Source organism: Camellia sinensis, chromosome 3 (assembly GCF_055761805.1).
Source record: "Camellia sinensis isolate YWXY chromosome 3, ASM5576180v1, whole genome shotgun sequence".
Classification (NCBI taxonomy): domain Eukaryota; kingdom Viridiplantae; phylum Streptophyta; class Magnoliopsida; order Ericales; family Theaceae; genus Camellia; species Camellia sinensis.
Genome location: NC_138963.1, coordinates 175,867,110 through 175,939,198, shown reverse-complemented (window position 1 = coordinate 175,939,198; position 72,089 = coordinate 175,867,110). Strand labels below are relative to the sequence as shown.

General features: G+C 39.6%; 4 protein-coding genes across 4 annotated transcripts; 3 read left to right on the top strand and 1 right to left on the bottom strand.

Annotated features, from left to right (window-relative positions):
- Positions 1 to 14,045: 14,045 nt before the first annotated feature.
- LOC114259258 (laccase-14) lies at positions 14,046 to 39,616 on the top strand. Its single transcript, XM_028199269.2, has 7 exons — positions 14,046 to 14,217; positions 16,589 to 16,740; positions 33,195 to 33,439; positions 36,221 to 36,346; positions 37,011 to 37,605; positions 38,236 to 38,597; positions 39,141 to 39,616. The coding sequence occupies exons 1-7, from the start codon at positions 14,110 to 14,112 to the stop codon at positions 39,326 to 39,328; spliced, it is 1,776 nt and encodes a 591-aa protein (XP_028055070.1). The 5' UTR covers positions 14,046 to 14,109; the 3' UTR covers positions 39,329 to 39,616.
- On the bottom strand, positions 30,115 to 33,200 carry LOC145822930 (uncharacterized). The gene is made up of 2 exons (XM_082921497.1): positions 30,795 to 33,200; positions 30,115 to 30,720 (listed from the first exon to the last, which is right to left on the bottom strand). Exons 1-2 carry the CDS (start codon positions 31,230 to 31,232, stop codon positions 30,445 to 30,447), a joined length of 714 nt encoding a protein of 237 aa, XP_082777623.1. The 5' UTR covers positions 31,233 to 33,200; the 3' UTR covers positions 30,115 to 30,444.
- Positions 39,617 to 53,195: 13,579 nt separating the features above from the next.
- Positions 53,196 to 53,633, top strand: LOC114259275 (receptor-like kinase TMK4). Its single transcript, XM_082918618.1, has one exon. It carries the CDS (start codon positions 53,196 to 53,198, stop codon positions 53,631 to 53,633), a length of 438 nt encoding a protein of 145 aa, XP_082774744.1.
- A 13,480-nt stretch (positions 53,634 to 67,113) lies between these two features.
- LOC145822043 (uncharacterized) lies at positions 67,114 to 68,712 on the top strand. The gene is made up of 2 exons (XM_082918617.1): positions 67,114 to 67,611; positions 68,680 to 68,712. The coding sequence occupies exons 1-2, from the start codon at positions 67,114 to 67,116 to the stop codon at positions 68,710 to 68,712; spliced, it is 531 nt and encodes a 176-aa protein (XP_082774743.1).
- Positions 68,713 to 72,089: the final 3,377 nt, after the last annotated feature.

Here is a 72,089-nt window from a genome sequence, read left to right as displayed (position 1 = left end):
TGTCATCCTTTGCTTCATAGTCGCCAGAAATTTGGTTTACCACCAGTTGTGAGTCGCTGTAGACCATTAATTCGGTGGCTTTCATGTAAAATGCTGATTTGAGTCCTGCAAGAAGTGCTTCATACTCTGCTTCATTGTTTGATGCTGGGAAGCCAAGGTTGATTGCTTGCTCCATAACCAGGCCGTCTAGTGAGATGAGGACAATGCCAAGTCCTGCACCATGCCGGTTGGATGCTCCATCCACAAAGAGCTTCCACATCTCACCAACAAACAACTTCCAGCAAGTGGAGGGGTCAGATGATGTCGTGGGGTCAAGAATGTTGCTGGTGTTTTCTTCAAGGTCCATGCTTGCTGTTTGCCCCTTGCTATCTGATTGTACCAAGTCTTTATTTGTTGGTGAGTCTTGGCTTGGTGTAGCATGGTTTGCTTCTTCCTTGCTGTCTTTACTTTGTCTGCCATGGGGTCTGACTGAGTATATTGCATCAGGGGTTGCGCTATTCTGGCGTCAACTTTTATCCCTGGTTTGGTTGTATTAATCAGGTCGACTGGGCAGATATGATGACTTCCTGGGGTGAATTCTGCGACAAAGTCTGCCAAAGCTTGGGCCTTTATCGCGGTTCTGGGTTGGAACTTGATGTCGAATTGTCCCAACTCTACTGCCCACTTTAAGATTCGCCCAGAAAAGTTTGCCCTCTCAAACAGAGCTTTTAATGGGAAAGCTGTGAGGACAACTATGGTGTGGGCGTGAAAGTAGTGCGACAACTTCCTTGAGGCCATCATCAAGGCCAATGCTAGTTTTTCCAGTGGCAAATACCTTGTTTCGGCACCCAGCAATGTCTTGTTGACATAATAGATGGGCAGATGTTGAATTCCTTCCGCACGGACCAACACTGCGCTAATTGCGTGCTTAGAGACTGCCAGGTACAGGAAGAGTTCTTCTCCAAGTATTGGGGTGACCATCAATGGTGGAGAGGTCATGTATTCTTTCAAGCTTTCCAGAGCGCGATCGCATTCTTCGTCCCATTCGAACTTGGCTTTTAATTCTTGAAAGAATGGTCGTAGTCTGTCAGACGACCGGCTAATGAATCGGTTGAGTGCAGCTGCCATACCAGTGAGATGTTGCACTTCTTTTACTGAGTTAGGCCTCTCTAGATTCTGAATAGCTTTGATCTGGGAGGGGTCTGCCTCAATACCCCGGTTGGTCACTAGGAAGCCTAGGAATTTGCCAGATCCTACACCGAACGCGCACTTGGATGCATTAAGGCGCAACTTGTGCTTCTTCAGAATCTGGAACATCTCACCTAGGTCCCTTAGATGGTCATTCTCATCCTTGCTCTTGACCACCATGTCATTGATGTAAGCCTCCATTGTTCTGCCTAACAACGGCTCAAACATCTTGGTGACCATTCTCTGGAATGTTGCCCCTGCGTTCTTTAGGCCAAAGGGCATGACCTTATAGCAATACAGTCCTCTTGGAGTGGTAAAGGACGTGACCTCCTGGTCTGGTTCGTACATGGCAATCTGATGGTAGCCTCTGTACGCATCCAGAAAGCTAAGTCGGTTGTACCCCGCCGTTAGGTCTACCAGTTGATCTATCCGTGGTAGGGGGAAGCTGTCCTTTGGGCATGCTTTGTTGACTATCTTATAGTCGACGCAGACTCGCCATTTGCCATTCTTTTTTGGTACCACGACTGTGTTGGAAATCCATCTGGGGTAATGTACCTCTCTGATTGCTCCTGCCTCCAGCAAGTTTCCTACTTCTTCTGCCACTATTTCGGCGTGGTAGAGTGCTGACCTGCGAGTGCGCTGAATGATTGGTCTGGCGGATAGGTGGACATTGAGTTGGTGACAGATGAAGTTTGGATCGATGCCTGGTGTAGACACCCCATTTTTGACCGAGCTTAAGACTCAGACGTCACCGATTGAGCGCTTGGTGATGTTGCATATTGTGCTCGTTTGGAAGTTTCAGAGTCTTAGCTGCGAGCCTTGCCTCCGGACTTCCGGACTCTTTTTGTGCTTTGCTCGATTTTTGAACCAGGCCCTATTTTCTCTATTTTCTCTTTCCGATGGGAGGGAGAGGTCTCGTAGATCTTCTCTCAGTGGCCGTAGGCTACGTTTCGTGGTCGTAGGCTATTTTGCCCGTTTGGAGTCCGGTTTCCGGTTTTTTGGAGCCGTTGGCCGTGTGCCTCGGTTCGGGACTGCTTAACCATCTCCGTTTGCTCTGGTCTTTGGCATACATCTTATTTACTCCCTTTTGAGGGACACTGTGGTCCGAGAGACCAACTTCATGGTCGAACACCACTTCCGGTGCCTAACAATCAGTTTTCGGGGCCTCGGGCTGCGCGTTTTGGCCCCCGAACCTTCATTTTGCATCGGTTTGGGCTCATTTTTGGTGGAGACCTTATTTTCACTGTTAGAAAGCTTGTAGGAGGGTGGGAGGCCAGCAATTTTGCTGAAAAGCCAACTTATTTTCTGTCAAAAGTGGTTCAGCATGAATCCGGGAAGGAGAAAAATCTGCGCGGCTTCACCGAAACGGGCGTTACTCTTTGCACAAGAGGAATTAAGATATGAGGTCACCACCATTGGAAAGCTTACTTCCGGGGCTTCATTTTGCACTCAAGAATATCCTAAGTCCAAGTCCGGGGGGGGGAGATGTGGTTGGTTGAAGTCCGGTTGGACCGAATCTGCGCGGCTTCACGGAAAAGGGCATAACTTTTTCTACAGGAGGAATTTTAATGCAAGGTTTGCGCCATTGGAAAGCTAACTTCTGGGGCTTCATCCTAGGGGGTGACCGGCCACTTTTCCCCTTTGACCTGGCCGGCCGGCCACCTTTTCTGGCCGGCCGGCCACTTACCTGGTGGATGACTTTTTTTCCCCTTTTAAATTGGCCGGCCATTTTTGCCCCTGTGAGTGCATTCCAGCCATGTATTTTTTTTTACACTTCACCCATGTCTGAGGGTTTGGCACTTTTGGAGGGAAACTTGACTCATTTTCCCTTCATTTTTCCCCCCCTTTTTCCCCCTCTTTGGCCTATATATCAGCAGCTCCAGCTGCTGGTTTAGGGTTACAAAATTTCCCTCTAAGGCCCTTGCATTATATCTCTCTCCCTCTCTATATTTTCCAAGCTAAAACACCCTTAGCCCTACACCATTTCTTCACTAACCCATAGCCCTACCCTTCCATCCTCCATTCCAGCAGTTTGAAAGTGTTCTCCAGAGCTTAGGAGTGCTGCATTTTGGTCCAAGAAGCTACCAAAGTTTGGTCTTCAAGGGTGAGTACCATTCCCACTCTTTTGAGCTTATTCTTGTATCATTTCTTAGCCATACATGCTTGCTGTTTTGAGCTCCGGCCCTAACTGAAAGTGGCATTTTTTTGAGCTCCTTTTCACTTTTGTTTAAGGGCTCTCACTGTTTGAGGCCCCCTTGATGCACTTGCTTCATTATCCTTCTTGTATGCCATTATCTTGTGTAGTATTTTTGGCCTAGGTATAATCTGTTTTGAGGCATGTCATAAACTGTAAAGGGGCTTATTTTGAGTCCTTCTTCAATGTTGTTGAAGGGCTCAATGATGTTTGAGACTTCTATCTTCCACTTGCCTTTATATCTCTATTTTGGCTCTATTTTTGCATGATTTGTTAGCCTCATTTTCTTCTGTTTTTGGGCTCTGCTCCGAACTACAAATAACCTTATTTTGACCCCATATTCATGTTTCATTAAGGGTATTTCATGGTTTGAGGCATCCTTTATACACTTTGTGTTATATCTCTCTTTTTGGCTTTATTTTGTGTAGGCTTGCATGCATACTGTTTTGGATCCGGCCATCAACTGTAAAATGCATTATTTTGGGCCCCTCTTCAACATTGTTGAAGGGCCCCTTTGTGTTTAAGGCCAGCAACCACCACTTGCTTCTTTGTCCATCTTTTGGCCCATTTCTTGCATGAGAGCTTAGCCATACCTGTGTTGGTTTTTGTGGTTTTCCATAAACTGTAAAAGATCATATTTTGGGCCCCTCTTCAACATTGTTGAAGGGCCCTAATCTGTTTGGGGTCATCAGCTGTGAGTTTCTTCTTTATCTCACATTTAGGGCCATTTTTGCATGCTAGTTTTGCCCTATTTCTGTTTGCTGTTTGATCTTGCTTAAAACTGTGAACATGCTTATTTTGGGACTGCCTTAAATCTGTCTTCACATGTCATAAGCAAATAATGCATGCTTGATGTAGCTACAAGCCATTCCATGTGCTTAATTTTGCATTTCGGTTTCATTCCATGCATCGGGAGCCATGCTTTTATGATTCGGGGCTGTTTTTGCATCACTTATTGCCTCTGAAATTTGCATGCTTGTATGCCATATTCCATGCCTTGCCATGTCTTGTTAGAGTGACATTTTTGTGCCTTAAGGTCAGTCCTCGGTTTGCGTGCATGTGTGCACGCATTTCAAGTGTCTCATTTTCATCTTATGGCCTCTTATGCGAGTGTGGCTGAGGTCCACTCGTGTTAGCATAAGCCCATTTGTGCATTGTGTATGCCATTTCATTTCATAGCATTGTGTATGCTAGGTTGTATGTTAGAGCATTGTGTATGCCATGTTACCTCGTGCATCGTGTATGCCATTCCATAGCATTTTGCATGCTAGATTGTATATTAGTTGCATTCATGCATATCATGCATATTGCATCGTGTTTGGGGTAGGAGTTAGCCCGGGCACGGGAAACGAAGGACGTTTCGTACTCCGAATGACGGAACGTGTCTCAATTCCCCAGTCACCGACACTCCGGATTATCCATGATGGAGTTAGGTTTTAGTTTTGTTTTCATGTGCATTCATTCTATATTGAGTTGCACAATTCAACTCCTCGGCCATCATGCATCGAGATGCATGATTGGTGGCACGAGAATCGAGGCATGCATACATTTGTGAAAATACATTGTTATGCCCTTTTCCTGCTCTCTGTTGCAGCAAATCAAGAATCAGCAGCCTTCCGGAGCTTGGCGCGTTTTTCAAGAATAATTGCAAAACAGAGGCTAATTGGGGTATCCTAGTGGATTTCCGTGCAAGGTAGCCCAGACATGCATCATTCATTAGAGTCAAGGCAGTCCCTGGCTTGCATGCAAGTTTATTATTTTTCTTAGTTAATTTGTAAATTAATTCGGAATTTGTTTATATTCGGACTGTATTATTTAGACTGTACTATTTATTCGGGCCCTCTGCGCGAGGGCACAACTGTAATAAGTGTGCGTGTGTGTGTTGTATGTCTTCCAACCCCACGTCTTTCTTCCCTTTTATTTACCTGCTTATGATGGTTAGATTAGTCCATGTTTCAATTAGCATACAGTATGATAGCATGTTTGCATTCATTCATCTGTTTTGCATGCACCAGGCTCGACGCATCATACTAACTGCATTGTATTTTCAAATTCAAAAGTTGAATACTTGTTAGCTGTTGCATCTCATATGCCATGTTTAGAATAGCTGAGCCTGCTATAGTTGCATTTTTGCATGTGTTGCATTAGGCATTTCTGTATAATTAGGATCATGCATGGATTTCTAATGAGCTTCTTTTTTAGCTTGGAGTACTCGGTGAGTTTTATGCTTTAGCATCCTTGCATGTGTGTGAGTGACTGCCATGAATAGCATGCTTACCATGAGACTAATTGCTTATGTGATATAACTGCCTGAATGCCTGTGGGTGAAGGTTGGGTTACTTGGATTGGAATAAATCATCAACTGTGAGTTTTAAGCCCACTAGATAGTGGCAAAATCATCTTTTTTAAGCCCACCTGAGGGTGGCAAAATCTGCATTTTAAGCCTACTTGCGAGTAGCAAACCATCTTTCAAATAAACAAACATGAAATATTTTGTTCCAATTCAGGCGATCCAGTCTATACTTGTATGCTGTGCGCATCACATAGTAATCTAGGCTAATAACCGGGATAAGAACACATAATGTTTTCAAAAATAGATATCATGGTTAGTAGAGGCCGATCTTTGATCGAGCGAGTGGGGGTGCTCACGAAGTGACCTTCCCCAATCGTACCCAAGTTCCCGAGCCGAGACAACTTTGGTGATGACGGACACGTGGCCTTAGGCAACGAGTCAGGGTTTCCTAAATTTCCCAAAATAAAATATTTAGGTGGCGACTCTGTATCTGGCAAAGCAGTCCATGTTTGGCACTTCTTTCAAAAATCTATTTTTTTCTCAAAACGATTTGCCGAATTTGGACTCTTTGGTTCAGATTACGAACCGTGACAATTTGAGAGTCCTGAGTTGTAGTAACCCCAAATGAACAGAACGGGAGCTCGTTCCTCCCCGGGGCGTTCGGGGACGTCTACACCTGGCATGTCGTATGGCGTCCAGGCGAACACTTCGATGTTAGAGGTCAGGAATTCCAAGACCTCTAATCTCTCAGTGCTGGACAACGACGAACCGAGCAAAAAGAACTTATCCAGGTTCTCTTCATCTATTCTTACCTCTACCAAATCTTCCACCGCTTTTTGATCAGCTGCTCTGCCGACATCTGCGAACAGTTCATTACTCTCAGGTTCTTCCATCGAATGAACATATCTCTTGGTAGCGCGGCTGCCATTAGCCGTGACAAAGCATTGCTTAGACATAATCAGGTCTCCAAAGACCTCTTCAATTACTCCAGTTCCGTTAGGGAATCGCATTACTTGATGGTAGGATGATGCTACTGATTTCATGGCATGGAGCCATGTTCTTCCCAAGATTATGTTGTAAGTGGAAGAGACTTTCAATACCCAAAATTCCACTTGTTTTGTCACGCTTCCTGCCCTTACTGGCAGGATAATTTTGCAGACTGGCCATTCTGGCATTGAGTTGAATCCGATCAGGGGGACACAGCCGGTGCCAGGTCTTTGTCCTCCAATTTCAGTTGTTTGAAGGTGTCGTAGTACATTATCTCACACGAGTTGCCTTGGTCTATCAAAATTCGTTTGACGTCATAGTCCTTGATGCGGAGGGTGACGACCAGTGCATCGTTGTGGGAGCAATATATTCTTTCCAAGTCCTTATCTGAAAAAGACATGACGTTCATGGCCTCTGTTCTTCCCTTTTTGATGGCAGGTTGGGCACTTAGTACCTCCCTTAAGTGTTCAGCCTTCTTGATCGATCCTCTGAGCTCGCATACACACTCAGGTTCGAATACCCCATGTATCACATTGATCACACCTTGAGGTGAGGCGTCAATTGGCATTCCATTGGGGTTATTGTGGTCCTGGAGGGCTGGTTGCGTCCCTCCTTCAATGTATTTATCCAAGTGACCGGCTGCCACCAACTCCTCCAGATGCTGTCTCAATGGCATGCAATTTTCAGTGCGGTGCCCCTTTTTTTTGTGAAAGGTGCATCGCGATCTTTCGTCATAGTCCTTCTGTGCTTCTCCTAGCTTAGTTGGCCATCTGACGAAAGGCTCACCACGTATTTCACTCAGAATCCGATAGATCGTTTTCTTGAATACTGTGGTTATGGCAGTACAGATTCTCAACCATCTTTTATCCTGGTCTTCTCCGTTGTCTCGCCTGCCTCGTCCGTTTTTGTTCGGATGCTCTACCGTGTTGATCTTTGCTGTGGTCTTTTTATCTGGTACTGCGGTTGTGCCAGATTTTGATTTGGCACGGGCACCATCCTCTTCCACCCTGATGTGCTGATGCACTCTTTCCATCAAAGCCTCCATGGTGAGGGGCGGTGTCATGGTGATTGAGTCCCTTAGTCTGTTTCCGACTGGAAGGCCTCTTTTGTATTGTGCAATGGCGAGATTGGTGGGGCAGTCCCCAATCTGGTTGAATGTCTCCCAGTAGCGACTATTGTAGGATCTTAGTGTCTCCTTTTCACCCATATCGATGGAGAGTAACTGGTCAATCTCCACCGGGGTTTTGGTGTTCGTTCTGAACCTCGTGACGAACACCTCCGCCAATTATGCCCAGGAGGCTATGCTGCCTTCTAGAAGTTTTTCGAACCAAGTTAAACCTAGATCACCAAGGCTTGATGGGAAGAGGATGCACATCAAAGCCTCGTTTCGTCGATATACCGCCATAACCTGGCGGAAGTGGCTTAGGTGTATATAGGGGTCCGTCTTCCCCTCGTACGTGGTGAATTTGGGCTGAAGGAAGCCTGAAGGTAGGGGCGCGTGTTCTATTGCCGGAACGAACGGCAAGGTCTGCAGCCTTGCTAATGCTTTGTCTGTTGGTTCGTAGGCAGGGTACGGTAATGGCATTCCAACCTCGACGCTTCCATGCGTTCGAGGAGCCAACCGCTGAAGAGCAGATACCCTGCGAGGGTCGCGTGCCCTAGTATCTTCCTTCAATTGTGTCCTTTCTTCCAACATGATCCGCAAATTGGATGATTTGGGCAACTCCGTTTACCTGGATGATGTCTGGTGCGAGCGCGAGGGTTGATAGGTACTTCCCTCTGTGTAAGACCTCAATGATCTCGTTCTCTCAGACCTGGAGAAATGAGTTCTGGAGGTTCTGGATTGAGTATCGCCTGTCCTGAGGCTCCTACTCTCTGCTTGCGATGGTGTGGAATGCCTTCCACGGTCTTCTGAGCGGCGAGGGGGCGTTTTGCTTTTGCGCCTCTCTCCTGTCGCCACTCATTTTCCCTTCATCTGGCACTTCATAGCCTCCAGGTTCGCCGCCATCTTCCTTATTAATTCATCTTGCTCCTTTACGCGGTCCTCCAGAACTTGAGGATCAATCCTCTGCCTTTGTCTGTCAGGACTTCGTGAATGAGAGTGACGGGGGCTGTTAGTCCACCTCCTCCCCCTTGTATCCCTCCTAGGATTTTGTCGTTGTGGCTCCAAGTCCGCCATGGGAGGGATAGAAGGTAGGCCTTTGCGCCTTGCACCCCTCTCTGGTGTTTGTCCGTCGATGGTGGACTGCGGCAAATCTTCGTTGTGCGCCATTGCTTCTAAAAAGGAGAAGCTTAATCAAGAGGTTTTGTTCTTGTCTGAATTCCCACAGATGGCTCCAATTGTACGGGAAATAAATAAACCTTCTCGTATAATCCTGTTGATCAAGTCTGCGCTCCTCCAAACGTCGTGACTTTACTCCCTGAAAACACAAACGTGAGCTAGCCGGTGGGTGTGTGCCGGAAACCCCTCCGATGCCTAAGTCAGCAAAATAGACAAGTAGACAAAAAGGTCTGTGTCTCAAAGTTTTGTTACCTCTCCCTAGGTGATGTTTGTGAGTTTTTATAGGTTCCGTGTGGCACAATCCAAGTAGGACTCTTACTCCTCCATGTAGAGTCCTCCTAGGATTCATACTCCTGAAAGATAATGCTTATCCTTCAACACCCCCCTCACTGCTTAAACCAAGTGAGATGGTTTTGCCATGGCCGGACTACCATACAACCGAAATAATATTGCCATGCTAGACTAACTGGAGTGACCGATCTAACTGTTAGTTCGGCTATTCCTTGCTTTTCCCCTACCTCGGCTTCACATGCCAAGACCGAGCTATCATAGAAGAGCTTAAGCCGAACTAACCCAAAACCAAGTCCTGAAGAGGGCTCAGTATGCTTCCTCACTTCTACCTCGGCTTTGCATGCCAAGACCGAGCTATTCGTAGAAGAGTTGGACCGAGCTAACCAAGAACAAAAGTCCCAAAAAAGGCTCCGTATATCTCAGCTAAAGATTACAACCGGGCCAACAAATTTGATCGTGGCGACCGAGATAACAACAAGGCCTTCTTGAACCATCCTAATGAAAAAAGTCATTTTACTCCGCCTTTCTTACTACGGCCCAAAGCGACCCATTACCCAATCTCGGCTCAATTTATTCATATAAATTACCCTCTCAGGTTTGTAGCATTACTCATATAGGAATTATAATTAAGGACAATATAGAGCTAGCCTAGTTGGTCATCATGACTTTCCTAAGGGTTTAGTCTCCGAGGAGGTTATGGATTGAACTCTTTTTTAGGAGAGTTGAATTAAGGGAACAAATACTTGATACTTCGCAAAGGATGAGAGTTAAATTAAAATGACAAGTACTTGATATTTTACAATGGATGAGGAGGCTAACTCTAATAAGTGTTAACAACTTACATGATATTTTACAAAGGATGAGGAGGCTAACTCTCGTAAGTGCTAATAATTGACTTTCGCTGATCAAAAAAAAAAAAAAAGGAGAAATATCATTTCAGTGGAATTTGGGAAAAATAATTACATATTAGTGAAAACTATACAATTTTAAAAAATAAAATTGTAAACTTATTCATCAATTGAAATTATTTTATGAAATTTCTGCTACAATGCTATTTTCCTTTCTAATATTATGGGTGAAATAATTTTTTTATTTTTGGAAAGCATTAAATTCATTCATTGTCAAAAAAGCCGTCATTTGGCTATGTTTTCCTATCAATGGAGCAGTGTTGTAACTCTATTAACTTATTAACATTTTATTGTGTAGATAAAAAATTATTATTAATTATTAGGCATAATTCATTTTTTATTTTTTATTTTAAAAGAACCCGAGTTATTTTAATTAGTTGTTGAATATGCTTCTTACATGAATAATGAATACCTCCATAATTCTACTTACCCATTAACCCATTAAATATTAGATTGAATTTTTAGTTTGAATCTACTATTGATTTGTAAATAGGTGAATACAACCTATTGATTTGCAAAAAAATACTCACATGACATACATTCGAAATTTTAAATTAGATGTACGTTGATGGTCACCTGACCGAGAGAAGTTAGGCTTAAACAATAAAAAAGAAAGATAAATTACAAATATACTTTTTAAAATTTGTTTAAAATATAATTTATCCCCTACAATTTTGGAAACTACATCTCATCCCTTGAAATTTTTAATTTCATAATAAATAACTCATTTTATTAATAAATCATCAAGTCAAGTAATATTTTTTAATGATATCAGAAATTTATTTCAATTAATAATTTATGTAATTTTATTAGAGGGAATTACTTATCAATTAGACAGAGAAAAAAAATATCCAAACATGGAGGGGTGCAAGTAAGACTTGCACCCCCAATGTTTTTGTTTTTTTTTTTCCTGTCCCACTGTTAAGTAATTCTCCATTTTATTATTGTATATGAGAGTAGTTAAAATTTTTATTTTCTAAGTTAATTCTGTTAAATAAAAAAATTTAACAATGAGATATTTGTAATTTTTCAAATTATGAGAAGTAATCTGTATTATAAACAAATATTAGGGTGTCTATTTGTAATTTATCTTAAAAAGAAAGATGTGTGTGAAAAGTTATTTGTTGGTCTTGAGGGCACAAGGTTGTTGTGATAAGTGGAGGAGACAGAGTCCACAATTTTGTGTTAAATGATTGGAAAACAATAAATAACATAGTGTATTGTGATTAGTAAGAAGTGCAGCCACATGGCTCTCCAGGAGCACCAAATAATTTTTCTCGGTGTGCAGCTTTTTTTCACGGTGGGTGTATGATTACAAAAAAAACAAAAGGGTCAAAGTTTTGGTGGAAATTTTATATGCCCCTGATGTTGGTAGTCTTTAGTTATAATTTATTGCGGTGTTAGTTATGATTTGATTTTACATATTATAATGTTAGTTATGATTATTTATTATGATATTAGTTATAATATTATTTTGATTTATGATTTAAAATCTCTTTAATTATATTTTATGTGGTGTTTGGTTAAATTCTTAATTTTTATTTTTTAATTGTGACTCTAAAAAGATTCAATTATAATATTTGTCATAATTAAGCACACAAAGGTCATAACTTATATAGTACATACTCTTTTGAGTATCAAAAGAGTGTGTATCATACCAAAAGTGAAATTTTTATAACGTGCAAAAGCCATATTTGTTTGGTTTTATAAAGTGAAGGGGATTAAGGGTACGGTAATATTGAGTGAGGAAATTATTAATATAACGGTATTAAGTTGGAGATGTAAGATAAAAAAAAATATTTATTTGTACATCACCGGATTAATAATACTATAGATAGTATTAGTATATAAAATTAATATTTTTTAATATTATAATTTATTTATTTTTTTTAAAAAATTATTTAAAAATTCACTAATTCCCCACTCAATTTTTAATTCTAACCCCACATGAAATTAATAATCCTATCAATGAAGGAGATTAATAATTTAAGAAGATAGTCAATTTTCAATCACCTCATCTAAAAAGTCAAACAAACATGCCAAATCGTGAAATAAATAACTCAACACCAGTCGGTCAAAATGGAGAGAAATTGTCGAATCAAATAAAAATATAAGAAGTTATGGTAATGTTTGTCGTTCAGATTTGGACCATGTTTGACTATCTCCGCTGATCATATGGCACTATCGATTTCTGGGGAAAACACTTGGATATACACATTACACATAGGGCTGTGATTGAGCTTTACTATTTAAATTTAAAAATTAAATTTATTTTTTAAATTAATGATATAGTAATCAATTAAAAATATTAAAGACGACACTTTTTCTCATGTATTTTTTAATTATCAATCAATCATCTCACTTATACATTATTGAATTTAGAAAGTAGATTTATATATCATTTTTTTATTAAGAATAAATCAATCGAGTTAGTTTCATTGGTTAGATTTTTTACCCTTCATTGAGAGATTAGGAGTTCAATTCTTTTTATTTATCGCAAATTATACCGATAGTCTTTATATTTTTTCTCTTGTATCATTTTAATTCCTATACTTTCAATTAGCTCAATTTTAACCATTTAATTTTAGATTTCATGTCAATAATGCTATTAGTGTTTTTTATGAAAAATTATCCCTGAATTAGTTGAAGTTAATTCACTGAGTTAAATAAATTTATAATTTTGCCTTGAAAAGTATGACATATATCACTTATGTACATATTTTTCATTGAAAAAAGCAAACAATTATAAGCAATTAGACTAAATTGAGGCAAAGTCATAAATTCAGAGTCAAAATCAAATCAATTAAAATTATAAAGAACAAAATGACAAAAAAACTAAAATACAAGGACTATGAACGTAAGATATGGGTTCATTTCCTCGATTTTATTTGGGATCTTTCTATCACTTTGTATGTAATTATAATTGTGATTCATTCTTATTTATTATAATTGAAACACATTTAATAAATAATTTTAAAAAAAAAAGATTAAATGGGAGATAAATAATTATTTGGTGATTTTTTTAATAAATATTATACTTTTTAATTATATCTAGACTGGGTGTATCTAACAAATAAAAAAAATTACATAAAATATTAAAAAAATCACTAAAAATAAAAAAATTAATTTTATGAAAAGTGAGTTAAACCAAACAAGTTGGGAACATACCTCTGGCCTTGAATATAAATTCTATTTATCTCATTCACCAAAATATATCACATACTCCCACCCATATTTATTTATTATTATTATTTTTTTTTAAAATATGTTGTTGGTAGATTAATATGTTAACATGCTAATAGGCATTCGGTACTTTTTCAAACCCAGAACCTCTCCCTTTAAAATTAGAAGGTATAACCAGTTGAGCCAAGCTTATGTCCACTCATATTATTATCTTACCGAAAATTTTTATTTTTTTTATAATATATGCTAGTCAAATTAACATGACCAAAAATCAATAACTAAAGAAAATTTATAGGAGCTCTAAAGGAGCTCTAAGGGGTGAGTCATATCTATTGATGTGATGTTTTGGTCTTGATTTTTTTTTTTTTTTTTTTAATTTTCACATTATTAAAGTTCAATTAGAGTTTCGAAATTTGGGAATGTATCATTGCTGATAAATAAATACACATGACTAACAATATTACGCACTCTTTAAGAAAAAAAAAGTTATAATTAAGTAGTACATATGATTCTCCTTATTGAATTTGAATCATACACTTTATTTCCATAATACATATACATTTTGAGATTTTATTTTTTCATGTTTTTATTTTTTTGTGGAGGGTATGAAGTTTTCTGTAAGAAACAAATGTTGAATAACAACATTTCCACATCTCCACTGTCAAACTAACTGCAGGACTGGTGTCCACCTAACTACATTTAACTCTCTCTCTCCTCTGCTATATATCATTAATATACAGAAATATATATATAAAGGGTTAAGAGCCAAAGTTGACAATTTTCAGAAGAAGAGAGAAAACTGGGAATGGCTTCCAAGACGATGGATCTATACTTGAGCTTTCTTGGCTCTCTGCTTCTCTGTGGGATGCTATTTGGGGTTGCTCATGCCGATGTCCGTTACTATACCTTTGTTGTAAGTACATTTTCTTTAATTCCACCACTTCATGTTTTCATTACAAAATTACATGTTATATGCACTGAGAACAGTCAGTCATTTATGCTCTTCTAAACACATTGTCACATTTTGCATATATACTTAACATGGTTTTAGATATCGGATGATATGTATTGATTTTTATAATTTTCTAATACCAATCAGCTTGCTTGGTTCCCATTTTCTAAAAATAGTTTTCAGAAAATTCTACTTTCTTATTTTCCGTGTTTTTTTTTTTTATTTTTATTGAATTTTTTTAATATTTTATACAATTTTTTTACTTTTTAGACACACCTAATATAAATATACCTAAAAAGTAAAAAAATTATAAAAAAAATCTTTTAAAAATTCATTAAATACCAAAAATACAAAAAAATACAAGAATTTAGTACATTTTTTGTATTTTTATGTATTTCTTAATTTTTTAAAATATTTTTTCACAATTTTTTTACTTTTTAGATACATCTAAGTAAGGTGCATCTAAAAAAGTAAAAAAAATGTTTAAAATTTTAAAAATATTCACTAAAAACAAAAAACACACGAAAATAAAAAAGCTCAGTTTTCAAAAAACTTAATTCAGAAAACTCAAACCAAACACACTGATACAACCCAAAATATTGATTCTTGATACAGTTAGGATGCGTTTGTTTGGAAGGATTGGAGGGGGAGTTTGGACCCAATGTCCATTTCATCGAAGAGTCCATTATTTGATTAAAAATTTGTAGGTCGGATTAAGAATCAAACTGAACTCAATATCTTTCATATGTGGGATTGTCGTGTCCTATAGGAGATGTGAGATATAAATGGTGGGATAACAATCCCATGCGATCAACTTGTAAAAAGTCACTTTTGCCCAAATACATTTATCTTAATTATTTTTCAATTGTTTTTTTTTCAAATGATAGGATAAAAATTCAATTTTTTTCAAATGGTGGGATAAAGATTCAATTTATTTTTTTCATTACTACATAGACAATTTGTTTGGTTTTGTTATGTATTGTACTTAGTAAAATAAAATAAAATTTTAAAGTCTCAACTAAAAAATAAAATAAATTTATTTAATTTCTATTGATGTTCTATTTATTTAATTTTTTAAAAGTTCTAGTCAATAAATAAAATAAAATTTATAAGTCAAATTTAGTATTGCTATTATTTAATAAACAATTCAAAAAGGTAAAATATTCTTTTAAGCATTATCTTTCTTTATAATATTCCAAACAAACATAGGATTGAATAGAATAGTCATTTATTGATATCTAATCCCATGACTAATCAAACATGAAATAAACATCATTTCCAATTAAATAGTCCGAGGATTATGTATCCCAAGATTAGCAATCCGATGGATTATAATTCCTTTTATCCAATCCGTTCAAACAAATATGACCTTAGTTCATTGCTAATATCCTTGGCTGATTTGGCTGCCATGAAACCATTTTTTCAGTAATAAGTTTACAAATATAGAAATCAGTTATAAAATTAGATACAAAATATAAATAAACATAATTTTTTTTTCAAAAGTTCACCCCTTCTGTCAACCTAATAAATTCTTATCTATTCATATGTATGTATTTTGTATCCAATTACGTGATCGGTTTATATGTTTGTAGCTATTATATCTATATCATGGTGAACATGGTTATACACCATGTAAACCATCCAGCCGCCTCCTTTGGCGCACAATCCAAGCCGCACTCTCTAGCGCACAACCCAAGCCGCCCCTCTCTGCCGCACAATCCAAGCCGCTTCCTCTGGCACACCATCAAACTCACACCTTTTTTTTTGTTTTTTTTTTTTTTGGGAAAGAGTATCCTATAAAAAACCTAATTATGACAATACCTAATATATTTAGGAAATTAATACATAATATATATAGAAATATATACCATATATACATTAACAGTAGCAAAGCTATTTTTCATGAGTAACAATTTAAAGAAATTTAGTATTACATCACCTTATTCGTATTAAGTATCCCTTGGCACTCAAATAATATTACACTACGATTGATAGCGATTCATTTTAAACTTTTGATACGAATAAAAAAACAAAAAAACCTTGCAATTTGGAGAAGCATTCATCATCTATGTGCTCCAATTTTTCTCCTCACACCTACTATTTGGTTATGGAAAAATAAGATGCGAATGGTTGATGCGAAAGGGTGTGTGATTTGTAAGTTGGCAAAAAGGTCTGCATCGAATAAATGATATACCAAAAAAAGAAAAGGAAAAAGGGTATCAAATCTAATAATCTTTTGCATGTAATGAATAATGATTTGGGTTTTGGTAATTATCAAAAAAATAAAAATAAAATAAAATAAATTGATTTGGGCTTTGGTGTTGCATTGCAGTTAGAGGAGTCAAATTTCACAAAGTTGTGTAGCACAAAGAGCATGTTAACGGTAAATGGAAGCTTTCCAGGACCAACCCTTCGCGTCCACAAAGGAGACACTGTCTATGTCAATGTCATAAATAATGGAAACTATGGCGTTACTATTCACTGGTAATTTCTCTCTCTCCCTTGCACGTGTGGGCTTGCACGTGTGGGCTTACACCCAAGTAAATGACTCATTTTTCATTTTTAAAAAAATTAATTAATTGAGAAGAGATAGAAAAAGAATCAATTACAAATCGTAACATAAAATCTAGAAGTACAGGGATAAATCTAAGTTTAATTTTTATTTCTGTGTTGAGTTTTAGTTGATATACCTAATTTATAGGTGATTTGAGTCTACTGGTTGGACTTGGGTCCATTGTGAACTTATTTTAAAGTATTTTGTAAAATAATATAGAAACTTATTAGACCATCTCCAACGGTGAACCAAACCCAGCATCAAATTCAAATTTTGATGAAAAATTTACTTTTTCAAGCTCCAACCGTTGCACCAGATTGATATCAAAATGAGATTTCAGCAAAAAAAGTATTAAACTGAGAACGAGACACAGATTTTACCAAATCACTGTTACTAACCGTTGAAAGAGGTACACCGGTCAACCAGTCGGTTGCCCGGCCGGTTGACCAACCGGTCAACCAGTAAAAGATTCAAACAGTTCAGGAAAAAAAGTTCAAACCGTTTAAAAAAAAAAAAAAAAAAAAAATTTGCCTAACCGGTCAACCGGCCGGTCGACCACCCCGGTCGTCCCGAAAAAGTTCAAAAAGTTCAAAAAAAAGTTCAGACAATTCGCAAAAAAAAAAAAAAAAAAAAATTACCTAACCGGTCAACCGGCCGGTCGACCCGGGATAGATTTGGTGAAAGGTGAACCGTTGGAGCGAGTGGTATCAATTTAGTGAAATGGGTCATTTTTTACTCAAATTTAGTGAAAAATTTGAGTCACCGTTGGGGATGCTCTTGCCTCTGTTTGGCAAGTTAGCTTTCAGGCTTTTTTTGGCTATTTTAGCCACAAAAAACAAAATAGGCTATTTTAGCCATAACAAACAAAATATCACATCCAACCCATAATCATTACATTCTTCTCTCACAAAAAAAGTCAAAAAAGCCAAAAAGCTAAAAAGTCCTTCCCAAACCAAGCTTTTTAGCCCAGGCTAAAATAGCCAAAAAAGCCAAAAAGCCAAAAAGCCAAAAAGCCAACCCACTTTCCAAACCAAGCCAGAATGATATTGTAAATATTAATTGTTATCATTTTAAAACAAAAGTCATGCTAGCAAATGTCACTGAAAAAATAATAATAACAATAATAAATGTAAAATTATTCACTAATTTCAAAAACTTTTTTTAAGGTTTTTTTTTTTTTTTTTTTTTGACCGAAATTCAAAGCACATTTTGTACAAATCTTAAAATTAAACAATTATCCTAAACAATGTATAATGGTGATACCATCTCATATGATATCTATCGGACAATAAAAATCACAAATGAAATTGCGTGGACATGTATTATTTCTTACTAACCCAATCATGTTGCGGTAATAAAGCGAGCTTACTCATTTAACATCGATGATAGGGTTATGTAATACCACTCTTATGTCCAATATTTACTCGAATGTTTTAGGGCAATTGTGCTAGCATTTGTGTTAAACAAAACAGGGAAATGTTATGGCGTGCACATTTTAAGAAAACAAATACTATATGCACTCTACCACTAAATGTGAACTTTATTACAAATTTTTTTAATATCAATCACAAAATGTGTAATCTCATTATAAATTAACATAACAAAAAATATCGTAACTAAAGTCACAAACTTTTGTAACATCAATTACAAAATTTTGAACATTTTATTATGTCAATTTGTGTTGAGATTATATGTTTTGTGATTTTACAAAATTTTGTGATAAATTACACAATTTGTGATAGGGGTGCATGTGCATGGGACAACCCTAAAACAAATGATCTGTTCGGGGAGCAAATATTCCGGCAAGCCCGTACTCCTTTCTTCCAAGCTCCGTTTACGTCCGATCACCTGCGAGCAAATAACGGTGAGCTGCCTGGCGGTGTGTGACTGGAAAAACCTCCGACGATCAAGTTAGCACACACCTTAGGATAGAGAGAGAGAGAGAGGAGTGATAGTTTTCTTACAAAGTGTTCATCTGTCGGTATGGGGGGGCGCAGACATGCTTATATACCCTCTGCGCCTCATGTCCACTCTCAGTCATCTCCCGACACGTGGCTCTGCTATCCCATCTGTCAGCATAAACCTTGCTGAACATCACTTAATCCCAACTGCCCGCCCTCTCAGTTGGAGCTCGGCAGCCGAGCTTCTCCATCCGCGGCCGTGCTGTGCTTCATACCCAAGCACTTCACTGGCTAAGCCCAGGGAGGACCGGGCTAGGCGGCATCTCGGCAAAGCCGAGCCCGGGACACCTCCTGTGGTCGGCCTTCCTGCTGATCAAACGGTTACCTCGGCCGACCACGCCTTTCCGGGCGCCGGTCACTCAGCTTGTCTGGCTTCCACCATCCCCTGATCAAGCAGCTCGGTCCAACCGAGCACTGCCTTGTCGAGCAGCTTCTTTATGGTCTGGGGCGGCACACACTTGGCCCAATTTCTGCCCGACCCAAGTTCTGGCAGCCCATCTCCGGGCGGATAGTCGATCATCTCGGCCCTATGCACCATTGGGCTCTCAACCTGCTTGGCCGTTACATCGGCCCAATTCCAGATCATAAATCCCCCTCTCAATTGCCCCTTAATTCCGTCTGCAAGAGCGTGACTGGGATTACCTATACTTCGACCGGGGTAACATCTCTTCGGTCTTCAAGATGACAAAGGGCGACCGGGCTAGTTAACATAACTGTCTGCAAACTTGCCCGGTTATACTCCTCGGCTGACGTCCTCTTCTTCGAAAGTAGCCCGGTTGGCTCTTCGACTCTTCAACCTGTCTCTTCAGTTCTGACGTCGCCATAAATGGGGACACGTGGCGGGCTGCCATTGGTTCTCGAGTAGCTAACCCGCCGTTTTTGCCAGAATTTGAATTTGGGCGGTCTCTCCCTTGTCTATACATACAAGACCTCCCCAAACTCAATTTCCTCCTACTGCCATTCTGTTATTCGACTCCAGAGCTCTAGCATCCTTGTCCAGGCCTCGTTTGCCGTTCTTTGCGTTTGTGCTCGAAGGAAAAGCAGTTGCCCCTCATTAGTAAGACCTTCGATCCCTCTTTTGTTGCTATTTTCATTAATATTACACACATTAGGGCACTAAAACGTAGCTCTTAGGGCATAGGCCATAGAAACCGTCCCAAACCTCCCACTGTTCTTGGTGTTCTTCATTTTCCTGAAGAACACTGAAGAACTGGGGCGGACCGGGCTCCTAGTCTTCATTTGATCCAAAAAACCAATCTAACCGAGCAAATAACATGTTTGTCTCAATCCCAGTAAAAATCGAGAAAACAAAAGGACTTGGCCGCTCAACCGGGCTAACATCTGGTCTGCTTGGGCGACCGAGCTCCTTAGTTAGATTAGACAACCGAGGTGGTTTGGCACTCTTAATGACCGAGCTAAAGTCCAGCTCCTTTCGCGCGACCGCGCTCACACTTACACTTGTCATCCTTTTCCTGCAGAGTCCAAGGGGACCACTGTCCATTCTTGAGGCTCTCATGACCGAGTAGCAACCAATTACCACAGTGCCAAACCCCTCAGCCGAGCTATCCTAGGCCGGCCACAAATGGGGAAATTTCGCTTCCTAGTGGATACTCCGGCCGCGCTGGCTGCGTTCAGGGAGGAGTACGGCATCCCGGCCGATGTCCACCTGGAGCTCGCAGAAGAAGAGATCACGCCCTGGGGTAGAACAAAACAATGCCCCTTCACCGTGCTGCCGATTGTCGAAGGAGGCCTCCACTTCCCTTTGAACCCACTTATCACCGAGTTCCTACGCCGAACCGGGCTAGCACCCACCCAAGTGTCCACCAACACTTACCGGATAATAAACGGTGTGCACGAGCTAAACAACCGGTTAGGCATAAGCCTAGGTTTAGCCGAGATCCTGCGCCAATACACTCTAGGCCACACCGGCGACGGTCTCGCCTATTATCTCAAGATTAGACCGGGCAGAGAGAAAATCGTGACCGGCACACCAGACAAGGATCTTCACGACGATGGTTTCTTCTGGGTGTCTGGCAATTACGAGACAGCCGAGGTACCGGGCTGGATGATAAGCAAAAACTTTGGCAGCACATGTAAGCCGCGCAAACTATCTCGGTTAATACACTTTCTTCGTGTTTTTGTACTTTAATCATTTTCTTTCTTGTTTCTTTTGCAGCAATCCAAGCCTTGCAAGCCAACTATCATTTCCCCAACGTAGAGGCAATCAGGACCGTGCTCGGCTATCGCGACCGAGATTGCAACCAATTGCTCGGCTACAGTCCCACATACAGATACTCCGCTCCCTGCCGGAGTAAAGTTACAAACTTCCTACGCGCTCCAACACCTCCACCAGATCCAACTCTGCCAGACGTTCTCCTCATTCGCCTAACAGAGGAACAAGAAATGGCCAAACGAAGTAGAATCAAGAACTTGGTCACCGCCACATCCGCCGGGATGCCGAGTGTGGTCACTCGCTCGCCAACCGCCGGTCAATCCAGTGGCGCCGTGGTCGCTCTTGCCTCTCAAGCGACCGGGCAGTCTAGCCGAGACCCTGCTCCACGCCGTGCTGGTAAAAGAGCTCGAGCAGACCCTTCTGCTGAGCTTGTCGCCAAGCTGACTACCGAGCATCCGTTTGACGCTCCTGTCCCAGTGCCGGCCTGGCGTCCACAACTGAAGCACCGGGGTCAAGACATCCCGGCTACGGCTTCGATCAAGGGCGATAAAGAGCATTTGCTCGCCTTCGATCTTTCCAAAGCTCTTCTTCTACCGAGCGACGTGGTCGGCAGCGACCACGTCCCTGACACTCGGTTGGTAAAATCATCAGTGAAGTCCATGGCCAGGGTAAGTCAATGTACATCTGAAAATTTCACAAGTGTTTGCCCGGTTACTTTTCTAATCAACTTTGCTTCTTGCAGGCCATCTAAAAGCAGCACTTGGTCATGGAGCGCATCCACAGACTTCGGCAGAAGGCGAGTGATACCGCCAGCCAAGTCGAAAGCCTCCAAGCCGAGCTCGGTCGGGCAAAGTCGTCGCTTGAGATGGCTAATGCAGACAACAACAGATTGCTCGGTCAGCTGGATGCGGCCGAGAAAAAACGGGATGAGCTCCAGACCGAGGTAGACGCGCTCAAGAAGTCGAAGAAGAAAGCCTGCCGCGCTGCTAACAACGCTGACTTCAACGAAGCCGAGCAGAGCTACAAGAAGCAAGTCTTTGCAACACAAGACATCTACTTCAAGGCTGGCTGGAAGTCCGCCTGCGAGCATCTCGGCCAGGGCTCTGACATCGATGTATTTGCCAATCCTCCTCCTGCTTCGCTACCGGTCTACCTCGTGCCTTACGCGAACGACGTCTTCAGTGCTTTGCAAGATGAGGCCGAGGAAGGGCTTGAAGAAGGAGATGCTGAGACAGATTCAGAGACAGAAGATGCCGAGGTGCAGGAGCAGCCCGATCATGAAGAGCCCGGTGCCCAAGACAAAAGTCCACCCATAAACGTTGATGCCGCCGAGGATGAATTTACCAATCTCTCCCCCCTAGTTTAGTTTTCTTCTCTTTATGTATTTTTGCTTTCAGCGCTTTTGATATAACCGGGCTCTGTCCCCACCTTTTGTATTGACTTTCTTATTAATGAAAAACTCAATTTTGCCAAGTGTTTGCATGGTTGTCATCAATTCCATCTTCAGCAAAACACCTCGCCAACCGGAATTCATAACTCGGTTGAAGTACTTATGCAGAACAAAACTGCAAATTCCTAAACCGAAATAATCATCTCGGTTAGTAATCACCAAGTCTTCCAACCGGAATAAACCATCTCAATTGGAAATACTAAGTTGGGCAAAACGCCAATTCACGCAACCGGAGTGAACCATCGCGGTTGGGAGGCCTAAGTTGGACAAAACACCAACTCTTCCAACCGGAGTAAACCATCTCGGTTGGGAATCCTAAGTTGGACAAAACACCAACTCCTCCAACCGGAGTAAATCATCTCGGTTGGGAATCCTAAGTTGGACAAAACACCAACTCTTCCAACCGGAATAAATCATCTCGGTTGGGAATCCTAAGTTGGACAAAACATCAACTCTTCCAACCGGAGTAAATCATCTCGGTTGGGATTCCTAAGTTGGACAAAACACCAACTCTTCCAACCGGAGTAAATCATCTCGGTTGGGAATCCTAAGTTGGACAAAACACCAACTCTTCCAACCGGAGTAAATCATCTCGGTTTTTTACATTAAAACAACAGTCCAAGTGCTAAAGCAAAATTACTTCTATAGATTGACAAAAAGAATTACATTGTGAAGTGCAAGCCAAAAAATTCCTTTGCACAAGAAAAGAAAGCAAAAACTTAAAAGTAATACAGTTTCAGGTTGGCCGCATTCCATGGCCGGGGTATTGCTCTTCCCTCTAAATCCTCCAAGTGGTAAGCCCCCTTGCCCGCCAGACCGGTGATCTTGTAGGGTCCTTCCCAATTTGCCCCTAGTTTGCCTTCACCCGAAGGAGAGAAGGTCCTCCCGCCATCCATCCAATGGCGGACTTGGGGACGCCCACTGGAGGACAGTCAGTAGACGCGCGGGATAAGCGCGGAAGAAGTCATGGTCATTCGCGGAGTCCAGACGGTCACCGGCAGAGGAGAGACTCACACGCCAGGCGCCTGGAAAGTAAGTTGAGGGACCAAGATGTTGTCATCCGGCGAATGGCAGCGGAGATGGAGGATCTGAAGCGGCATGTCAAAGGGAAAGGTGTAGTTGGAGTGGGAGACCACAGTGAGCGCACCCCATCCCGCCGTTCGGGCGGACAGAGTCAGCGACGTACTCAGTCCATATCTATTACCAGAAGTTACCAGGTTGGTGATTCCGACGCGCGTGTAGAGAAGTCTAGCGCGCAAGACAGCACCTACAAACCCTCACGTCCGGAGACGACGTCGAGGTATTCTTACTCCGCTCATTCAGAGGATTTGAGGGCAGTCTTAAAGGAGCGGGCTCGCTGGCGTGAAGCTCAGAGAATACTGGTGTTCCAGCGGTTATCCTATGGGGTTCACGCCAGCGAAGAGGTCGGAATGCCTCCACCCCGCCAAGCAGTGCCACTCTTTGAAGATACGGACTTGGCCAGGCTGAGCGCCACCCCTTTCTCCTTGGAAATAGAAATAACACCGCTTCCAGCAGGCTTCCACCAGCCTAAGTTCACACTCTACGACGGAAAAACCGATCCTTACATGCATGTGAGCCACTTCCGACAGGTTATGGCCGGACATAGGCGAAATGACGGACTTATGTGCCTAATCTTCCCGTCAAGTTTAGGCGAGCTGGGCTTAAAGTGGTTTGAGAGGTTGCCGGAAGGGAGCATACAAAGGTGGCATCAGTTGGCCGAGGCGTTTGTTACACGCTTCAAAACCAACACAAAAACACCGAAGGAAGTCGATCACTTGCTAAGTGTCAAGATGGAACCGTGCGACACACTAAAGGCGTACAACTCAAGGTACTGGGAAACCTTCAACGAGATCTTGGATTGCCCGGTCAACCTCGCAATCACGCAATATAAGCGTGGTCTCCCGGTCGGCCATAGATTGCGGGACTCGCTGACCATGCACCAACCGACCTCCATGGGCCAGCTCATGCAGCGCATCAATGAGCACATCCGAGTAGAGGATGACGCGCCAGCTTCTACCGTGAAGGCAATACCGGTAGCAACAGACAAGAAGACAGCAGGCAAAGTGCACGCAGTTGGGCAAGAGTCCAGCCGCACAAATGAACGAGCGGAGGAATCAAACCGTGGCTCGAATCACAAAAATTGGGGTAGAGGACGTCGGAACGACCGGGATGACTACGCTCGAGATGATGTGGCGGATGCTAACAGAAGATTGAAGGCAAGGACTGGCATCACCACAGTCTTCAAGATTCCAATTTATCGCATACTTAGTGAAAACCGAGACGAGGAGTATGTCCGGTTTCCTGCTAAGTTGGGCGATGGATAGAAGGGCTACAATCCGCGGTATCGTTGCACATTCCACCGGGAGAGGGGCCACCGAACAGAGGATTGTTTTCCTTTACGGCAACACTTAGAAGAGCTGGTCGGGGCCGGGCATCTAGATCTTTACATTGATGGCGGCGTAAAGCCAAATCAGGCTCCGGTCGATCCCAGGGGACAGGATGACCGAGACGCACCACCACAGGGAGTCATTAATGTCATCCACGGCATCGTAGAACCGGAGCGTGTTTGCGAACTCCGGGGCATGATAAAAAAGGCAGAACATATGCGAGAAGTTTTGTCGGTACAGCCTGCCATCAAAAGGGGGAAGACAGAAGAAAAAGACGTGATTAGTTTCACCTCAAAGGATCTAGAGCGTATCCAGACGCCACACAACGATGCCTTAGTAGTAACACTGCGCGTCAAGGAATTTGATGTTAAACGGATCTTGATCGATCAGGGAAGCTTGGTCGAGATCATATATTATGATGCGTTCAAGCAACTCAAACTCCGGGAGACAGACTTGGCTCCGGCGACTTCGCCACTGGTCGGATTCAACTCACAACCGGAGTGGCCCTTGGGAAAGATTATCCTGCCGGTTAAAGCGGGATCCGTGGTCAAGCAAGTAGAGTTTTGGGTGCTACAAGTGCCTTCGACATACAACCTTATCCTTGGAAGGGGATGGCTTCACGCTATGCAAGCTGTAGCGTCGACCTACCACCAGGTGATGAGATTTCCCTCGGCAATTGGGGCAATCAAGGAGATTTCGGGTGATCAGGTCATGTCCAAGCAGTGCTTCGTGGCCGTCAATGGAAGCCGGGCTGCTAAAGGATTCGTTCAAATGATTGAGGGACCGGAGGACCAGGGTGTCTTGGATGATGTGGGCACCAGGGCCGAAGACAAGGCTGTTGAGGAATTGGTTGAGGTGCGAATTGATACAGAACAGCCGGACAAGTTCTTCTTGCTCGGCTCAAGTCTCACGGTCGCAGAAAGGACAGAGATGGTTGAGTTTTTGATGGCCAACATCGAAGTTTTCGCGTGGTCGCCTTACGACATGCCTGGCCTCGATCCAAGTTTCATCTGCCATCACCTCAATGTCTTCCCTGGAGCAAAACCAGTCATCCAGCGAACGAGGAGATCGACACTGCATCACGCCGAGGTAGTTGCAGAGGAGGTGAAGAACCTATTGGAGGCACGAGCAATTCAGGAAGTGCACTACCCTCGGTGGATTTCCAATACTGTAGTGGTGCCCAAAAAGAATGGAAAGTGGTGAGTTTGTGTCGACTATAAAACAGTCAACCGAGCTTGTCCCAAAGATAGCTTTCCTTTGCCGCGAATTGATCAGCTTGTGGACTTGACGGCTGGACATCATAGGCTCAGTTTCTTGGATGCCTACCGCGGCTACCATCAGATCGCCATGCATGGGCCTGACCGAGAGATCACCTCTTTCACGACTCCAAGGGGACTCTTCTGCTACCGAGTCATGCCTTTTGGTTTGAAGAACGCCGGGGCAACCTTTCAGAGGATGGTGACCAAAATGTTTGCTCTTTTGTTCGGCCGTACAATGGAGGCTTATATCGATGATATGGTGGTAAAGAGCCGATATGAGGCAAACCATTTGACCGACTTAGCCGAGATGTTTGCCATTTTAAAGAAGCACCAGCTGTGCTTGAATGCATCAAAGTGTGCCTTTGGCGTGGGATCCGGAAAATTTTTAGGGTTCTTAGTCACGAACCGAGGCATCGAAGCAGACCCTACTCAGATCAGAGCCGTGCAAGAGTTGAAGCAGCCCAGCTCGGCTAAGGACGTGCAGCATCTGGCCGGGATGGCCGCCGCGCTTAATCGGTTTATAAGCCGGTCATCAGATCGCTGCCGCCCTTTCTTTCAAGCGTTAAAGTCAAAGTTCTCGTGGGACGAAGAGTGTGACCGAGCTTTGGCCGAGCTCAAGGAATATCTGTCCTCTCCGCCACTGTTGGTTACACCAAAGCCGGGTGAGGAGCTCTATCTTTACCTCGCCGTCTCCTAGCACGCAGTCAGTGCGGTGATAGTCTGTGCTGAAGGAATCAAGCACCTCCTAATTTTTTATGTCAGTAAGACCTTGCTGCCGGCCGAGACGAGATACTTGCCGCTGGAAAAGCTTGCACTGGCATTGATGATGGCTTTAAGGAAGTTAGCGCACTATTTTCACGCCCATACCATCGTCGTACTGACTGAGTTTCCCCTCAAGGCCTTGTTTGAACGGGCGGACTTTTCAGGCCGAATTCTTAAGTGGGCGGTCGAGTTGGGACAGTTTGATGTGAAGTTCCAGCCGCGCACTGCAATCAAAGCCCAGACTTTGGCAGACTTCGTCGCCGAGTTCTCACCTGGCACTTATCCGGTATGCCCGGTCGATATTACCGTGGCAGATGATGAGATGCACGCAAGCCCATCTGAGATACAACCAGTTGATGGAGGTAGCAACGCAGAGTTTGCGCGCACCGTCGAAGCGCCCTCAGTTTGAACGGTTTTACCACCCGGTGATGCGACGACGGAGTTGAGTATCACCAACCCATCTGCTCTGTCTGGTCCTGCATCACCAAGGGGGGAAGAAATGGAGGAAGAAATGGAACCCCACAGCTCAGAACCTGTGGCCGGCATAGCACCGCAACCTGATGATTCACCTACGGACTTGAGCATTACAGACCGACTTGCTGAGTCCGGTGCCGAATCACCAAGGGGGGCTGGAGTGGAACCAATCAACACGGAACTTGAACCCAGACAGCCAAGAAATCGTGATCCCATTGCCCTTCGCAACTCTCAAATCCCATTAGACAGCTGGAAGCTTTTTGTGGGGGAAATGTGGAAGCTTTTTGTTGATGGAGCATCCAACCGTCATGGTGCCAGCCTAGGTATCGTTCTTATCTCCCCGGATGGCCTAACCATTGAACATTCTATCACGCTTGGCTTCCCCGCATCTAATAACGAGGCTGAGTATGAGGCCCTTCTCGCCGGGCTCAAGAGCGCTATTCAAATGAAAGTCTCCGAGCTACTTGCGTACAGTGATTCCCAGCTTGTGGTTAACCAAGTCTCTGGGATTTAAGAAGCAAAGGACGACAGGATGACGAAGTACCAAGCTCTGGTGAGGGAACACATCAGGCAGTTTCAGGCAATCAGAGTCCAACAGATTGGCCGTGAAGAAAACAGCCGAGCTGATGAGCTCGCCGGCCTCGCTTCCATGGTAGATTGTACGTCTCCAAACCCCTTGTTAATTGACTTTCTTCCACGGCCAAGCATTGAAGACGCCGGGCAGTCGGAGGTTCTCTGCGCCGCGCTAGGTCCTTCCTGGATAGACCCCTTAATCTTGTTCCTCAGAGACCGGACTCTACCAACTGACAAGAAAGAAGCACACAAAGTCCGGGTGAAGTCAGAGCGGTTTTGGCTCTCTCCATCTGGTGCGTTGTATAAAATGTCCTTCACCGGTCCTTATCTAAAGTGCGTGCACCCGAGTAGTGTGGAGGCCTTCCTGTACGAAATTCACGAAGGCATTTGTGGCAGTCACATAGGGGGCAGGTCCTTGGCCTACTGAGCTATTTCACAGGGGTACTGGTGGCCGTGCATGTAGGCCGACGCACAAAAGTACGTCCGCAAGTGTGAAAAATGCCAGAAATTCGCCCATCAGATCTATCAGCCTGCTAGGGAACTTCTCCCCCTCACCAGTCCTTGGCCTTTCGCCATGTGGGGGCTAGATATAGTGGGGCCACTGCCAATAGCACCGGGCAACCGAAAATTCTTCATTGCGGCCACAAATTACTTCACGAAATGGGTTGAAGCTGAGCCCTTGGCAACAATCAAAGAGAAAGACGTGAAACGGTTTGTCTGGCAGAACGTGGTCACGCGGTTCGGCGTCCCAAAGATCTTGATCTCTGACAACGGCACCCAGTTTGACGGTCGCCTGTTTCGAGGATTTTGTGAAGATTTGAAGATTGAATTCTACAACTCCACTTCGGCTTACCCGCAGTCCAATGGTCAAGCCGAGGCATCGAACAAGACTATTCTGGATGGGTTGAAAAAACGGCTGGAGAAGGCAAAGGGAAAATGGGCTGAGGAGTTACCCAGCATCCTTTGGGCATACCGAATAACCCCGCGGCGATCTACCGAGGAAACTCCATTTGCTTTGGCTTATGGCATGGAGGCGGTCATACCTTTGGAAGTTGGCATGCCCACCCTAAGAAGCGAGAGTTTTGAGCCCGAACTAAACGCCGAGGCTATAGCCTTGGAGCTGGACCTAGTGGAAGAGCGTCGGGAGAGGGCCCTCATCCATGTGGCCGCCTACCAACAAGAGCTCTCAAAGAAATACAACAAGACGGTGCACCCCAGACCGTTCAAAGTTGGTGATTGGGTTTTGAGGAAAGTTATGGGCAACACCCTGGTGCCAGGTGAAGGCAAACTAGGGGCAAATTGGGAAGGACCCTACAAGATCACCGGTCTGGCGGGCAAGGGGGCTTACCACTTGGAGGATTTAGAGGGAAGAGCAATACCCCGGCCATGGAATGCGGCCAACCTGAAACTGTATTACTTTTAAGTTTTTGCTTTCTTTTCTTGTGCAAAGGAATTTTTTGGCTTGCACTTCACAATGTAATTCTTTTTGTCAATCTATAGAAGTAATTTTGCTTTAGCACTTGGACTGTTGTTTTAATATAAAAAATCGAGATGATTTACTCCGGTTGGAAGAGTTGGTGTTTTGTCCAACTTAGGATTCCCAACCGAGATGATTTACTCCGGTTGGAAGAGTTGGTGTTTTGTCCAACTTAGGAATCCCAACCGAGATGATTTACTCCGATTGGAAGAGTTGGTGTTTTGTCCAACTTAGGATTCCCAACCGAGATGATTTACTCCGGTTGGAGGAGTTGGTGTTTTGTCCAACTTAGGATTCCCAACCGAGATGATTTACTCCGGTTGGAGGAGTTGGTGTTTTGTCCAACTTAGGATTCCCAACCGAGATGGTTTACTCCGGTTGGAAAAGTTGGTGTTTTGTCCAACTTAGGACTCCCAACCGCGATGGTTCACTCCGATTGCGTGAATTGGCGTTTTGCCCAACTTAGTATTTCTAATTGAGATGGTTTATTCTGGTTGGAAGACTTGGTGATTACTAACCGAGATGATTATTTCGGTTTAGGAATTTGCAGTTTTGTTCTGCATAAGTACTTCAACCGAGTTATGAATTCTGGTTGGCGAGGTGTTTTGCTGAAGATGGAATTGATGACAACCGTGCAAACACTTGGCAAAATTGAGTTTTTCATTAATAAGAAAGTCAATACAAAAGGTGGGGACAGAGCCCAGTTACATCAAAAGTGCTGAAAGCAAAAATACATAAAGAGAAGAAAACTAAACTAGGGGGGAGAGATTGGTAAATTCATCCTCGGCGGCATCAACGTTTATGGGTGGACTTTTGTCTTGGGCACCGGGCTCTTCATGACCGGGCTGCTCCTGCACCTCGGCATCTTCTGCCTCTGAATCTGTCTCAGCATCTCCTTCTTCAAGCCCTTCCTCGGCCTCAGCTTGCAAAGCGCTGAAGACGTCGTTCGCGTAAGGCACGAGGTAGACCGGTAGCGAAGTAGGAGGAGGATTGGCAAATACATCGGTGTCAGAGCCCTGGCCGAGATGCTCGCAGGCGGACTTCTAGCCAGCCTTGAAGTAGATGTCTTGTGTTGCAAAGACTTGCTTCTTGTAGCTCTACTCGGCTTCGTTGAAGCCGGCGTTGTTAGCAGCCCGGCAGGCTTTCTTTTTCGACTTCTTGAGCTCGTCTACCTCGGTCTGGAGCTCATCCTGTTTTTTCTCGGCCGCATCTAGCTGACTGAGCAATCTGTTATTGTCTGCATTAGCCATCTCAAGCGACGACTTTGCCCGGCCGAGCTCGGCTTGGAGGCTTTCGACTTGGCTGGCGGTATCACTCACCTTCTGCCGAAGTCTATGGATGCGCTCCATGACCAAGTGCTGCTTTTGGATGGCCTGCAAGAAGCAAAGTTGATTAGAAAAGGAACCGGGCAAACACTTGTGAAATTTTCAGATGTACATTGACTTACCCTGGCCATGGACTTCACTGATGATTTTACCAACCGAGTGTCAGGGATGTGGTCGCTGCCGACCACGTCGCTCGGTAGAAGAAGAGCTTTGGAAAGATCGAAGGCGAGCAAATGCGCTTTATCGCCCTTGATCGAAGCCATAGCCGGGATGTCTTGACCCCGGTGCTTTAGCTGTGGACGCCAGGCCGGCACTGGGACAGGAGCGTCAGATGGATGCTCGGTAGTCAACTCGGCGACAAGCTCAGCAGAAGGGTCTGCCCGAGCTCTTTTACCAGCACGGCGTGGAGCAGGGTCTCGGCTAGACTGCCCGGTCGCTTGAGAGGCAAGAGCGACCACGGCACCGCTGGATTGACCGGCGGCTGGCGAGCGAGTGACGACGCTCGGCATCTCGGCGGATGTGGCGGTGAGCAGGTTCTTGATTCTGCTTCGTTTGGCCATTTCTTGTTCCTCTGTCAGGCGAATGAGGGGAACGTCTGGCAGAGTTGGATCTGGTGGAGGTGTTGGAGCGCATAGGAAGTCTGTAACTTTACTCTGGCGGGGAGCGGAGTATCTGTATGTGGGACTGTAGCCGAGCAATTGGTTGCAATCTCGGTCGCGATAGCGGAGCGCGGTCCTGATTGCCTCTACGTTGGGGAATTGATAGTTGGCTTGCAAGGCTTGGATTGCTGCAAAAGAAACAAGAAAGAAAATGATTAAAGTACAAAAACACGAAGAAAGTGTATTAACCGAGATAATTTGCGCGGCTTACATGTGCTGCCAAATTTTTTGCTTATCATCCAGCCCGGTACCTCGGCTGTCTCGTAATTGCCAGACACCCAGAAGAAATCATCGTCGTGAAGATCCTTGTCTGGTGTGCCGGTCACGATTTTCTCTCTGCCTGGTCTAATCTTGAGATAATAGGCGAGACCGTCGCCGGTGTGGCCTAGGGTGTATTGGCGCAGGATCTCGGCTAAACCTAGGCTTATGCCTAATTGGTTGTTTAGCTCGTGCACGCCGTTTATTATCCGGTAAGTGTTGGTGGACACTTGGGTGGGTGCTAGCCCGGTTCGGCGTAGGAACTCGATGATAAGTGGGTTCAGAGGGAAGTGGAGGCCTCCTTCAACGATCGACAGCACGGTGAAGGGGCATTGTTCTGTTCTACCCCAAGGCGTGGTCTCTTCTTCCGCGAGCTCCAGGTGGACATCGGCTGGGATGCCGTACCCCGGTCGAAGTATAGGTAATCCCAGTCACGCTCTTGCGGACGGAATTAAGGGGCAATTAAGAGGGGGATTTATGATCTGGAATTGGGCCGATGTAACGGCCGAGCAGGTTGAGAGCCCAATGGTGCATGGGGCCGAGATGATCGACTATCCGCTCGGAGATGGGCTGCCAGAACTTGGGCTGGGCAGAAATTGGGCCAAGTGTGTGCCGCCCCAGACCATAAAGAAGCTGCTCGGCAAGGCAGTGCTCGGTTGGACCGAGCTGCTTGATCAGGGGATGGTGGAAGCCAGACAAGCTGGGTGACCGGCGCCCGGAAAGGCGTGGTCGGCCGAGGTAACCGTTTGATCGGCAGGAAGGCCGACAACAGGAGGTGTCCCGGGCTCGGCTATGCCGAGATGCCGCCTAGCTCGGTCCTCCCTGGGCTTAGCCAGTGAAGTGCTTGGGTATGAAGCACAGCACGGCCGCGGATGGAGAAGCTCGGCTGCCGAGCTCCAACTGAGAGGGCGGGCAGTTGGGATTAGGTGATGTTCAGCAAGGTTTATGCTGACAGATGGGATAGCAGAGCCACGTGTCGGGAGATGACTGGGAGTGGATATGAGGCGCAGAGGGTATATAAGCATGTCTGCGCCCCCCATACCAACAGATGAACACTTTGTAAGAAAACTATCACTCCTCTCTCTCTCTCTATCCTAAGGTGTGTGCTAACTTGATCGTCGGAGGGTTTTTCCGGCCACACACCGCCAGGCAGCTCACCGTTATTTGCTCGTAGGTGATCGGACGTAAACGGAGCTTGGAAGAAAGGAGTACGGACTTGCCGGAATATTTGCTCCTCGTACATGATCCATTGCCATGACTAAAATTTTTGCAAATACTTTTTATTTACAAAAGAAAATAAAAAAAAAAATAAAGCAATAAATTGGATTATAAATTTCGCAAAACCGCATAATATGCCAACAACACTGAAGTGATGCGCAAACAAAACCTTTCTCGGGCATTTTGTCGAGCACCTGATCCGCAGAAGACAATCCCCCTTCATTGTGTATGTATGGATGAAAACTTTACTCCAAACGAGAGAGAGAGAGAGAGAGAGAGAGAGAGAGAGAGAGAGAGACCTTTAATGTTCTTGTAAAAATAGGGTTTTCCTTACAAATCATATGAACATGTTGATTTTGTTTTTGTGTGTTGTAAAATGTGAAATAGGCATGGAGTGAAGCAGCCGAGGAATCCATGGTTCGATGGGCCTGAATACATCACACAATGCGGAATTTCAGCAGGTAGTAACTTCACCTATCAAATTCTGTTTTCATCGGAAGAAGGAACCCTTTGGTGGCATGCTCACAGCGACTGGACTCGATCCACCGTTCATGGCGCCATTGTTATCTGGCCTGCTCTTGGAAAGTCTTATCCTTTTCCCCATCCCGATGAAGAGCATGCTATTGTACTTGGTATGCATTTTTCTCTCACCATCAATTAACTTCATCTACAGCTGTAGAGTTTATTTTTGATTGAGCTTAATTGAATTAGTTTCCACAATTGGGATTTTATTTTTATTTTTTTTAGTTGTGTTATTTCTAATATATAAAAAACGTTTGAATTTGGTCCTTTGTTAAACTCACAAATAAATATAGAAACTCACTTAAAAAAATTGCACTGCCAATCCCATAATGCATCATTAATGTGTAAACTCACTTAAAAAAATCACATTTTATTATCCAAAAGAAAAATACTTGAGACCCCATTTTTTAAAAACCCCCACAACTCCCTTTGGATCTCCATCGTTGATCGTTGATGTATGTATGGGACCCACTCCTATATGTGTGTGGCCGACACCGTCAATGGTAGAGATCCAAAATGAGTTGTGGGGGTCTCCCAGTGGGGGGTCTCAATCATTGTTGTATCCAAAATATGTGATTGTGTCATTTTGGCCTTAAGAATCCACATTTACCCCCTGACTTCATCTGGATTCAGGGTCTATTGATGGAGTTTGGTTTGGGCACCAAATTGAAACAATTTTTAGGGGACGTCCTAATAGGTGCACTCATTGTCTAACATGTCTTATGATAATTAATGATATTTTTTATCAAACATTATTGAAAAACGTCACTAATTGTTTATTTTTAACGACAGTTTGAAAAATATATAGCAAAAAATGTTACTAATTATAAGTTTTAGCGGCAGTTTAAAAAAAAATTGTCGCAAAAAAAATGTTACTAATTTTCAACTTTCAACGATAGTTTGAAAAATTCGTCACAGAAAAAATCACTAATTGTAAGTTTTAGCGACAATTTATAAAAAGCATGACCAAAAAAGTCACTAATTATTAATTTTTTAGTGATATGTGTAAAAAATTGTTACAAAAAATTATTTTTAACAACAATTTTATTAGGAATTATCTTCAATAGGACTTAATTGAAATTCAGTCAAACTATTATAATCTATTGATAATTTATTCCAATTTTTTTATAGGATAAATTACACTAACCTCCCACATTTTTGACATAATTACATTGTTGTTCCTTGAGATTTTAATATTGTCATATCTTTAACACGAAAATGTATAGTTTACATTGTTTATTTTTGTGTTTTCGCACCATTTGCGTTAGTTTCGGTTTATTTAACCTTACTAAAAGGAAGGTTAATGTAATTATATCAAAACTGTGGGGCTTATTGTATTTTTTCCAAACTTTAGGGGAGCTTAGTGTAATTTACCCATTTTTATGTATTGAGAATTAAATTGACATGATTTAAACATTGAGAGCCAAAATGACACAGGTATACTCTGGGGACCAAATACGTAACTAACCCTTCTTTTTTTATTTTTTGATTCTTTTGATGGAAAAAATTCTTTCAACTTTCTGCAAAATAGAAATGTTAAACAACAGTTGAATTATACACATGAGCTCAACTTCAGCCGGCTTTGAAAATCACCCATTTTTGGAAGCATGCTGAAAATCCAAGAGGTCCCTAACTTGTGTCATTTGTCTAGAAATGTCTAAAACCTTAACTCATACCAGTTACATACCAGTAATGGTAAGTGCATAGAACCATGTACATAAAAATTAATGTTGGACCGTACACCTAGAATGAATTTGGATATCCCATTATTCATTTATCTTTTTGCTCTGATATAGTGTTAGGCCACACATTAATTGTTTTGTGTACTTTCCTATGCATGAAACATTATGGTTTAGATACAGTTGGGTTAGCATGTTGGGCCAGAAATTGCATTGGTAGCTACCATTCTCATCAAACTATATCAGAATGAATCTAGACCACAAATTAATTTTTGTGTGCACTTTTCTTTGCTCACCAAAAATACAGTTGGGTTAGCATGTTGGGCCACATACTAATTTTTCTGTACACTTCTCTATGCACAGTTGGGTTACCATGTTGGGCCACAAATTGCTTTCCTAGGTAGTATTCTCGTCAAACTTCACCAATGCTTTTACTGTTCAATATTTCTTTTTACTACCAAAGTGTTTCCCTCTCCCACCCTTTCCCGTTAATGTTTTCAGCTTATTTAGTCACAGACAATATGTTACAAAGTTGGAACTACATTTGGTATGTCAACAAAGTAAACGATTGCCAACATAACAAGGAACTAAAATAATGTGTCAGATAATAAATTGTTCCCAAAGTTTTTTTATTTTTTTTTTGAACTGAGAAAAAGGACGATCAGTGGGGGCATCATAGCACCTCTGGGCCCTGGCCCCAAGATAACCAGTTGCCGACCAGATTTTACCCAACTCAAAGGAAGGGACTCACCACTGGGGCAAGAAAGGAATGTACTAACCCCCAGCACAGGAGGCAGAGTCATGAGCGGAGTACAGTGCAGTCAACTTCAACCGTTTGAAAAAAAGGGCCGCTAATCGTGCCCCTCAGGAATCGAGCCCTGCTCACTTGTGTGGAAGGAAGGCACCTTTCTACTCCACCACCACCCCCGGTGGTAGTTGTTCCCAAAGATTGAAGCTGCAAGAAATGAGCGCAATAATATATATTACACTTGCTTTTTATTTGGACCCAATCTTGCACGTAGAGAAGTAAATAGATAAATACACGGTATATAAACAAATATACAAAGAATAGAGTGCATAATACCAATTATAACAGGAGAATAAACATGTACTACGAGTTTGAAAAAGTACAATATCGTATTATTTTTCATGTATTTAGACAAATGCAAGTGTTTATACACTCATATTCTCACTCTGGTATTATTTTTGCAGCATCATGGTATAAACAAGATGTTATGGCGCTAATGAACTATGCTCTCGAACATGGTGGAGAGGCAAAATTGTCAGATGCATATTGCATTAATGGTCAGCCAGGAGATTTTTATCCATGCTCTAATGGTAAGTTATTCAAATACTTTGGCACAATAATATTTTTGAAAATCACGAGTCTAATATATAATTAGATTCTTCTAAATGTGACTTGTTTTGGCCTGTGTTGTTTCTCTCTTTGTTTATTAGCCATAATATTAAACCCAAAACAACTTTTTTGATGAGAAAACAAAGAAGGTAAATTACACTTTTCGCCCTTGAACTTTCACCCAAATTTCATTTTGACCCCTTCTCTTCTAATTGCAACAATTATGTCCTCTAACTTCAACCCGTATTTGAATGCAATCCCCCTGTCACTCCACCATTTAAAATGTTAGTGAAAGTTGAAACATGAGAGACCAAAGTAAAATTTGAGTGGAAGTTGACGGGTGAAAAGTGTAATTTGTTATACGAATTTTTTCTCCAATGCTCCTAAATTGTTCTCATGTGGTTCTCATGTGAGCACTTCCCACTGAAATTTTTAATGGTAAGTGATGGCAGGACCACATTGAAACACAAATTAAAGTCTGAGACTTAATTGTTGCAATTAAAAAATGAGGGGCCAAAGTAAAATTATAATGAAAGTTTGAGTGAAAAATGTAATTTACCTAAAAATTAAACATATGGAAAGTAACTTTATTTCCTTTTCCTTGTACACGTGCACAATGTTCCTCATGGTTGCATTATATTGCAGAATCAACAACCAAAATAAAGTTTGATCATGGCAAGACTTATCTTCTTCGCATAGTGAACGCCGTCATGAACACAGATTTTTTCATTGGGATTGCTGACCACAACCTCACTGTTGTCGGTTGGGATGCTGCTTACATCAAACCAATCTATAACAACTATCTAATCATAACCCCAGGGCAAACACTGGATGTCCTTGTCACAGCAAACCAAGCCCCTGGAAGATATTACTTCATTGCCAGTCCTTACTTCGATGGGCAAACCGATGACTTCGACAAAACTATCACTTCTGCAATTTTTGAGTACAATGGGGATTATGACAGATCAATTATTCCTTCTTATCCGTATGATGTGCCGTATTTCTATGATATTGGTGCCGCCTCATATTTTTGGAGAAAAACCAGGAGCTTAGCATCTGAAGAGCACCCCATAGATTTACCTATGAATATCAGTACTAGAATGTATGTTGTAATCAGTATGAACTTGTTGCACTGCCCGAATTCCTCATGTGATGGCCCTGAAGGTGACAGGCTTGCAGCAGGCTTTAACAACATAACTTTTGCAAATCCAGAAGTGGATATACTGCAAGCCTATTACTGGTATTCTTCTTAATTTTTCTAATTTTTAAAATACAAGGGTTAAACTCTTACACCAAGGAAAATGCAATACATAAATGGATTTCTTACTACTAGACACAAAGTTATTGGTCCGACATCTATTTATTTATGTGAATCCCATTACTTTTGTGTCTCGTGCTAAAAATATCTAGTAAGAAATCATTTTATGTATAGCGAGCGTTACTCTTACAATAATGGTCTTCAAAGTATGCGATCTGTTATACTTAGTTCCCAATCTTTTGCTTTTTCCACATTGGTCCTCAAAGTATGCGATCTATTACACTTCAGTCCCTAGCGTTAGTTGTTCAAAATCCATAATCAAAAGAGGGATATTTTTTGGAATTTTACATTATCAGAAAATATAAAGGACCAAATACACATCTAGTCACCGAAGTATGCATTTTGGTTGCCCAAGTATGCTTTAGAAACCATTAGTATAGTTAACTTAAAATACATTTTGTTCATTTTTTAATCCATATGTTTATTAACTTATCATAGTAATGCATTTTATGTAGTGAAGTGAAAGTACAAAGTTCACAAAAACTAAAATGGCTATATATTTATGTGCAAATACGAAGAAATTTACTTCATGACCTAATGATGATCATGTAGGAATTTGAGTGGGTACTACGATACTAATTTCCCGATCACGCCTGCATACTGGTACAATTTCACATCAGAGGATTTGACATCAGACAATGTGACACTATCACTGCAAGCGACCAAGGTGAGGATGCTGGATTACAATGAAACAGTGGAGATGGTGTTCCAAGGGACTAATGTGTTGGACGCAGGAGAGAACCACCCGATCCATCTTCATGGGTTTAGATTTTACGTTGTTGCGACGGGTCAGGGCAACTTTGACAATGTCACTGACCCACTGACTTTTAACTTGAAAGATCCACCTGAAGCAAACACTGTTGCAGTTCCTAAGGATGGTTGGGCAGTCATCAGATTCAGAGCTAACAATCCAGGTATGCTTCTTTAGCTTCGAAATTTCTGACACGTGATGGATTTAAAATTTGTATTTGGTTCTAGTCTGAGATCAAAAGATCAAAGATATAAGCATTTATTTACACTATGGTTGGGACAAAGAATCCAAATCACCCCAAAAAGATTGTATCAACTTGGCATATATAACTGAAAACGCATAGTTGTGGTTGCATTTACTAACATGTTTGCTACACATGTTTTTAGTAATAAAAGAAAATAAGTTTGGTGGGTTATTGGAGTAGAGCTAACAATCCTTTCTTTTTTTCACTTTTCCCATTTTAAAACTGTTACTATTTTTCTCACGATGAAAACGGTTATCGGACATGTTTTTGTTTCTAGTTTTCAAAATTTTCAAAAAAAAAACAAAAACGTTACCAAACATGACCTGAGCTATGTAGAGTCGGATGATGAAGTCTTGATAAGCCCAAATACTGCTCTAGACTTACGTTATATACACTCTTTATTCTTACATTTTACATCTTTTTCCAGTAATAGATACTTCCTTCTTGCAATCATCTCTGCAGGAGTATGGTTTATGCATTGTCATTTCGACCGGCATATGAGTTGGGGTATGGATGCTGTTTTCATAGTAAGAGATGGCGGGACACCAGAGACAAGCATTCGCGAACCGCCTTCAGAATTGCCAACTTGTAGCTGTGGGACGTCGCTGTTTGACTACATGAAGTCCAAGTTGCGTCAAGAAAGTAAATAAATCTAAATTCATACACATGAATTTGAATGAACAATATTATCCAGAAGAATGGCATTGAATCATTGTTGGCTCCCCCTTTACTTTTTAGGATATAATTTTTAGTTGGTAGGAGAATATGAGATTAAAAAAAAAACAAGACACTTTTCATATATTGTATGATATTTCAATGAGAGCATATATTATATGCACTTCTCATATATTTTATTTTTAACTGAATTTAACACTTGTACCCTTTATCCATATTGTTTTAGCTTTGATTCTATGCTTGTATAAGTTTTAGGAGCTCAACCTATGTGGAAAATGAATTGTGACGGGCCTTTTTCTTATCAAGAAGTAAAATTGCATAGAAAATTGTTCCAAAAATAAACAAATAAAACACTATGGCACTACATGATCCACTCTCTAATTTTCAATGCCAGTGTGTTTTCTTGGGATCATTTTCTGTATAAATGGGATTATAATTGTTCTTGTATACTGCTGTCTTTTCAATTTTTTTTTGGTTGGCTCATTGGCCCTTCTTGTTATTATCTGTTATAAACCCAAGTCTTTGTTAAATTGTGCTCTTAGGACACATATTAATCAGCTCATTGAGATTATAAAATTTGGAGAAAAAAAAAAGTATGTGTAATAGGGTCTTGTATGCTGTTTGTTTTCTGATGGCCTTGTTGAGTCTTCTTTACCTATCTATCTGTGATATTAGGTCTTCTCTGATATTGGTAGTATCATTACTCAATAATAAGTTGTCATGTGGGCATAGTGTAATGAATTTAATAGTTATTGAATTATGTTGATTGACAATCAAATAATAGGATTCACTCATTTTATGTACTGATTTATCATTGGATTTTACTTTTATATAGTCGTGTATATCACTCTCCAGAGTTTGTGTTCTCTCTTTGAAGAAGGGTGCGTGCCTTCTGGTTGTCTATATCTACACATGTACACTGAGTTTGAGTATAATATATATATAATAAAATGCTTATTTACTAATTGTTTGGATATATAAATATAATTAAAAAAAAATGAAAAAAGAAGCAGGGGATATTTCCTAACTCTTGTTTCATTTTTGATAAAATTGATGTATTTATCTTGTTGTATGCCATACTCTGTTATTGCACTTTGAATTCTGTTTTTCTGAGGTGAACAAACAACAATATTCCCAATTAACTGAACATTTGTCATATCAGTTTGTGGCCTTAACAATGGATATCTACTCTTCTTCTCTTCATCAGATGAGTCACACCAGATAGTAGCTCCACATCATCTACAACCCTATGATTGAACTCTAATCTTCCACCAACATCCTCATTCCCATTGTTGTTGTTGCTTGCTCCAACCCTATTCAACCCCATGATCAACTTTGGTCACTATTTTGGAAAAATGACTTTTTTTCCCATGGCTTATGCTACTAGTTCAAGGTACTTTTTCACCACCCTACTAGGAGTAAGATGTGCAGATCATGTCCATTACATCTCTACTACTCTATGGCAGCTAACAAAAACTATCATCCCAACTTGAAAAAGTTCATTGCAGTCATTATTAATCATTTCAATATACCCAACTTTCTCAGCAATCTTATCTATTTATTTCCAATAAAAAGAACTTTTAGGGTTGCATTTGTCAATATAGACAAATGTGCCCAAAAGTCTCAACAAATGTGTCACTACCTCAAGGACCATATTGACAGGTGAAGCAACAAATCTATGTTACCACCCAAATCTAACATCTAGGTGAAGCAACAAAATAAAATGTAGGGGATCACACACAATTACAAATCTACGAATCAAATCTCTCTCTCTCTCTCTCTCTCTCTATATATATATATATATATATATAAAATAACATATTACTCATGCTATGTACGGGTATAAATAAATAATTAAAAAATAGCTTTAAATTAAAATAATAATATAAAATTTATTAAAAATATGTAGTAAAAATAATTTATAATCAATTAAATTTTATTCATTTTTATCAGATTTACATATCAGAAAAGATTTTTATTCAGATATCATTAATTGTGTATTCTAAATTCTTAATAAAAAACTATCATAATTTAATTGGTAACAATTAAAGAATAAATTAAATACATTATATTTATGATAAAATATAAATACATTTCGTTTTATACGTTTCGTAATTTTAATTTACCATATAATAGTAGTAAATTACATTTGTTAATATACTAATTTTTTCTTATTTAAAAATTTTTCTATTTAAAATTTTAAATTATTTTATTTCATAACTCTAACTCTTACATGAAAATGAATTAGTATTGACTTGTAGTATTGGACTAAACATTAGAAGTGATCTAAAAACTACTCGACTTAATATTTATTTCAATGTGACCTTCATCTAATCATTAAAAATTATTTTTATCCAGTCGTGACTGGTATGAGCTAGTTTGGGGTTCCAATATTAGATTAAATATTAAAAATGAGCCTAGAAAATCTAGGCCGAGTCAAAAAAAAATTTTTCAACAATTCTTGATTTAAACCTATAATATATCACATTTTAATAACCTAATATCATAAAAAAAATATAATCTTAATGTCTATGGTCTTTTTATCAATCAATAAAAAATGAATATTGTAATTAAACATCAAGAGGAAAAATTTTAATAGTATGAGGGTTTTGAACTTCACGAGAAAAAATTTTAGTAGTAGAAATTTTTTTAATCGTACTTAAAAATTTTAATAGAAATAAATTTTTTAATTAAACATCAAGAGAAAAAAATTATGGAAAATGTGAATTGATTCATATATTTTAGTGGTACAAAAATTTAAATTTTAAAACTAATTAGTTAACTTTCCTATTCAAAATTTTAAATTTAAATTTTTAAATAGATTAAATAACTTTCCTTTCGAAATGTGTAAATCAAGCAATAATAAGATTTCTTTAATGATTCAATAAAAGTTAACCAATAGAATTTTTTTTAATTATTTAAAAAATAAGAATTCTAGAAAAATAGTATAAGGGTTTTGAATTTCTCAAGGCTCTTCTCATTAGAAATTCTATTTTCCTCAATATATAGTATAGATGGTATATAGATAGATTCAAAATTTGATTTATATTCCAAATTAAAGTTGTTAGTCATAGCATGAATAACATGATTTTAATGATTGTTTTGATTATGTTTTGAGGAATATATTATGATTGAAAACTTGTTTAATTAAATCATTATAATCTATGTTCTCTTTTATGTTTAACTATGTTTTTGAAGGGCAAAATGAAGCTTAATCAGGTACCAAATCAATGCACCAGAGTAGCAGAACACAAGAGGCTGAGCCCACAATGGGTCGGATGACCGGGCGGTTGACCGGTCAAGGCAATTTTTGGTGAATTCTTCCTTTTGCTCCAGGGGCATTCAGGGACATCTGGGCAGACATGCCATGGAGGAATTTCAACTCCAGTTCAGTTCTGCTTCGCTTCGAACGTCAGACAAACAATATGCTCAACGATTACGAACGACAACCTTGACTACTGAACTCAATCGGATATTCGGGTGGACGTCCCACAGACACAAAACTTGGCTTTGGACATCCAGGGTGAACATCTCACTGTGAAAATGATCTCTGCAACTATCAGATGTTAGGAGAAGAAAATAAATGTTTTTGCATCAGACACCCATCATTCAACGGGCAAATCTCACATCGGTTAGAGATAACTTATGAGCAATGAATTATATGTTATCTCAACTCATCACCATCCCATCTCCTCAATGGGAAGAAAAAGATAGGCCTGTTAGAAAGAACAGAAAACTGAGCTCTACTATACATATAGAGCTCTATGAAGTATACATAGAGACCAGTGAGGTGAACAACGAACTAAGAAAATTTGCTATCTTTCATCACTCACATATTCCACCTTCTCTAAGTATCTGAAGAAGTCTTCATCTGAATTTATCATCTGTCTTCAGTAAATCAATCACTGAGCTATTAGCCTTAAGCTTATTTACTTGTGAGAGGTTATTAGAAAAATCAAATAGACTTGAGCCAAGAAAATTTATGTGATTCTATCATCAGTCTCAAACTCATCCTTTGAATTATCTGAAGTATTTTCTATTCTTTGTTTTATTCATCCTTCAAAAAACAAACACTAAGCCTAAGCCTTAAGCATACACACATTTGAGAGGTTTATAGAAAAATCTAAGAGCTTCATGTTTTGTATCCATTTGTGAGAGATATTTTTGTACCTTTCTTTGAAAGGAAAAACACTCATTTCCAATATTGTAAAAGGTCACTAGTAAGCCTGTAAAGTTAGAGAAATCTAAGGAGGATTGCTCTATGTATATGAGGTTACTAGCACCCCTGTGAAGCTAGAAAATCTGTGGAGGATTGCTCCATGTACATGAGGTTGCTAGCACCCCTGTGAAACTAGAAGAATAGTGAAAAATCTCAAGTGAAGTTTGAGGAATGGACGTAGGCTTAGTTGAAAACGAACCACTATACATTTTGTTTACATCCTCTTCCCTTATCTCTTTACTTTTCATTCACTGTGTTTGCTATAATTCCTACTACTGTTATATTTATCTGTTATGATTATGTTTATCATTTGATATACTTATTGCATCAGTAGTACTTCACTGTTATTTTGGTTAATCAATATCTGTTGTATTAGTTGGTAATTTTTATTGGGGAATTGTTAGTTTTAATTTGTAGAAACTTAATTCATCCCCCTCTTAAGTTGCTTTTTGGGTAACAAAAGTGATTTGATGATTATTACCATATGAACCAAATAATTAGTTATTAATTACATTTGAAATACAATAACCAATGATTGAATTGCATGTGTATTTATGTATTTTATAAATTCAAAAAATTAAAAAAAAAATTGTGTTGAGAGTTTCAAGCTCAAAGAGGGTGGAAAGTTTTTGCTTATATTATCTATATATTAAGGAAAATGGAGTTTTTAAAAACATTGATTGTGAGAGCTCCAAACCCTCAAACTAATTTTGTTAATTTGTTAATTTTTAAAAGAAAAAAAAATCTATTGATTAGTTCCTTAAGTCAAAAAATCGAAAAAAAAGAAGAAAAAAAAATTCTAATTATCTATTATTTTGAATTTTAAAATTTAAAACAATATGGTAAGTCACCTTCACTCTTTCCAAAAATAATATTGATCAAAATAATTCAAGTAAAGAAATAATAAAGGCACTAATTATCTATGATTTTTGAATTTCAAAATTCAAAACAATATGGTAAGTCACTCTCACCTCACCCTCATCATTTTCGAAAATAATATAAACTTAAAACTTTAAAATCCCAACCAAATTAAAAAATGGAGTTTTTAAAAACATTGATTGTGAGAGCTCCAAACCCTCAAACTTATTTTGTTAATTTGTTAATTTTTAAAAGAAAAAAAAATCTATTGATTAGTTCCTCAAGTCAAAAAACCGAAAAAAGAAGAAAAAAAAAGAAGTTCTAATTATCTATTATTTTGAATTTTAAAATTTAAAACAATATGGTAAGTCACCTTCACTCTTTCCAAAAATAATGTTGATCAAAATAATTCAAGTAAAGAAACAATAAAGGCACTAATTATCTATGATTTTTGAATTTCAAAATTCAAAATAATATGGTAAGTCACTCTCACCTCACCCTCATCATTTTCGAAAATAATATAAACTTAAAACTTTAAAATCCCAACCAAATTAAAAATTCAATACAATTATTTCTTTAGAATACCTAGTATTTAATATTTTTTTTTTTAGCTCGACCAACTCCTCTCCAAATGTAATGGTGCAAAAGTTAGTCTCTTTCCTTTTGCCAATTGACCAAACTTATTTCAAGTTTGTTTGTTTGTGCGTGTTTGTGTGCGGGTTTTTTTTTTTTTTTTTGTAGATTTCTATTTTCATGTGAGTATTTTTTTTTTCTTTTCTATATATGAATTTTTTTTTCAATGTATTTTTTTTCCAGCTAATTGATAATAAAGATATATCTATTTTTGCGAGTTGATTTAAAGTTTTATTTATTATTATTTTTTTTGTGTGGATGTTTGTATTTTTTTTTTATGTCTGTAGGATTTTAATTTTAATTTTAATTGTTTATATTGTTGTTATTATTTCTTTTAATATATGTAAATCAATAATACAATTATGAGTTTTTCACGGAACATGGCGTCTTTCATAAATTTTGTTTAGCTATCTTTGTTTTGGGAGTTGATTTTTGTAGGAAAATATTTTCGAAAAATCAATTTAACACAAATAAATAATAAAATAAAAACACAAGAAATTTCTAACAGAAATTTTGTAAATTTAAGGAGGACTTACATATAGGTAATAATAGATGGATTTATTGTTCAATAGGTCTTATTATAGTTAATGACATTTTTCATTAAACACTATTAAAAAATGTCACTAATTATTAATTTTTAGTGATAGTTTAAAATTTTTGTTACAAAAATTGTCACTAATTATAACTTTTAGCGACAATTTAAAAAAATCGTCATAAAAATGTCACTAATTTTTAACTTTCAGCGATAATTTGAAAAATTTGTCACAGAAAAGCGTCACTAATTCAAAGTTTTAGCGACATTTATAAAAACCATAGCAAAAAAAGTAACTAATTGTCAATTTTTAGCGACATACAAAAAATTGTCACAAAAATTATTTTTAGTGACGATTTACTAAGACTTATTTTCCATAGGACTTGATAAAAATTAAGTCCAACTATTAAGACCTATTGGTAGTTTATCCTAAATTTTTAATGCAAATTGTGACCGAAGCCAATGTTTGAATACTGTGTGTTTAAGATAGAATTTTGCCATCGCCTGTGGTGCTTGCGATTAATGGATGTCTTGCCTCCAAGATACAATGATCACCACATGCAGAAATTGCACAACTTTATATGTGTACAGTAAACTAATTTGTGCCATGCACTCTCTTATATACATGACTAGACATAATGTGTAAATCCTAAAACAAATCTTCACTTATGCATGAATGTCATGGGATGAGATGGTATTTATAGAAGTACGCGTGACCTTTAGAATGATCATGTCTCTTGGATTCACACACTTTTCTATGAATGTACACCATGAAGGGTTGCGCTTTTTGATTCAAATGGAGTCCAATTCCATTCACTTTTAAATTTTTCAACACTTCCAAGTTTTATTTATATATTTTTTTGGTGGATGTTTGTCTATTTTTTTATGTTTGTAGGACTTTTATTTTATTTTTTATTATTTGTTATTATTTCTTTTGATATGTGTAAATTGATAATACAGTTATGATTATAATACAGTTATGATTTTTCACAGAACAAGGCTCTTAAATTGTTCTGATTTGGCCATTTTTTTAATTTCTTAAACAAAATTTTCAAATTTTTTTTATTTGTAAAAAATTAAAAACATTTAATTGACTTGCCAGTCAATAAATAAAATTTTAAATAATGAATACTATTCCATAGTTTTGGGATTTAAAAAAAAATATCACCCATATATTTTTTACTTTCATTTTTAACTCTTTGAAACTCTAATGATACCTTTTTGGTTTTTTAGCTAGTTTAGCCTAAGGTTAAAAATCTTGTGTTTGGTTGTATTTTTTTTTTGACTTTTTTTGACTTTATTGAGAGAAAAATTGAAATGATTATAATTTGGATATGACATTTTATCTTATTGACTTTTTAGCCTATTTTGCCTTTCTGTGACTATTTTAGCCCCTAACCTCGTTTTAGCCCTATGCCAAACAAAGGCTTTATTTCCCCAACAGTGTCTTTTAATATTTGCAAAGACAAAAAAAAACTAGACTAGAGTTGCATAGTGATTAGTGCAGTTGGTGAGCATGGCAACAACAAGAATAATAATGAGTTCAACCAGAGTATTGTTTGGGTGAGTTTTGAAAAGGTGAATATTACTTAAAAGAATAGTAGATAGTCTGGATGATGAATTGATTTAGAAAACTAATGCGTGATTAAGACTTATTTAAAAGTGTGAATTTTGCTGTATAAAAATTGAATATGGATCATATATTGTTTTTTTTTTAAACATATAATTTTAGATACTTTTGTATAACTATAAAAAATTATTGTGATCACATATATTTATCTCATGTTACTTAGCATCTGATGTATTTTTACTGTATATAATTTTCATTATTAATGTCTATTATCAATATAGTGGGGAGACATCACGTGATAAATAAAGATATATTTTGTTATCATTATTATTATTGATAATAATATTTACTAATTAAAAATTCAATAATGTGAAGAGTAACACGTTTTTGTAAAGCTGTTGGTTGTATATAATCAACACGAGTTTGCAACTCTTGGAAATATTGAAGACTGTCAGATGAACACATTTGGATTGTGTTTCTTATTATAACAAGACATATATGCAAAAGATATGATCAAACATTCCAAGTTTAAAAATAACTATAAATATAAAAAAAACTTCATATTTTTTTTTTGGGTTTCATCTTATCCTAACAAATTGTATGAAAAATTATGGTTAAATTGTACTAATCTCCTTGAAGTTTAGAGAAAATAAATCAAATTTTATAAATTTCAAATAATTACACTATACTCTTTTAAAATATTAATTTCCACAACACTTATTTTTTTAATTATTCGTTAATTGTATGAATAAGAAAAAAATATATTATTATTATTATTTATTTCATATTAAATGTATATTTTACATTTCTTGTAATATTGTTGACACATTGTGATAGTTAGATTCGGTCATTCTAACTTGAGTGAAAAGTAAGCTAATCATTAATTATATTAAATTTGTATGTTTTATTATATTTGGTTTTTAGCACCATTAGTGTAATTCATCCAAAAATTATTACAGGATTCTTGGTCGTTTGAAATTGACTTTTTAAATAATTTTTTAATGTTTTAACTAAAATATAAGATGAAAGAAATTAATATATTTGTGATAATTTATTATTTTTTTTTATGAAAATATGTAAAAAATAAATAAATAAATAAATAAAGTGAATGAAAAAGAATCTTAGATTTTTTAATGTTTTTTTGACTTTTTAAACTTATTCAGTGATTATTTAATTTTTAGGCTAAAATATTATATTGTCAAAGGAGGTCTAATTCTTTTGAGGGGATGAGACGTGGATAGTTTTGAACGGAGTCATTAGAGCGTCCACCAGAGAGGAGGTAAAAGAACATCTTGAGATATTTTTGCCATTGCAATTAATTTTCTCATTTTCCAACAGCCTCTGCATCAGAAGAGGGAAAATGTCCATTTTAATTTTGGCTCTTCACAACTAATATTAGCCTTTATTGTCACGATTAATATTAGCCTTTATTGAGAGGAAAAAGGGTTTTCCAGTAAAATTGTTCACTTCATCTCATCAAGTGCTCTTCTTTTAATTGGTTTTGTGTTCGTATATTGCATCTAATTGATTTGATTTTGTGTTCGTATATTATCATTTGAAAATATAATTGTTTAAAAACAGCACATCAACATATACAACATGTTATAAAAAGGTTATTTATTCATTTATCTATGTTTATAATATTTTTCTTTTAAAAATTAATTAAATTAGTTTGATTGATTAGTTAAAATAAAGAGTATAATTGAAATGTATACTAACTAAATTAGTTAGGCAAAATAAAAATAATATTTTTCTATGTATTTTTGCGAGACATTTTACTTCTTATCATTGAAGTTACTCTTAGACTTGTTTTGGAAAGTAATTTAAAAATTAATTTTTTTACTTTTTTTTAATTTTTTTTTTAAAAATGTATAAAAAAAAGTGTGATGTGATAAATAAAAATTAAAAAATTAAAAAATTAATTTTTAATTAACTTGCGAAAATAGGCCTGACATGGCGCCCATGGACTCTCCACGTGTGCACCTAAAATTGGCTAACAGTTGGTCAATACAACCCGATAGTATGGAAATTTTCAAACAACTCACCCATCACCCAACTGTAGTTTTTTTTTTTTTTTTTTTGGTTACAGGGAAATCCTTCCTACCCTCTCGTAGGTCCAAGGCCGCTCTTACAGAGATTACTAAGGTGTCTTGTTAGACGTTCCGAGCGAGGAGACTATAACCTGGGAACTTGCCCTAACCTCCCAAGACAAGTTCCGCTTAAGTCAACCAAGTGCTGACTAGACAACTTGAGGTTCAACTTCCTAACCAACAGTGCTTCGCCCAGAAAATTGACCCTTGCCCTAACCTCCCAAGACAAGTTCCGCTTAAGTCAACCAAGTGCTAACTAGACAACTTGAGGTCCAACTTCCTAACCAACAGTGCTTCGCCCAGAAAATTGACCCAAGGAGAGAATTGAACTTGTGACCTTGGGGCTTAAACCCCAACGCCTTACCACAATACTACAACCCCTTGGGTTTCCAACTGTAGTTTCAAAATGCCTTCCAAGCAAAAATTTTATTTTTATTTTCAGAACATCTTTTCTCTAGTTCGGTTTCTCAATTAGAGTACATTATTAGATTTTTGTGGGTTTATTACGAGATTTATATCGATAATTCGAATCGTTCAATACATAGAACTCGTTAGATATTCCATCTCAATAAAAAATTACGTTGATTGGATATTAATAGACACTTAATCAAATCACATTTGTGTTTGCAGGAATGAAATATTTAGTAAGCTTTACACATTAAACTGTTCGGATCATCAATGTAAATTCTATGGTGGTGAGCTCACACAACCCAACAACACCTTTTAGTCTAAAATTCTCCAATTTTAAAATTGAGGAAAGCCTAAATAATCGAAAAACAATTTTGATGGTGTTTGGTTTTGTTTTTAAATTAACATTTGGATAAAAAAAAAAAATCAAAAAACATATTTGGTTAACAAAATTTTAATTTTTTTTTTTTTTATCTCTTATCTTCTTCATCTTCTTTTTTTTTATTATTAATAAATCAATCAATTACTCTTTCTCTCTCCTCTCTCCTTTTTTATTCTCTTATATTTTATACACCAATCAATCAAATTTTTTCTCAAACCCATCTGTTCAACTATAATTTTTTTTTATAAATTATCTCAAAATTATTTTTAAAACTTAAAACTAAATAATTTTTAAATTTTTTTTCAATAACTTATCTTTTAAAATATAATTTAAAACTCAAAATTCTTTTCCAAAATTAAGCCAAACAGACCCTTTGTTTTCCTCGTTGAATGGAAGTCTTGTCTGTCATTCTATAACACTCAAATTTTCAGCATTTCCATTTTGTTTTAATGAGATGAAATGACACCTTGCACCTTTTTTGAACTTGACCTACCTTGTAAGTTGTATTCTGTTATTGCTATTTAAGTTTAATTTTAGATATGCAGCACCCAACGAGTCCGGATCCTCTATAGTCTTTTCCTTCGGTCGACGGATAAGATTTGGCCATGTCAGTTGTGACAAAACCTACAGTTAAGATTAACTATAAAAAAAAAATTTGAATTCATTCCACACACGGCATTCTGACACTCTGTCCCGTCCACCACTCACACACTATCTCTCTCTCTCTCTCTCTCTCTCCCTCCTAATAAAAAATTTAAAAAACTATTTCAATCTTTTTAATTTTATTTTCGTAATATATATAATTTTTAATATAAAATTTTAATTTTATAAAATTAATATCATTAAAAATATACCTTTAAAATGAGACTAATATTAAGGGATGGTTTGAAATGTTTTAAATAAGTATACTTTTTGATTTTTTATAAAAAGATGTGTAGAAAAATAGAGAGGAAATATTAATTGATGTGACTTAAAAAAGATAAAAAGATAGACTTATTTAGAGGATGACAAACAAGACTTAAATATATTTAATAAAAAATTAAAATAAATAAAAAGTAATTACTATGTTTAGTTATGTTTTGAAATTATTATTTTTTAAATATAAAAATTAATTTGATGAAATAAACACATAAAAATTATAAAATTTTGAAATTCTCAAAAACAATCTTCATTAAAAAAAAAAAATCATATGAAAGTAATTTTTTAAAGGAAATAAAAAACACACAAATCCAATCTTTGCATTTAAAAAAAAAAAAAACACACACACACAAATCTAATCTGTGCATAGGTACAAATCAAATACAGCATGTTTTTTATTTTCATATGATTTTTTTTTAAATGAAGTCTGTTTTTGAGAATTATAAAAATATATGATTTTTGCGTGTTTATTTCATCAAATTAATTTTTATATTTAAAAAATAATAATTTTAAAACATAACTAAACATAGTAATTACTTTTCATTTATTTTAATTTTTTTATTAAATATATTTAATATTAGTCTCATTTAAAGGGTATATTTTTAATGATATTAATTTTATAAAATATTATGAAAATAAAATAAAAAAGATTAAAATAGTTTTTTTAATTTTTTATTAGAAGAGAGAGAGAGAGAGAGAGAGAGAGAGAGAGATATATATATATATATATAAAATAAGGGAAAAGGGTTTTTGAAAATATATAAATGTATGAGAGATACATTTTAATGGTTGAGATTAATTTCAAATTTATATCAATGGTTGAGATCAATAGATCTCTCGCCCAAGACTTCTCTTCCTAAGCATCATTGTCTTTCCCACCTACCCACGTCTGCCTCCCCACCTTCCCTTTCTATTTCTCTCTCCCTCTCCCTCTCTGTTCTTAAATACATCTCTCTTTCAAAGATACATCTCTCTCTTTCACAGATACACCTCTCATCTCCCTCGCCGGAGACCCAAACTCGAACCCTCTATTCCTGTCTTCCTTCCTTCATCTCCCGCTCCTTCATCCCCCTTCCTCATTTTAGGCCTTTGTTTTGCAACAAACCCATACCTTCTTCGATTCAGTGAGAGAAGAGAAAGGGGAGGGCATCGTCGTCCCGCCTCGCCGACGCCGACACCCTACCCCGCCATCCCCGACAAGAAGGTTCGAAATACATGAGGTAAAAGGTCGCAGTCCACCTGATGGCTTCTACTTCCTATCAAATTTTTTTTTTTTGGCCCAGGAATCTGTGATGGTTTCGATGGCATCTACTTCCTGTCAATTTTTTTTTTTTTTTTTTTGTATCTCTCCATCTAAGATTCTAAGAATCTGTTGGGTTAAGATTCTAAGAATTTTATATGCATTATTAATTTTCTGAATCTGTTGGGTTAATCTAAGAATTTTTTGAACTCTTAATCGTTAGGTGCTTGTTCCATTGGGTTCCATTGGGTTGTTTTATTTATTTATTTCCATGCTCTGTTTTTTTTGGGGTGTTTGTTGTATTCAAAGTTAGATTTTTTTGTAATGGAAAAGTATTTGATTGTAATGAAACTTAGAATCTGTTAGGTTCAAAACATCCCCTAAATCCAAAAATATATTTTCAGCTCCCAAAACTCTCAAACTTGTTTTTGAGAACTTGTTTTTTATCACAAAATATATTACTGTAATATATTACTTGATCACAGTAATATATCCCAAAACTCTCAAGAGTTTGTATTTGAATGATAACAATCTCACGGGTTCAATTCCTGATGTCTTGATAACTCTGCCTCAACTTCAGGTTCTTGATGTGTCAAACAACAATCTTAGTGGACCAATACCGGTTTTTCAATCAACTGTGAACTTTAGTTCCCCTAGTAATCTGTTTCTTGGGAAGAACATTACCACTGGAAGTGGAGGAAATGGTGGACCTTCTGGGTCTGGATCGAATTCGACCACACCCGGAGGAAGTCTTTCTGGGACATCAAATGGGTCTTCTTCTGTATTGGCAGGTATGATTGCTGGTGTGGTTATTGCTGTTGTGGTGTTTGTTGGGGTTATGTTGTTTCAAGAAACGACATCAGAGATTTGGGAGAGTCAATGGTTCTGAAAAAGGGTCAGAAATGGTTAAGTCTGCGGTAGTGAGTGTTGCTAATGGATAAGGTGGTGTCCCGAGTGACTTACAGAGTCAGAGCAGCGGTGATCATGGTGACATGCCCATCTTTGAAGGTGGGAATGTTGCAATTTCGATCCAGGTACTTCGTCAAGTAACCGACAACTTTAGTGAAGAAAATGTGTTAGGTAGAGGAGGATTTGGAATTGTTTACAAAGGGGTATTGCATGATGGGACTATAATTGCTGTGAAGAGGATGGAATCTGGGGCAACGGGTACCAAAGGAATGAATGAGTTTCAAGCTGAAATTGCAGTGTTAACAAAAGTTAGGCATAGACATTTGGTTGCTCTTCTAGGGTACTGTATCAATGGCAATGAGAGACTTTTGGTATATGAGTACATGCCTCAGGAGACTTTGGCCCAGCATTTATTTGAGTGGCGCGAACTTGGGTACCCTCCTCTTACTTGGAAGCAGAGGGTAACAATAGCATTGGATATGGCTAGAGGGGTTGAGTATTTACATGGCTTAGCACAATAGAGCTTCATTCATAGAGATTTAAAACCATCTAACATTCTTCTTGGGGATGACATGAGAGCCAAGGTTGCCGATTTCGGTTTGGTAAAGAAACCATCTAACATTCTTCGGTTTGGTAAACATGCACCCGATGGAAAGTATTCTCTTGAGACGCGGTTGGCTGGAACGTTTGGGTATCTTGCATATGAGTATGCTGGTAAATACATTCTTTTCTGTTTCTTATTTCATCGTCTTTATAAACATTTAAATTGGATATTGTGATTTTTATTTTTATGATCAATCAAAAACTAGATGTTTTAATTGTTCCTCTCCGTATAGATGCATCAACTGCTCTAGGCATGGTTGTCTTTTGATGAATTAATGCTTTAGTACTAGAATGTCTATTGCTGATTTTGTTTTAGCATTGCACTCAACTTTCAATTATGGAATTAAGACATCATACTTTGTGTCGGAAGTTATGTAAAGCACAAATAGAATTAGCACTCTATAGCTTTTCATCTATATAAACTACACATCTCCGTATCTTATCTCTTATTTTTCTTACAATTTAGTGGGCATATAATCACATAGTGTTCTTAATACAATCACTAATAATATCTCACTTTGTTTAGTTTTAGTTTTTTGAAAACACTTTTCAGAGAATTTTATTTTTTTATTTTTCGTATTTTTTTATTTTTACTGATTTTTTTTAATATTTTAAGATTTTTTTTTTAAAATTTTTAGACACACCTAACAAAAATACACTTAAAAAGTATAATTTTTGTGAAAAAAAATCTTTAAAAAATTCACTAAATACCAAAAATACAAAAAAAAAATGAAAATTCAGAATATTTTTCATATTTTTGCGTATTTATTAATTTTTTAAAATATTTTTTCACAAATATCTTACTTTTTATATACATTTAAAAAAATGCTTAAAATTTTAAAAATATTTATTAAAAATAAAAAACATAAAAAATAAAAAACTCAATTTTCAAAAAATTTAATTCAGAAAACTAAAATCAAACACACTGATTAATTTTTCTCTGAAAAATATGTCATCAGTATGATATTTTATTGTTGGTATCATTATAAATTATTATATCAATGTCTTTATCTTTTTACATTTTTTTTTATAAATAATTAAAATAGTCAATTTTGGCACGGAGCCTCAGTTTCTACTTAAATGCTTTCGCTTTTTGCTTTCACCTTTCAATGGCATATTGGAGGAAAAATATGCATTATCATGATTTGTATGCAAAAGTCAAGTAGAAATTATTGGAAATTTTTTCACCACACAATGATTATAATTTGATATTTTATTATTATTATTATTATTATTTTTGTTTTCTCATGATTTGGTCTTTATTAGAAAACAAAAGCACCACGAAACGAATCCACATTGTTTTCATAAAAGTGGACCATATGCCCAAAAATTCATTTGTTTGGCAGCAATGTAATGCAAGAGTCAAAGTCGGTGGCCAAGTAGACTCAGCTATGAATGTCTTAATTAATTGGGTACATAGATGGAAAGCTATTTTATTCTTGATTATTGATTAGATAAATGGTAAGGAAGAGTTAAGAGGGAACTGCATATAAACTACACATCATTAGCTGTCCCAGGGTTAAAGCAGAACTAATCTTTTTCACGGAAAAGCTTCCATTCCAAATTATGGTATAACTTGACATAATCCAACATTTGTTTAATAATGTGTCTAACTCGAAGACAATTTTGTAAAAAACCACTTCCATCGACCAAATGGAGTTTGTCAAAAGTAAAGCTACTAGAGTTCTATTAAGAGCACAAAGCAATTGTCAATTGGTTTTACACCAAATTCCAATACATGCCACAGTCAATAACTACCTAACAGTAGCATGTGCTTCCTTCCAGGGTGTAATCAACCAAACCTCTCAGCACCACGAAATCAATTATTAGCTGGCACAAACAGGAGAGAGAGAGAGAGAGAGAGAGAGAGAGAGAGAGAGAGAGAGATCAATAAATGGTAAATCAAGTGCATACCTCAGGAGCCATGTAACCAAGGGTTCTAGTTTCACCAGTCATGATTTATTTTCATTTTATATTGTTAGGTATGAGTTTTCCAGAATTCTCTCTAACGCGCTGTTAATAGGTTATTTCTGCTCTCCTCCCTTTTTGATCTCATTGACGATTGAGATTTTATCCTTTTGATTGCCTAATGGCTTGGTGATTAGAGTTTATTGATTTTGATTGTATTATGGTTTCAAAACTTATTTGTGTGCTAATTTGTGGTTGAGAAAACAATATTGTTCATTATTGATTTCTAATAGCGATTATGTTCTACAGTTTTTTTTCACATATATGGGATGTTGTTTTTTTTATTTGGGTAACAAGAATTATTATGTTATAATTGGGGAATTATTGATTGCATTGATACTGATGTTATTTAGACTCTTCCCATTGTTATTTTTATATCCTAAAATGCTTAACAAAGCCAAGATAGTTAGGTTTGTGTGAATGCATTTAACAGAGGGACAACATTGAAACTTCTTAATATATTGAACGTTGAAAATTCTTAATATATTGAAAGTCAAGTTACTTAAGTGTTCATGGGATATTTATGTGTTTGTTTGATTTGAAAAACAAGAAGAATTATATTAAAATTGGGAAATTATTGGTGAAATTGATATTGATGATATTTACACTTACTAACAGAGTATGTACACCCATCTTCCATTGTTGTTTGGGATGTCCCAAAATAGTTAACCATCTTGAAGAGCCAAGAAACTAATACTGTTACCATCATTTTGTTAAGTTTGAATGCGTTTAATAGATGGACAACTTTGAAAATTCTTATGGGTGGAAAATTGCATTTAGGAAGGTGAGTAATCATTTAGTTTGTTGATTTGACATCACAGTAATTTATAATCTGCAAGATATCTGAGAAATTATTGAGAGGAGTTAGAATTCTATAGAGAAACTGATGGATTCACAAAAATTCTGATTTATATCGCTTGGGAGAACAGGAAAGTAGGTACTTGCAATTTGTACATGTTTGAAATGATTTGGCAATTCTAGACATAAGAGAGAATTTTTTATGATGGAGATTAATTTAGCTGATTAAATCTCTTACTGTTGATTGGAAAATTAGTACATTATTGAATTAAAATTGGCATATTCTAAGCTAACATCAAAAATTCATGTATTTGTGTGCAATGAAAAACAAATAGTTGATGAATAACATAGAATGGATGAACATTCAAATCTGATGCATTGCATTTAAAAAATTGTCCCATGTTTCTGTCATAGAAATCGAATTTTGATGGATAAAGAAAATTCATGTATTATGTAAAGCGTGAATTTGTGGTTGAAAAAACAATATTGTTCATTATTGATTTCTAATAGCGGTTAGGTTCTACAATTTTTTTTCACATATATGAGATATTGTTTTTTTTTTTTTTATTTATGATTTTTTTATTTGGGTAACAAGAAGAATTATGTTAAAATTGGGGAATTATTGATTGTATTGATATTGATGTTATTTGGACTCTTCCCATTGTTATTTTGATGTCCTAAAATGCTTAACAAAGCCAAGATAGTTAGGTTTGTGTGAATGCATTTAACAGAGGGACAACGTTGAAACTTCTTAATATATTGAACTTTGAAACTTCTTAATATATTCAAAGTCAAGTTGCTTATGTGTTTATGGGACATTTATGTGTTTCTTTGATTTGGAAAACAAGAAGAATTAAGTGAATTGAATAGTATAGCATAGTGCTCCGTGCACCAGTTCATTTTTACACTGCCATAGCCCCATGACTAGAGCTTCAAGCCCATGACCCTTGCTTTGAAAGGCTGGGCCTTTGCCAACTGTTATTATACCCAGTGTGTTACTTGTTACCCTTCAATTACTATGCATTTGTCTACACCATTAACATTTATTGTATACAGTTTTTATTTATTTATTTATTTATATTATTATTATTATTATTATTATTTTATGGTTAATTGATGGAATGCTTTCAATATATTTCAAGGAGGCATTTAAGGATGAGGAGATGGTTGATGTGAAGTCATTACACATCCGAAACTTTCTCTGAAGTTGAGTTTGTTGATTATAACTGTTAGGATACTCATATCCAGCAATTGTTTGAAGAAAAAAGATTATAACTGTTCAGGTATTTGTTAAAATAAAGGGAAATACTGGATTAATGTTTTGGTCATTTGTATGTGTCTGGTTTAACTTATCTTTAGCTCCTTGAATATTGTTTGGTTGGCGATCTCCAATCACAGTGAGATTTGAAATTGCAGTTGAAGTGCTGCCTCTTTTGTTTTCAATGGCCAACTTTTGTTTTAAGCTTCTGCTATATTACATAAGGATTTTGAAGCTGTCTTCTTTAATTGAAATTCATTGATTACCTAGGGACCTGTCTTAAAAAGAGATGTAATCCTAGATTTAATAGTAAACCACTTGATTATCTTTTCGTCTATTGTTATTGGTCGGTTTCCAGACAAAAGAAATTTAAAAACTATGCCAATATACTGTAAGAATGTGATGAATCGCAGCCCTCTAAATCTCCATTCTCAAATTTTCACAAAATCTTAAAAAAGGGTAAGTTATAAACATGCCCCTGATGTTTGTAAAATATTCTCACTCTCTCTATGGGAGCTTGCATTTTAAGATTAGTACCCAAAGTTTGGTAATGAGGTGCGGTGTTGCCTTTGAGTCAAACTTGGTTCTAGATCATGACACAATGCAATTATACAATTGGATTTGTTATTTTTATAACTGCATTTTAATCTTAATATTATTTACACCGTGCCTTTAGGCATGGACATACGCTTGTATATATATAGACAGATAGTGTGTGTAAGTGGTGGACGGGACAGAGAGTGTTAGAGTGTGGAATGAATTCAAAATTTTTTTTTTTTATTATTGTTAATCTCAATCGTAGATTTTGTCATGGCTGACGTGGCCGAATCTTGTCCGTCAACCGGAGGGAGAGCTATAGGGAAAAGCTGGAGAGGATCCGGACTCGCACCGAACTCATGATTGTCACACATCACATGACAGCTATATCGTGGTTGCATAGACAATGAGGCTTTATTTGTCCGTGCATATTCTTTATCAATCACTATCTTAATAATTAAGAAAAAAAATTCAGTTTATTTATTTATTTAGATTATATAATTTTTTTTAATTTTTTGCATATTTTTTTAAAAAAAGTTTTTTTTCTTACTTTTCAAAATAAGTCAATATCTTTTATTACTTTTTAATTATGCAATATAAAATCATGAATATCACAATTTTCTCCAATCACAAAAATCCTGAGACAACACGTGATTGTGTCTCAGAATTACTGAATAACTTCTCCATCATTCAGTACTTGATTTAAAAATTATAAAATATGATAATGATTAACTATGGAATTATAAGATTTGAATAAGAAAAATGTTTTGGAGCTCTAATTTTTGAGCTCTAAAGGTAGCTCCAACGAGTTGGCAGTGGGCTCCACTCACAGTGATGTGATGTTTTGGTCTTGGTTTGTTTTTATTTTTATTTTTTTGTTCATTGCCATGTCATTAGTGTTCTATTAGAGCACCAAAATTAGTGGTATGAATCATTGCTGTTTGAATAAAGTGCTAGATTATAACTTACTGAAAAAAGTGCTGGAAAAGATTTGAATCTAAAAGAGTGAAGTGTATCAAGTGCATTACCTCTTCAATGTTTGAGAAGTTAATAAATTAAACAAAAAAAATAACGATTAGTTGAGTTTTGGAACTGAGTTTTGAGTTGTATTTTAAAAGATAAATTGTTGAAAAAATTTTAAAAGTTAAAAATTTATTTAGTTATGAGTTTTAAAAATAATATTCGGATGATTTGTAGTTTTTTTAATATATTTTTTTTTGGTTAGTTGAATAGTTGGATGTGAGAAAAAATTTGATTACTTGATGTGTAGAATGTGAGAGAATAAGAGAGGGTAAGGAGGATAAATTATACTTTGCTCTAGGGACAAATCTAAATGGTGCTCTCACATGCAGTTAAAATAGTGGATCCCACCACTATTTTGTCTCCTATAAGGAGACAATATGACAAGTGTCATGATTTGTGTGGTTTGAAGCAATGTTCTTGGACAACTAAATAACTCTCGGATAGGAGAGAGAAGAGAGAAAAAAAGACTAATTAATTTATTAATATTAAAAAAAAAGAAGGAGAGAGAAGAGAGAAAATTGAGTTTTGAGTTGAATTTTAAAAACTAGTTAATCAAATAATTTTTTTAATTTTTTTTGTCCAAATCTTGTTTTAAAAATCAAACTAAACACTATCAATATGTCACTCAAATCATATTTCTTGTCAATTTTTTTTATCAGTATAAAGGTTTCTTTTGGCAACTTGCTAAAAAAGCCAACCTTTTAGCCTTTTTACACAAAAAAAAAAAAAAAAAACCATAAAAAAGTCACCAAAGAGTCAAAAAAGTTACCAACTTCTTAAAATGCCACAAAGTAAGAAAATATATCCACAAGTATTTATTAAAAATCAATTTTGTATCAAATTTTCTTATAATTAAACGTAAAATTAGTGAGGCCGATATTAATAAATACAAATAAAATTTATTTTCATTGTGCCAAGTATTTATGTAATGTATCTTCCATTTTTTACCGAGTCTGTTTACTTCCAAGCCTAGCTATGGGAGATATAATAACTAATTTAAATAAAGAGTATGGTTAGAATATATATTAAATTAATTAGGCAAAATAAAAATGGTATTTTTTGTATTTTCGCGAGGCGTTTTACTTCTTAGCGTTGAAGTTACTCTTAGGCTTGTTTTGGAGAGTGGTTTAAAAATTAATTTATTAATTTTTTAATTTTTTATAATAGTTTTTTTAAAAAATGTACCAAAAAAATGATGTGACAAATAAAAATTAAAAATTAAAAAATTAATTTCGAATAACATACAAAGTGATGTTTTAAAAAGTTGGTAAAAAATTAATTTTTTAATTTTTTTAATTTATTTTATTTTTTTATAAATAAAAAATATGAAAGATGATACGGCTTAAAATGAACGAAAAGTTAAATGTTAATTTTTTTTTTTTTTTTTTTTAACTTTACTTTCCAAAAGACCCCAAAAATAGGCTTGATGCGGAGTCCATGAACTCTCCACGTGTGCACCTAAAATTGGCTAACAGTTGGTCAACCAAACCCCAATAATATGGAAATTTTCATACAACTCACTCACCCATCACCCAACTCTAGTTTCAAAATGCCTCCCAAGCAATATTCTTATTTTTATTTTCGGAACATCTTTTAGTTTTTCAATTAGAGTATACTAGACTTTTGTAGACTTGTCAAGTATTTTATCTTCATAAAAAATTATATTGATTTAATATTAATAGACATTTGAACAAATCACATTTGTATCAATAATTTATTTTTAAAATCATAATTATGGTTGGCACAAATTTAATCTGATCAAGTATATATTAATATCTGATTAACATAAATTTTTGCAAGAATGAAATATTCAGTAAGTTTTACATATTGAATTGTACGGATCATCAATGTAAATTCTATGGTGAGCTCACAGAACCCAATAACATCTTCCAGTCTAAAATCCTTCGATTTTAAAATTGAGGAAATTTAGTTTTTAAATTAACATCTGGATCTAAAAATCAAAAAACATATTTGGTTAACAAATTTTTAAAATTCTTTTCAAAATTATTATTTTTTCTCTCATCTCTTCTTCTTTTTATTTTTATTTTTATTATTAATCAATCAATCATTCTTTCTCTCTCCTATCTCCTCTCTCCTCTTTTATTCTTTCATGTTCTATACATCAATTAATCAAATTTTTTCTTAAACCCATCTATTGAATTATAATTTTTTTTATATAAATTATCTCCAAATTATTTTTAAAACTCAAAACTAAATAAATTTTTAATTTTTAAAATTTTTTTGCAATAACTTATCTTTTAAAATATAATTTAAAACTCAAAATTCTTTTCCAAAATTGAACCAAACGGACCCTTTGTTTTCTAGGGCTGAACAAGGAATCCATGAAATCTGTTATTCGATCTGGTCCACTCCAATCTGGTAGATTTGGATTGATTTTTTTGAATCCGTTATTTGATTTCGGATTGAAAATTTAAAAATTCATAGTCCACAGATCGATTCCGGATTGAACTCCACGGTTCTGGATTGGAACCTATCCAGACCATATACAAATAGCCTATATTTATAGTATACACCCTCATGCATAATATTTTCTCTTATTCCATATAAAACCTAAATTCAAACTTAAATCTGCATAATATTTTCTTTTATTACTTTTGTTTATTAGTTTTTAGTTTTAATTTATAATAGTCTAAATACTTATAGTGAAAGCAGTTTTCTTATGATTGTTTAAATTCTAAAACAGTATATCGCTATTATGAAAAGACATGTTGCTATTGTGGAACTAATATAATGTTATGTTTATATTTTTATGAAATTAAAATATTCTATATTTTTTTGTTATTTAACAATATAAATCTGTAATTCTACATCGATATAATCTGTATTTAAATAATTTGGTTTAGATTGATTTTACGATTTAAACAAATTGAATTAGATTCAATTTTTTGAAAACAATAAATGACAAATTAATTCTAATTTTATGCTAATCCAAACTAATTCCAACCATGCTGACACGGTTGTTTTCCTCGTTGAATGGAAGTGCTGTCTGTCATTCTATAACACTCAAATTTTCAGCATTTTCATTTTGTTTTAATGAGATGAAATGACACCTTGTACTTTTTTTGAACTGGACCTACCTCGTAAGTTGTACTCTGTTATTGCTTGACATGGATAGGCCCACAAGATAGGCCCACAAGGCACTCGGCCCACGGTAAACCACCCCGAACCCAGTGCTTGGGGCCAATGGCACAACCCGGTTGCTTGGGTGACAAGGCCCAGAACAGCTGGAGGCCACCTAGACATGAAGGGCCAACGACATTTAGGCACACGGCAGGTGGGACACGGGCCACATCAGCAGACAAAGATCTGCAGAGTTATTATCACAACACATCACCATTAATGCAACCCATCACAGCATTTATTACAACAGCACTCCCCGCCGGAACAGAGCCTCCATCACCCTAAACAAGATGAGCTATGGCACAGGCTTTCGGCGGAAAAAGGCACGTCACAAGAGACAGGAAAAATGATGACAAAAGGATATAAGCAAGGATAAGAGGAGAAAAAGAAGGTTAAGTTGGTCTCTCTCTCTTGATCTCTCGATATACAGTCTTTTCATACTCTGCTCTTCTAATTCTTGCACCGGAGGGTTCACTGGGGGACTACCCCGTTCCCCTCCTGAACTTGCTTGCAGGTCATCTGACGGGGCCAGCCTTCCTGAGCCGGAGTCTGGAGAACCTGGGCCGGTCCGACCCATCCACCCGGGAATCAACACATCCATCAGTTGGCGCCGTCTGTGGGAAGATACTGGTTTATTCGCGCGGTAGTTGTGTTCACTACCGCCGGAGCCCTCCCTTCTCACTATCACCTCTCCTTTTTGCCCATCTAGGTGCATGGTCACGACTAGGTCCATGGCTTCTCACCACAATGCCTCCGGCCACCAAACAGACCCCTCCCACCCAATCAATCCACCACAATACATTATCGAGCTCACCAACAGCATTAACCGCATGGCCGAGCAAAACCAGGCCCTGATCAATGCGTTACTCCAAAGAAACCACCCCGTTCCACCTCCAAACGTTCCCCCCAACCAAGGAACAGCCCCAGACCATCCCGCTCCACAGCCCCCTCCACCTAACCCAGAAGGTTCGCAGCACCTTCCTCCCCAACATGAAAACATACCACCTCCACGCCCGCCGGTTGCAGTACTGACCCCTGAGGGGGAAGCTAGCAGCGTCCAGCCTCCATTGGCCGACCATGGCGACACCACCCCCCTCTGGGACGCTGAAATCCGAGCTATGAAACTCCAACTACAAGGGGTCATGCAGAACATCCAGCACAAGCCCTCGGCCACCGCCAACTCACCTTTTGTTGCCTCCATCCGCGACAAACCATTGCCTGCCAAATTCAAGATGCCTACCATTGACTCCTTCGATGGCACGACGGACCCAGTCGACCATCTGGAAACCTACCGCACCCTCATGGTCCTCCATGCCTTTCCTGATGAGATCATGTGCCGAGCTTTTCCAGTGACACTAAAGGGATCAGCTCGGCTGTGGTTTAGCCAGCTACCGGCGGAGTCCGTCTCCGCCTTTCAACACCTCAGTGACTCCTTCCTGAGCCATTTTATTGGAGCCCAGCGTCAGAGGCGCCCGGCCACCCAGCTCCTTAACATTCGTCAGACTGAGGGAGAGTCGCTCCGCAGCTTTGTCACCCGTTTCAATACCGAAGCCCTTCAAGTAGCAGAAAATGACGACAAGGTCATCCTCACCGCCTTTATGGCCGGCCTGCGGTCGTCTGACTTCCTCTTCTCCCTCTCCAAAAACCCCCCAACCACCATGGCAACCCTACTATCCAAAGCTCAGAAATACATGAATGCTGAAGATTCCCTCGCCGCTCGACAAGAGCCGACCCCTAAAAATCCGACTCCCAGAGAGAAGAGGAAAGACTCCGAGCCCAGAACCGCCCAGTATAATGACCACCCCCCCCGAACTGACCGATCGATTCCGACCCGACCGACCGGTCGGTTCGAGCGGTACACCCCTCTCAACTCCCCTATGGATCACGTCCTAAACCAGATCCAGCGGGATTACCCCCTCAAATGGCCCCTACCGTCCCGAAACCCTTCCACCCGGAAAGATCAGTCCAAATACTGCCGTTTCCACCAAGACCATGGCCATGCCACCGACGAGTGCATTAACCTCAAAGACCAGATCGAGACCTTCATCCGCCAGGGCCGTCTCAGCCGATTCACAGACCCCCGTCCCCCACAGCGGCAAAGAACTGACCATCCCAGGAACAATCGCCGACGCACACCGCCCCGCAATCCAGACCCACCAAACGAAGGCCGCGATCGCCCCCCACCACAGCCTCGACCTCCGGGCAATCCCCCCCCACCAGTCGGCGAAATTAGAGTCATTTCAGGAGGCCTTGCTTGCGGGGGGCCATCCCGCTCCGCCCAGAAGGCAGAACTCAGAAAAATCAGACAAGGCTCAGACAAAGCAGTAATGACGGTGGACCGACCTCCCAAACAGTCAAAACAATGGATCGAACCCATCACCTTCACTGATACCGACTGTGCCGGAGTCCGTTACCCACACGATGACCCCCTTGTCATTTCCGCCATCCTCTCCAACTACAAAGTCAGACGAGTCCTCATAGACAACGGCAGCTCTTCGGACATCATCTTCCTCAATTGCTTCCGCCAACTCAAGGTTGGGGAAGAGAGCCTGTCCCCTCTCCAAACCCCTCTGGTCGGCTTCACCGGAGACCGAGTGACCTCCATCGGCTCCATCGATCTGCCTATCACCATCGGTGAGCACCCGCGGCAGACCACTAAGCTGCTCACCTTCCTCGTGGTCAACTGCCCCTCCGCTTACAACATCATCCTTGGCCGCACCGCCCTAAATACCTTCCAAGCCATCACTTCCACGTACCATCTGGCCATGAAATTTCCCACCGACCTCGGCGTCGGAACCGTCAAAGGCAAACAAACCACAGCCAGGGAGTGTTATGTCGCCTCACTCAAAGAAGTCAAGCTAAAAGAGGCCATGATCATCGAAGGGCTTGACGTCCGAGACGAGGACGAGCTGGTCAGAGGTGAACCTGTAGAAGAACTTGTTGAAGTCAACATTGATCCCACCAATCCAATCAGAACCGCCAAGATCGGCAGCCAATTACCCGCTCAAGCCAAGGCCGACCTTACTGCCCTCTTAACCGAGCACAGAGATGTATTCGCCTGGACCCATTCTGACATGCCAGGCATCGACCCCTCCTTCATAACCCATCGCCTTAGCATCGAACCCCATTTTCGACCCCACCGCCAGAAGCAGCGCATCTTCCATCCGGAGCGCAACACCCTTATAGCCGCCGAAGTTAACAAGCTCCTCGAGGCCCAATTCATCAGAAATGTGGACTATCCTAGGTGGTTGTCCAATGTGGTCCTCGTCCGAAAACACAATGGCAAATGGCGGCTTTGTGTCGACTACTCGGACTTGAACCGAGCATGTCCTAAAGACAGTTACCCCCTCCCTCGCATAGATCTGTTGGTCGATGCCACCGCCAGTCATCAAATGCTCAGCTTCATGGATGCCTTCTCTGGGTACAACCAAATCCTAATGCACACATCCGACCAGGAGGACACATCATTTATTACCGACCGCGGTACTTACCATTACCGGGTAATGCCGTTCGGATTGAAGAATGCTGGGGCCACTTATCAGCGGCTGGTTAACACCATCTTCCATCACCAAATAGGCCGGAATATGGAAGTCTATGTCGACGACATGCTAGTCAAAAGCAAATACTCCTCCGACCACCTCACTGATTTACGAGAAACCTTCACCACCCTGCGTAAGTACCAGATGAAGCTCAACCCAGAGAAGTGCGCGTTCGGCGTAGGATCTGGCAAATTTTTGGGCTTTATGGTCAGCCAACGCGGCATCGAAGCTAACCCTGAGAAGATCAAAGCCTTGGTCGAGATGCAGTCACCTCGGACGGTCAAAGAAGTTCAGAGGCTCACCGGCCGAGTGGCAGCCCTTAACCGCTTCATATCCCGCGCGACAGACAAGTGCTTGCCCTTCTTCAAAGTCCTTCGGCAGACCTTTGAATGGACAACTGAGTCCGAAGAGGCCTTCCAACAGTTAAAGCAATGCATGGCTAACCCCCCCCTTCTCTCTCAAGCAATCACGGGTGAGCCTCTCTTTCTCTATCTAGCAGTATCAGAAACCGCAGTCAGTGCGGCTCTCCTCCGAGAAGATGGCTCAGTCCAACGACCGGTCTATTACATTAGCCGAGCTCTCAGGGGCGCGGAACAGAACTACCCCTTGCTGGAAAAACTATCCCTGGCCTTGGTCATTGCCTCTAGACGACTCCGCCCATACTTCCAAGCCCACTCCATAGTGGTCCTCACCGACCAGCCCCTGAAGAAGGTCATGCAGCAACCGGAACTCTCAGGCAGATTGATGCAGTGGTCAGTAGAACTCAGCCAGTTTGACATCTCTTACCGACCTCGGACAGCAATCAAAGGGCAAGCTATAGCTGATTTCATCATGGAATTCACTAAACCGACCCCGACCACCACACCCCCGCCCTTACCAACTCTAACTGAGCCAGAAGATCCTCATTCCTGGACCCTCAATGTTGATGGGTCGTCCCGAAGAGAAGGAAGCGGTGCCGGCATCATCCTCACCTCTCCTGAAGGCGGTCACTTCAAATGTGCCCTCCGTTTCCTGTTTAAAGCAAGCAACAATGAAGCCGAATATGAGGCATTAATAGCAGGACTCTGCCTCGCCAAGGACATAGGGGTCAGCCACCTCCGAGTCTTCAGCGACTCCCAACTCGTCGTCGGTCAAATGACGGGGGACTTTGACGCCAAGGACGATACGATGCGAGCCTACAGAGACCTGGCACTCCCTCTTGCTCGCCTCTTCAATACCTTCCACATCAGACATATTCCTCGGGCAGACAACTCCAAAGCAGACGAAATGGCTCAGTTAGCTTCAGCTGACCATCCTACTCTCAGCCATGACGTCCGCATAGAATACCTACACCACCCGGCCGTTTCACCGAGTCTACAAGCTATACAACACATTCAGATTGAACCTATCCCATGGGCATCCGACATCCTCCTATTCCTGACCACAGGAGCACTCCCAGAGGACCAGCAGCAGGCTTCCAAAGTCCGATCCCGAGCGTCCAATTACGTCATCATCGACGACATATTGTACAAACGCGGTTTCTCCCGGCCATACCTACGCTGCCTCAATCCAGCGCAAGCAACTTACGTAATGCAGGAAATCCATGAGGGGATTTGTGGCAATCACTCAGGAGGCAGGTCCCTTGCCCAGAAGGTACTCCGTACTGGGTATTTTTGGCCAACGCTCAGTCAGGATACGACCGATTTCGTGCTCAAATGCGACAAATGCCAACGCTTCGCCAACATCCCTCATGCTCCTCCTACAGAGTTAATCACACTCTGCAGTCCTTACCCGTTTGCCAAATGGGGGATTGACCTGGTCGGTCCCCTCCCCACCGGTCGAGGTCAGACCAAATTCGCAATCGTTGCCATCGATTACTTCACCAAGTGGGTCGAAGCTGAACCCCTTGCCACAATCACCGAGCGGAACACAACCAGGTTTATCTGGCAATCGATCATTTGCCGATTTGGCATCCCTCAAGCCATCATCTCTGACAATGGCAAACAATTCGATAACGCGAAGTACAGAAAATTTTGTGCAGATCTCCAGATCCAACCGTGCTTCTCCTCCCCCGGTCACCCCCAGGCAAACGGCCAAGTTGAAGTCACCAACCGTTCCCTTCTCAAAATCATCAAAACCAAGCTCGAAGCTGCTAAAGGCCTTTGGGCCGAGGAACTGCCCAATGTACTCTGGGCTTACCGAACCACTGCTCGCACCCCCACCGGCGAAACCCCTTTTCGTTTAACATATGGCGCTGAGGCGGTTATCCCGGTAGAGGTCGGCCTCCCCACTCCTAGGGTTTTACACCCGGATCTGGCCTCAGCCGAAGAGCTCCATCGAACACACCTCGATCTAATCGAAGAGCTCAGAGAATCCGCTGCTGTCAGATTGGCTTCTTACCAGCAGAAAATGAGAACACACTACAACCGCCGAGTCCGACCTCGAGAATTCTCCGCCGGGGATCTTGTCTTACGAGAAGTGACTCTCGCCACAAAGAATCCAGCCGAGGGCAAACTGGCAGCCAAATGGGAGGGCCCCTACATCGTCAAAGCCCGACCACGACCAGGCACTTACCGACTCCAAGACATGGAAGGCCGAGACCTGCCCCATCCCTGGAATGCAGAACATCTGAAGCGTTACTATCAATAAGTTCATATTTTTATATTACCAATATTGTTGTATTCCCCTTTTCTTTATATATAAAGCAAATTCCGATTGCAGATCTACACTGTCATAATTCAAATGTTTGTATGACGATCCCATAACATTGCCACCGACAGCAACTCAAAACTTCACAACCTCGGCCAACCTCAGCAGTTCAAAGCCTCGGCCAGTCCGAGCACTCGAAGCCTCGGCCAGACCGAGCACTCAAAGCCTCGGCCAGACCGAGCACTCAAAGCCTCGGCCGGTCCGAGCACTTCAAAGCCTCGGACAGACCGAGCACTCAAAGCCTCGGCCAGACCGAGCACTCAAAGCCTCGACCAGTCCGAGCACTTCAAAGCCTCGGCCAGACCGAGCACTCAAAGCCTCGACCAGTCCGAGCACTTCAAAGCCTCGGCCAGACCGAGCACTCAAAGCCTCGGCCAGACCGAGCACTCAAAGCCTCGGCCAGACCGAGCACGTCAGAGCCTCGGCCAGACCAAGCACTTCAAAGCCCCAGCTAGACTGAACACTCGACCAAGCACTCCAAAACCAAACAAGGCCACATTTTTTCACACTTGGTCACATTTTTAAACTTCCCCACAACACTCACTCACTCTTACCTTCATGTTTACACTCACTCGTCCGTTTTGAAACCTCCTCATAACACTTACCTTTTTCACATTCACTTTCAAATTTACACTTAACTGTCTAGCTACTACTTGTAACTTACCCTTTACCCTTATTTGTGGACTTTTACTGCACAAAATTTCTTACTCATTTTTACTGCACAAGGTTTTTATTCACTTTTGCTGCACAAACAGTCAGCTGCCAACAGACACAAAATAACATTCGTACACAAATTCATCTTAACCAAACTCTTCACGTATTTATTCATTCACTCATAGAATTACAATGTAAAAAAAAAAAAAAAAAAAAAATGCACAAAAATTACAACGTATACACTTAACCAAACCCCACAGAACACGCCCAGCTCTTCTTCTCCTTGGCTACTCTTCCTCGCTGGATGCTAAATCCTCTTCTTCAACGCCTTCATCCAGGGGGGTCTGGGCCACATCATCTTCGCCGATTGTCACACTACTCAGGTCCAAATCTGGAAACAGCTCCTCAGCTCTACGCTTGAACATTTTCCAACCACTGTCCCAGTACTCGGCCATTTCATGCTTATAGCAGTCGGACTGCTGGAAGCTTTCAATCACCTCTGATTCTGTCCTACCTCCAGCAGTCTTCCTTGACGGGCCCAACCCCCCAGGCTCTTGACCAGCCAGACTCCTGGCGACAGCAGCATCCACCTCCATTTGAAATTCGGAGGACCCTTTATACTGCTCCACTGCTGCGACGCATAGATCAGGGTAGGCCGCCTTTTCAGACGCCGCCTTCGCCCTCTCCTCGTCCAGCTCCCTTTGCAGAGCCACCCTTCCAGCAGCTGCCGTCATCCTCTCCTCTTCCATCCCCTTCCTCAGAACCTCTAGCTCCGCCGCCATCTTCACCTTCTCCATCTCCCATTCCCTCAGAAGCCTCCCCTTGTCCTCCTCTGCTCTGGTGCGCTCCTCCCCCAGCTCCTTCAGCAGGTCTCCAATTCTGGAGTCCGCTTCATCCTTCTGCCTGACCAGCTCTTCATTGCTGGTCATAGCCTCCTCATGCCTCTCGACCGCCACCGCGCAGGCCTTCTCGGACTCTTCCAATTTTTTGTGCTCACCAGCCAGTTGGAACTCCAGCGACACAACCTTACGGCGTGTGTCCTCCAGTTCCAACTTGACTGCTGGCAGGTCGGCATAGGCAGTCTCCCAGTCGGCACTATCCTCCCTCAACTTGGCCAGCTGGACCCTGACCTCCTCAGCCTTCAACTTGGCGGCCCCAGCTTTCCTGAGAAGAGCCCCCGCTAAGGTAGTCACCTCCATTTGGGCGGAGCATAACCCCCTCAGCAGGTCGGCCTCACTATACCCAGATGCCGCGCGCAGAGCTCCTTCGTCCACAATCCTCACCAGGCGGTCGGCTCCCGCCCTGGCTGGGCCTTCTTCTCCCTCCATCCTCCCAGCTACCGCGCGCGCATGATAAATAGCCGTGGCCACACGAACCCCCCCTTCCTGGGGGTCGGGCCTCCCCTGAACCTGTTCCCTCCCGCTCGGCGCCGCCTCCCCCACCCCAGCCTCCGCTTGTACTGGTGGACCCACCTCCACAACCTCCACCGTTGGGATGATCTCCACTTCCTCTGGGGCGTCCCTTGCCGCAGACTCCTCTGCATCCGTTGGGGCCACCTTCGCCCTCTTGGCCCCAGACTCCTCTGCAGCCTCCTCTGGAGCCCTCCTCTTCTTCTTCTCCTTCTTTTTCTTCATGACCGTCACAACCCCTCTGGCCTTTTCCTTTATAGGGTCTACAGGCGGCGGAAGCGGCTCAAAGCTACCCAAGTCTTTTTCCCCCAAAGGCCTAGGGCGCAGTCGGATCCTCTCCCGCGAGAGCGGTTCAGCCGGTCGGCCCCTCTGCGCCTCTATCACCCCTCTGCGCCTCTATCAACTTCGCGGCCTTGGCCATAATGGCTCGATCCTCCATCTCCTGTGCTCTTCTCCTCTCTTCCAACTCCCCCCGGTCGAGGTCTCCACCTTTCGGCTGCGGTCCCAACCCCGCCTCAAACAGTGCTGACGGCTGGACAAGATCGTCCCATCTGGCTTTCTCTCTCTCTCTCCACTCCCTCACTTTCTTCACCCTCTCTTCCGCCACCACCCCCAGCCTAGACTCCATCGACCGATTTGGCACCTTCCACATGGTGCGCACCCCCATTCCCCCATTAACTGACACGAAAAACCACCGTGGCCGCCACCCCTTGATCGACGTAGGCAGCCCCGCCACCAACCCCCTGCCCATCACCGCTTGTAGGGTGACCCACGTTTCTTGCTGCCCCGACGCTTTGTAACATGAGAAGAACTCGTCGATCGTCATGGCCTCTCCTCCATTCGCCTTAGGCCACGCACTCGCACAAGCCATCAGAATCTTCCACGCATTGGGCATCAACTGCCCCGGCGCTACCTCCAGGCGATTTAGCACATCAACCACCACTTGAGGCAATGGCAGCCTCAGCCCCCCTTTCAGCGCCTCCTCGTACAGGGAAAACTCCCCTGGCTTCACCATAGACGGCCTTTCCTCTGACGTCGGCAACCGTAAATCTACCTCTGCCGGAATCTGGTATCGCTCCCTAATCGCCTCCAAATCCGCCACCGTGAGCGTGGATCTGTCCGCCTTAGTGTGCCACTGCCCCGACTCCACCTGGTTTAATGGCTTTGGGGCCAATATCAAGTCCGATGCCTCTGCCCTGTACTGCGCTGCTAACTCCTCCCCATCATCGTCCCCCAACGGGTCTACCCTCACCTTAACTACTCCTTCTTGTGCCATTTCTAGGGCTTGCTCACAAAACACTTCTGACGCAACCACAAGAAAGTTGAGAGAATGCTACACAGATATGTCGCACACCGTGC

Coding starts and splice junctions, on each gene's coding strand:
- LOC114259275 (XM_082918618.1), top strand. CDS start 53,196: ATGCCCATCTTTGAAGGTGGGAATGTTGCAATTTCGATCCAGGTACTT.
- LOC145822930 (XM_082921497.1), bottom strand. CDS start 31,232: ATGGCCAAACGAAGCAGAATCAAGAACCTGCTCACCGCCACATCCGCC. Junction 30,721..30,794: donor CAGTGAAGTCCATGGCCAGG/GTAAGTCAATGT, acceptor TGCTTCTTGCAG/GCCATCCAAAAGCAGCACTT.
- LOC114259258 (XM_028199269.2), top strand. CDS start 14,110: ATGGCTTCCAAGACGATGGATCTATACTTGAGCTTTCTTGGCTCTCTG. Junction 33,440..36,220: donor AGAGCATGCTATTGTACTTG/GTATGCATTTTT, acceptor TTATTTTTGCAG/CATCATGGTATAAACAAGAT. Junction 38,598..39,140: donor ATTCAGAGCTAACAATCCAG/GTATGCTTCTTT, acceptor TCATCTCTGCAG/GAGTATGGTTTATGCATTGT.
- LOC145822043 (XM_082918617.1), top strand. CDS start 67,114: ATGACGGGGGACTTTGACGCCAAGGACGATACGATGCGAGCCTACAGA. Junction 67,612..68,679: donor GCAGGTCCCTTGCCCAGAAG/GTACTCCGTACT, acceptor TTCCGATTGCAG/ATCTACACTGTCATAATTCA.